This window comes from Equus caballus, chromosome 1 (genome assembly GCF_041296265.1).
Source record: "Equus caballus isolate H_3958 breed thoroughbred chromosome 1, TB-T2T, whole genome shotgun sequence".
Classification (NCBI taxonomy): domain Eukaryota; kingdom Metazoa; phylum Chordata; class Mammalia; order Perissodactyla; family Equidae; genus Equus; species Equus caballus.
The window spans coordinates 83120562-83179273 of record NC_091684.1 but is presented as its reverse complement, the minus strand read 5'-3'; the positions used below and the strand labels follow the sequence as shown (position 1 = coordinate 83179273).

The following is a 58712-nucleotide window of genomic DNA, read 5'->3' as shown; positions in this document are numbered from 1 at the left end:
TGCTGTGACCAGTAAACTATCTTTCTCTCTACTCCTGAGACCTCGGGTTTTCTGTGGGTGTGTTTAAGCGTATATCTGTAATTTTACCCTTCTTGCAGCTAATAAATTAGCCTACCATACATATATGTATATTTGGTAGGCTAACTTGTTAGCTTGCAAGTAAGATAAAAATCTCAGATCCTTCACAGTTTCTGACTTAATAGTTAATGTCCACCTAAGGACATCTACTATAGAAGGCACTCTTAATTAGGTGGACAAAATAGTATGCTCTGTGTATGACAGCAAGCCTCTTTCCTCATCTACTACAGTAGATGATAGCCTCAATAAGCTCATGAATAAAGTGGCCTTGATGGCAGAGATAGGCCCTATACATGGGCTCAACAATACGGACTTCCCCTTACCAAGTCTGACTTGGCTAATGCTACTGCTAAGTCCCTGATGAGTCATCAACAACAGACATCAGCATTAAGTTCTGATATGGCACCATTATTTGGGAGGATCTGTGAGCCAACTCCTGGTAGGTCGATTATATTTTACCTTTTCTGACATGGAGGGAACAGAAATTCATTCTTACTGGAATAGATATATATTCTGGATATGGATTTGCCTTCCCTAACTGTAATGCACCAGCACCAGTTATGGTATCACAAAATGCCTTATCCACTATCATAGTACTCCCCATAGCATTGCATCTGGGTCAAGAAACTCAATTCACAGCAAAGGAAGTGCATCATTTGGCTCATGCCCATGGAATTAACTGGTCTTACACCTACTGTATCAGCTGCTCCCAGAAGCAGCTTGCCTAATTGAGCAGTGGAATGGCTCACTGAAGACTCAATTATGTTGACAATTGGAAGACAATATCTTGAGAGGATAGATTACTGTCTTCAGGAATGTAGCATATACTTTCAAGTGGGTATAAGCCATTGTCCCTTCCCCCATGGCCACTAGACCCCTAGCATTCATTAAAAGTACTACCAAATCAATGGAAGGATTTTTGATATACACTTACACTCCCAATCTACAAGATTTTAGGACCTAGGGGTCTTGGAAACTCAGAGACTCCTCAACCCCGAGGAGAGTCTGTAGGCTTCAGGGCCCACACAAATTTTCCCCCTTAAGGCAGATGTAGTAGGAGTATTAGGGCCAAGGCTGTGCCATTCTTGATTCACATGCATATATTTGCCAATATTCTCCACCATTGTGTTTTTCTTTACATCGTGGCTCGTGTTGAAAGTCATTGTGATGGTCACTCATGCAATGTTATGAATGTACATTCACACCATGTACAATAGTTGTCAAAAAGATTGTCATGAATGTCAGGCTCACACAAAAGCAAATAGTATAACATTCAAACACTTTGTACACTCGTGTATATGAACACACATGAATTAATACATACAATAATATGAAACTCTGTGATTCTAATTAAACTTTAAATACAATGACACATCCACACCTACCCCAAACACAGGGTACCCAACATCTATGTACATGTGGCAGAATATATTTCCCAAAGATGGTCATGGCTACATATCTATGCCATCCCACAAACTCTTATTACAATGTATTTGACACTCCTCCCACTGAGGAGTGGTTGGGTCTGTGTTCCTTCCCCTTGAATCTTGGTGGATGTTTGTGAATCCTCAACCAATAGAGTATGGTCGAAGTGATGTTATGTGACTGCCAATGCTAGGTTTCAAAACTTCTATCTGGTTCTTTACATGGAAAGGGTACATGTAAGTGTTTCGCCCAACACCAATATCAATCATGAAATGCTAATGAATGAACATTCAGATGATTCTAACCCCCAGGCTTCAAGTCTTTCAGCCATGGTTCTAGAAATCATGGAGCAGACATGGACCATTCTTTTTCATCCTGTCTGAATTTCTGACCTATAGAAAATATGAGAGATATTAACTGATTATTGTTGTTTTAAGACACCAAGTTTTGTGGTAATTCGTTACATAGTAATAAATAACTAATAGAATCCTTTTCCTCAATTCCGAGAAAAGAGCTTCTGTCCTTGCTGAGAGGAGAATGCTTTGTTATCTTGCATTAATCTTGGCTACTAGGCAAGGAGACAGGCAGATGTCCTTGAGCCTCTCTGTTAGGATAGCAGGTTACTATGGCCCTGAGAGTTCATCCTGGACGTCACCAAGTTGACTGACTTGAGCACACGACAGCAATTTGCATTTCAAGAACAATCCAGGGCCTTATCCTTCCTCTTTACCCCTATTCTAGGTTCAATCTAGTTGAAAAAATTCAAAAATACATACAAACAAAATTCTTACATAACAACCCCTCTACACAATAGAAATGCTCATAAATCTGGGGGTAACTGAATTAAAGTTCTAGTTGAAAGCAGGAAGAAGAGAGCCAAGTAGCTTAATTTCTCAAGAGCTCCTGGGCTGCATCATGAGACCTGTTCATTCGAGCCATAAGGAGAAGGTCATGTCTAGGTGTCACCTTAGTCCTCCTCCTGCCTTAATGAGGAATTGCCTCATTAAGTCCTCGGCCAAAATCAGAGATCTTGCCCTTCTGGTTTTGAAGTAAGGACCAATATCAAGAGTCATATCACAGAAATATTACCCATCTACAAACATTGCTTACATATATCTACCTGCTTGGTCCACTCAACCTCTCTGAGATGAGCTTAAATCAGTTCAGGGCAGAAGTCTTCCCTCAAAGAACAGGCTAGGTAGAGTTTCGAAAGCAAAGCAGCCAGTTCTGGCAAGGATACCACCTGGCTGTGTTCACGCCCATCACCTCTCTAGGATTTTATTTCTATACCAATGAGGGCAAATTCATTCTACACAAGAATGGATCACTATAGATAATCCCAGCAATGCAGTTCACTTTGTAGGAAGCATCTTTAGGATGCCACTCCATTCTTGAAAGGATGGTGACTACAGCTTCCTGATGCTCATGCTTTTTAAAACATTGTGAGTTTGCATTGTGTCACTCAGTCTGTGTAAATGTAGGACTTCTTGTGAAAGAAATTCTCTCTGCATACATACTGCAAATTCTTCTATTGCATTTACAGTATACAGTGTAAGTATGATATTGGGATTTAAAATAAGAAATATATATTTGTTCTTCATCCCTGTTTGTGGCACAGAGCTCCTAAAACCCTTGGAATTTTCTCAGTGATAAGAGCACTAGGAGCATCTCTTGTTCTGAATGCAGCGCTCCTGAGACCATTGTAATTTCCTGGGTGAAAGGAGTGTCTTTTGTTCTAATGAGGTGACTCTGGGTGGGCTCCTGGATGGGCGCTGGTCACCAGAAAGACAAAGTCATGATTAGAACCTTAGAATTTTCTGCCCTGTCCCCCAAGTCTCCTGAGGAGAGAGAAGGGCTGAAGATGGAATTAATGCTCAATCAAGCTTACATGATAAAGCCTCCATAAAATCCCAAAAGTATGGGGTTTGGAGAGCTTCCAGGTTGGTGAACACGTGCAGATTGGGGAGAGTGGCCTACTCAGAGAGCATGGAAGCTCTGTGACCCTTTCACATACTTTGCCCTATGCATCTCTTCCATCTGGTTGTTGCTGAGTTATATCCTTTTATGATAAACCAGTAATTTAGAAACTAAAATGTTTCTCTGACCTCTGTGAGCTGCTGTAGCAAATTAATCAAACCTGAGGAGGGGGTCGTTGGTACCTCCAATTTGCACCCAAATCTGACAGAAGTTGTGGGTATCCTGGGGACCTACTACTCGCAATTGGCATCTGAAATAGGTTGGGAGCACGCTTGTGAGACTGAGCCCTTAACCTGTGAGATCTGACACTATCTCCAGGTAGATAGTGTTAGAACTGAGTTAATATGTAGGAAACCAGCTGATGTTGCAAAGAATTGCTGGATGTGGGGAAAAAACTTCCATACATTTAGTGACCAGAAGTGAAGTGTTTTGTGTGGGTAGTAAAGGTAACTCACAAGAGAAAGACAAATGAGAGAAGAACTGAATTTTTCCCCACACAGCTGGAAAATTGAGTATTTCTATTAGAGTTGGTGTCTGAGAATTGTTTGTTGGTGTGGGGACCGCCCCCTGTCAACACACACACATGTTGGAATTTGGGAGCAAAACTGATATTAGTAAGTGACCATAACAAATTCATTCTGAAGTAACACAGGTTATAGTTAACATCAAAGTGCTGACTTTACTATGAACAAATATTTATATACATGAAGGTGTGAACCTCCTTCTATCAATAAGTGACAGCACCAGGCCAGATATCCAGGAACATGATTGAATGTTTCTTCTCCCTGAAGTCCCCACAGCCAAGCACTTACAATTACATTTTAATTTTTACTTTTATTATTTTAAAATTAAAATTCTAATATAAGCTCACTGTAAAAATTCCATCATGCAAATATGTATGAAGAAATTATCTCCTCTCCAAATTCCCAACCCAATACACTTGAAATAAATAAGCAATATTACAGTTGAGTTTCACAGCTTTTACCACGGCTCAACAAATATATCAAATACATGTACACTTTTATAAGGTTATTTTGTTTTTCTTTTAAAAAATAATTTGGACTAAGTATGTTATTCTGCCACTTGCTCTCTTTCATCTAAACCTATACCTCAGATATGTTTCCAGGTTGACATATACAATTTTAACTCACTCTTTTTTGATAACTGCATAATAATTCATAGTATGCATGTGTATATATGTGTACTGCATCATTATTTGTAATTGCAAAGAAACTGGAATGAAATCAGGACTCTGATTGATTTCCATATTCATGAACCAGAATCCGAGTCCCGATTTCTTCCCAGTTTTTTAGCAGTTACAAATAATGCTGCAATACACATATATACACATTTACATATGTCCTCCAATTCTTGCTTTTGTTTAGTTTACTGTTCAGCTTTGTTTTGTTTAGATACCAGGAAGAGAGATACTTGGGCCAGATTTATTATGGTGTTTTACTTTTTATCAATCCTGTCAGATTCCTTTCTTAAATATGTAGCGATTTACACTACTGTAGGTAATGTAAGAGCTCCTGTCAGCTACAGCCTCAGCCGACCTGAATGTTTTTAACATTTTTAATCATTATCAATCTAATGAGAAAAGAGCTACACCCTGTTGTAGTTTGGATTGTACTTATCCCGACCATTACTGAGGCTTCAGGTCTTCCCACACGTTTCGTAGATGCCTGCATGTCATAGTCCATGAACTGCATGCTGATGTACTTTGTGCACTTTTCTGTTTGATTGTACGTGTGTGTGTGTGTTAGCAGTGGAGCTTTATATATATTACTAATACTTTCATTTTGCAGGAAGTATTGCATGTGGTTACATTTGTCTGCCATTTGTCTTCTGACATTCTTTGAGTTTTCTGTTGACATGTTCATTTTCAATATTGTATATATGGTTTTTATTCTATTTTGTATAGCACAACGATTTTTAGAAACATATTCGTCATGTTATAGTAGAAGTGACTGTACCAGCAATAAAAAGAGGAATACCATATAATCCTTTAGATATTTAAAAGATCATTTCAAAAGCTTCTACTACTGCCAAAAAAAAAAAAAAAAACCTTCAAAAAGGAAGATAAAATGAAGATATCTTCAGACTAATCAAAGCTGAAAGAACTGATTACCAACAGATTTGCAATTTTAAAAATACTAAAGGATGCTCTTGAGGATGAAAGACAATGATCCCAGTTAGAAACCTGGATCTGCAGGAGTAAAGAACAATAATTAACACAGTAAATACATAGTTAAACATAATTTTCTTCAGTTAGCTCTAGGTGACTCCTGTTGAGCAGAACACCGTGCACTCATTACCAACGTCGGAAGTGGACTCCAGCCATGTGGGGGACAGCAAAGCTCATCGCTGTGCCAACCGCCAGGAATAGAAGTCCGAACGCTTCTGCCCAGCACATCTACTGTCAGCTGGCGGCAGGCCTGAGGGCCACTGCCAAACAGGCTAGGCAGAACAAAAGAGCACACACTGGGCTTCCAACAGGGAGAGCTATTCCCTCACAAGGCGAGAAGCCTCGCACAGGCTGTGTGGGCTCTGTTTCTCTTGACAAGGAAGTGTTCCAGGCCCAAGGCCCATTCTTAGGCAGCCAAGTGGAGCCTGAAAGGCTGCATGCAAGAAATTGCCTTTCCCAACAGATTTTTTTTTTGAAGAAGAAGATTAGCCCTGAGCTAACTACTGCCAATCCTCCTCTTTTTTGCTGAGGAAGCCTGGCCCTGAGCTAACATCCGTGCCTATCTTCCTCTACTTTATAGGTGGGACGCCTACCACAGCATGGCCTGCTAAGCGGTGCCGTGTCCGCACCCGGGATCTGAACAGGTGAACTCCGGACACCTGAGAAGCGGAACGTGCAAACTTAACCGTTGCACCACTGGCCGGCCCCTCCCAACACTTTTAAATCCTTATTTATTTACCTATCTCTCTATTTATTTATTTATTACTTTATTGCACTGACTTGAATGCCCAGTAAAATTCTTTTAATAAGTGGAGAAATTGCAACAAACCTGACTTGTTTCCATTCTCCAACTTTTAGTGTTTCACTGTTACATATATTTGCTGTCAGTTTTTTGGTAGATACTTTTAAAGATCTTTCTGTTCTATTTCTAGCTGCCAAAAGTTATTTCATGCATATATATTAAATTTTAACAAAATATTTTTCTGAATCCATTGAGATGATAATATGATCTGTTATTCTGGTAAACCATATTTTCTAATACTAAAATAATCATGTATTATAGTTATGTGTTGCTGAACGACAGGGAAACGTTCTGAGAAATGCACCGTTAGGTGATTTTGTCTTTGTGAGAACATCATAGAGTGTCTTTACACAAACCTAGATGGTACAGCCTACTACACACCTAGGCTTTATGGTATTAATCTTATGGGATCATCATCATATATGTGGTCTGTTATTGACCTGAACGTGGTTATGCAGCGCATGACTGTACTTATATTAATCCAACTTTGTTGTGTATTACTTTTTAATGTATTTTTGGATATTTGTATAGAATATTTATACCTATGTTCACAGTGATATCAGCCTATAATTTTACTGTTCTAAAATTAATTGGGGGAATATTTCCTATTTTCCCATTCCCTGGAAGCTTTTACGTATGATTGTATTAATTTCTTTCTTAAATGTTTTGTAGACTTGCCTTGGGAACCATCTTGCCCTACAGTTTTCTTTGTGAAAATGTTTTAAATAAGTGATTCAATATTGTCAATGATCATAGGATTATTCAGGTTATCCATATATTCCTGGGTCAGTTTTGATGTTTTGCATTTTTCTAGGCATTATTACATTGCATCTAGATTTTCAAATTTATTTGGATAAAGGCATTCAAAATATCCCATTATGATCTTTCTATAGTTTTAATTTTTCCTATTTTTATTTATCTATAATTTATACACTTTAAAACAGACAAATCTTAAATATACATCTCGAAGAGTATTAACAGATGTTAAAACCTATGTCACCATGAAGCAAACTAAGAAATGAAATATTACCATTATGCCCAGAAAATTCCTTTGTGTCCATTTCCAGTCAATCCTCCCCCTTCAAACAATCACTGTTATGAATTATATCATCATAACTTAGTCCTGCCTTTTCTAAACTTTATGGAAATGGAATAATACAGTATCTATTCTTTTGAGTCTGGCTTCTTTTGCTCAGCAGAATGTTTTTGAGATTCATTCACACTGTCGCATTTTGTTGCTGAATAATATTCTATTGCCTGACAGTATCACAAATTGTTTATCCATCGTCCTATTAATGGACATTTGGTTTGTTTCCAGGTTTTGGCTATTATCAATTATAGTGGCTATAAAAATTATTGTGAAAATCTTTTTGTGTCATTTGCATTAATTTCTCTTAGATATATACCTAGAAATGGAATTGCTGGATAAGATGGGAGGTATATGTTTAACTACATTAGAAATTGCTGAGCAGTTTTCCAAAGTTGTACCATGATACAATCCAACCAGCAATGTATGAGAGTTCTGGCTGTTTCATGTCCTCAATACTTAGCACTGCTAGTTGTTTCATTTTAGCCACCCTACTAAGTATGTAGCGGTATCTTAATGTGTTTTTAGTTTGTACTTCCTTGATGAATAATGGTGTCGAGCACCTGTTAATGTGTTTATTGGCCATTTGTATGTAGTATTTTGTGAAATTCTTCAAATTTTGTCCATTTTTAAAAATTGGGTTGTTTGTCTTTTATTACTTGTTTGTAGGAGTTTTGCATGTATTCTGGATGCTGGTCCTTTGTCAGATAAATGTTTCGCAAATATTTTCTCCCAGACTATCTTATTCATGTCTTTTGACATGATTTATTTTGTTGAAATTTAAGCTATTTTTTTTGTTCTCATCCTGTCTAAAAAATATTTTCCCACTCCAATGTCATAAAGCTATTCTCCCATATTTCTTCTAGAAGCCTCATAGATTTAGCTTTCATGTTTAAGTCTCATGATCCATCTTCAACTTTTTCAAATAGTGTAATGTAGGGGTGAAAGTTTTTTTTTTCCAAACAGATATCCAGTTCATCAAGCATTAACTGTTTAAGGGGTTTTTCTTTATCCATTTAATTTTATTGGTACCAAAATTGACAATCAATTGGCTCTGCAGGTATGTGTGTTCTATTGACCTATTTTGTTCTACTGGTCTATTAATCTATTTTTAGGTCAATATCATACCGTCTTAAACAAGGTGGTATTATAGTAAATGTAGCAGTGTAACTGTAAGTGTAAAGGTAGTATAAGCCTCCCAATTCAAGTGTCTGGGCTATTTTAGATCTTTGAACTTATATATGTTATTTGAAACGGTAAATTTTCATTTACAGAACTTAATCTGTAAATGAAGACAGTTTTACAATTTTCCTTCCAATTTTTGCACCTCTTATTTCTCTTTATCACCTTAATGCACTGGCTAAAATTCCAACACAGTGTTGAATACAAGAGGTGAGAGAGGGCAATCTTGCCTTAATCTCAAACTTACGAGAAAAGCTTGAGTATGATGTTAAATGTAGGGGTTTTGCTTTCTTTGGGTAGATACTTTTTATCAAATTGACCAAGTTCCCTTTTATCCCAAGTTTACTGAGGGTTTTTATCATGAGTGGGTGTTGAATTTTATCAAATCTAAGTGATTTTTCTCCTTTATTCTGTAAATATAGCATTTATATTGATTAATTTTCAAATATGAAACCAACTTTACACTATGGGATAAACTCCACTTGGTCATGATGTATCATGCTTTTGATATATTGCTGGATTGAATTTGGTAATATTTTGTTAAGGAATTTTATGTCTGTGATTGTGAAAGATATTTCTTTATAGTTTTCTCTTCTTGTAATGCCCCGTAAGGTTTCGGTATTTAGTCAATGCTGGCCTCACAAAATAATTTGGGAAGTGTTTCCTCTTCCTCCATTATCTAAAAAAAGTCTTAGTAAGATTAGCATTGTTTCTGCCTTAAATGTTTGATATAATCAACTACTGGGGCCACCTATTCTGGAGTTTTCTTTGTGGGAAGGTCTTTAATAGCTTTACCCCTCTTCAGATTTTTGTATTTCTCTCAGGTCCATTTTGAATAGCTGTATTTTTTCAAGGAATTTGTCTACTTCATTTAAGTTGTCCAATTTGTTGGCATAAAGTTGTTCATAAAGTTGTCTTACCCTTTAATGTCTGTTCTACTCTAATGATGCTTACATGCTTGTTCCTGATTTTATCTTTCTCCCTCCCTCCCTCCTCCCTCCCCCCTCCCTCAGACCCTATCATTCTATATTTCTCTCTCTTTCCTTTTTCCTCCCTCTCTCCCTTTCTTATTAGTATTGCACATTGTTTTTAAATTTTATTAATGTTGCCAAAACACCAACTTTGGCGTTGTTCATTTTCTTTATTATTGTCTATTTTCCTTTTTCTGATCATTTTTCATTTCCTGCCTTCTACTTTGTTTGGTTTTAAATTGTTCTTTTTCTAATTTTATGATTTAGAAGCCTAGATCAATTATTTTTATCATTTCTCCCTTTCTAGAATGTGTAATTAAAGCTATAAATTTCCCTCTAAATACTGCTTTAGTGACATACCACAAATTTTGTGTTGTGTTTTCATCATTTTTCAGTTCAAAACATTTTCTAAAAATTCCATTGTGACTTCTTCTTTATCCATGGATTGTTTAGAAGTGTGTTGCTTAATTCCAAGTATTTGGGGATGTTCTATTTCTCTTTTTCTCATTAATTTCTAACTTAATTCCATTGTGGTCAGATAACAAATTCTATATAATTGCAATTCTCTTAAGTATATTAAAACTTGTTTTATGGCCCAGAATATGGTCTGTTTTGGTAAATGTTCCATGTGCACTCGAGAAGAATGTGTTTTCTGCATCTTTTGGTATAGGACTCTTCAAATGTCAATTAAGCTACGCTAAATAGTAGTATAATTCAAATCTTCCGTACATGAATTTTATTTTTTACTCCTTGTTCTATCAATTATTGAAAAAGGAGTGCTAATATCTCCAACTATGATTTTGGATTAGTCTATTTCTCCTTTTAGATATTAAATTTTTTATCTGTATATTTTATAGCTATGTTATTTGATGCTTACACTTTTAGAATGGTTTCGTCTTCCTGAAAATTGATCTTTTATCATTTGAGAATATCATTATTTATCTGTGAGAATATTCCTTTTCTTAAGATATAGTTTGTCTCATATTAATAAAGCCGCATCTGATTCTTTTTTTATGATTGCTTGCATGGTATATCTTTTTATTCCTTTTTGTTTAAACCTTTTGTGTTCGCATATTATAGTTGTGTCTCCTTTAAATAGCATATAATTGGTTCTTATTTTTTATATAGTCTAAAAATATCTACCTTTTATTTAAAGCATTTAGTCTCTTTAAGTTAGTGTAGATATGGATGAATTGAATTTTTATCTACCATATTCTGACTTGATTTTTATGTGTTTGCTCTATTCTTTATTCCTGTCTTAACTTCTTGTGGAGTAATGAGTATTTTTTAGAATTCTATTTTATCTTCCCTGTTGGCTTTTAAGTTTTCCTTTTAGATACTGTTTTTTAAGTGATGGCTCTAGGGATTACAACATTCATCCTGAAACTATCGCAATCCACCTTGGGTTAGTATTATTCCATTTTACATTTCATGAAAGAATTTTACAACAGCATAATTCAATGTATCCCCTTTCCTGCTGCATCAATTATTTATTGGTGTGTAATGAATTACCCCAAAATTTAGCAGTTTAAAGCAACAACATCTATTATCTTAAAGTTTCTGTGGGTCAAAAATGCAGGCATGCTTTCCCTGGGTCCTCTGTTTCAACAATGAAGGTGTCATATGAGGCTGCCATCTCATGTGAAGGATTTACTTCCAAGCTCTCTCACGTGTTGTTGATGAGAGTCTGTTTCTTGCAGACTTTTAGCCTGGAGGCCTCATTTCCTTGCTGGCTGATGATTGGAGGCTGCCCTCAGTTCCTTGCCACGTGCGCCTCTCCAAAGTGCAGTTCACAATATGGGAACTGGCTTTATCAAGGTGAGCAAATGAAAGTGAGTAAGAAAGCGCCAGCCATCCAGAAGTCATGGTCTTTTTTAGCCTCATCACAGCAGGAGCACACCAGCATTTTCGTCATATTGTATTCATCAGAGCATACGCAAGGGGGAATGAATTTCACAAGGGCGTGAACACCAGGAAGCCGGGATTATTTGGAGCCATCTTAGAGGGCTGCCCATCACATCTGCCATTGTGACAGTTTTTATATATTTTATTATTAAAAATGTAATAAAAGACCCACTTGCCATGGTGGACCAATGCCCACTACTGAAGCTGATCTTGCTCTGTCTCTTCTCTGTGTAAGTAAAGCATTGCTCCATCCAGTGGTTCATTGCATTTTGTTCTCCTTGCTGACTCTGATATCAAGAGGCAGTGGGCAGACGTGTTTGAAATCCTCCCCTGGGATTGGTAACTGGTGCTTTGTACTCTGCTCAACAGAAAGAAAGAAAAATGTCATCGTATGCATTAATATGGGATTGTAGACTATCAAAAGAATTTACATGGAAGTTATTAATATTAAATAAGACACTTCTGGCCAAGATTTAGTAGTAGGGACCACCTTAAACAGCTAGAAGACCAGACAAAATATGTGAAACATGGTTACAGATATGGACCAAAGACCACAAAAAAATGTGATCCCTTAGAAAAGGAAACAAGCAAGGTGAGCCCTATGATTACAATAGCTTACTGTCTGAGAGGAAAGCAGGTTCCAGGCTACAACGCAGGGATGGAGGATGCAACAAGAGCCTAGTGGTCTCATTGTGTTGAGGAGACAGAGATCAGAATTCAGGGAGGCCCATGTAGCTATATATTGTGGGCCAGAGTATTAAAGGGGTGAGGGCTACACAGAGAGAGCTCTGGACATCTGCAGAGGGGTAACTTCATGTCTTTGTCTGAATATTGATCTATGCACATGTAAGAGAAAACTATCCCAAAGTTGGGAAAGACTCCAGAAAGGAGTAAGGAAAACAATTCCTAGAGTTCATACAGAGATGGTGATAGTTCCTGTTTCCACCAGTTTCATGAAAAAAACCTATGAATGAAATACATATTGCATCAGGTACAATCATCAGACTGCTATAATTAAATAGTGGAGCAAAATTAGATGTAGAGTACAGACTGATCTGGACTTTCCCTAACCAAGCTTAAAACCAAGCTGCAAAAGAATCTACCTGAGGAGTGAGGCCAGCAAGATGGCAGACTTGGAAGCTCCAGGCTCTTGCTCCTGGATGGAAACACTGAATAAACAACAACATATGCACCAAAATAGATTTGTGAGAACTCTACAAACCAGTTAAGAAGCTGCAGCTAACCAAGGTTGGTTAGCAACCATCGCTAACCAAGAAAAAGCTACTTTCAAAATGGTAGGAAATTTTGTGGTGTCTTTGCTCACTCTTACCCCCACCACCCACCCCTCCAGTGCAGCATGGCATGGGAGGGAGAATGTTGCCCAACTCCTGGCTCCTCCCTCAGGATGAAAGGAAAAGAACAGAACTTGCTTGTGACTTCTGGTTTATTGGGGGGCTGCCTAAGGGACTGGTTTCTGCCTTCTTAACTCAGAATGCTGCTGGGAATGGTGGCATAGTTTGGATATCAGGTTGGAGCTGCTGATAGCAGTGGCAGGTGTTGTGGCACGAGAGAGATCTGCAGGGGGACTGCAGGCCTGTGGGCACCTGAGGGCAAGAGATTACTAAGGGCAGAGGAATATAATACAACAGCTAGGGCTCCAAGAAAAAGCTGAGGTGAGACTCTTGGGGAAATTAAGACAGTTAAAATCAGCTATCTATGCTAGAATAAAGGCACACACATAAGACCAGTCTAATTGCCGGCCAGATGTTGAAAACTCAATTAGTATAATTTCTGGATAAAAGATGAAAATGAATGTCTTTAGAATTTCAGAAGAGACTCAGTAGGAATATCAAGCAAACAAATTTATTCCAGGAAATTTTCTTCAGAATAGGATGGTGAGAATGGAGATGGGGCTAGGGTGCAGGGCATAGAGTTGGCAGGCACAAAACAGGCAGATGATCCCAATCAGGTGACTGAGGTCTAAGACAGGGTTCCCTCTTTCCCTGCTCCAATTGCAGGTACCCAAGAAGGCTGAGAAAATTACCAACACCCAAGAGACCCAGGTGCACGGTGAGGTAGAGGGAGCTCCATCTAGACTGAGTTCAGCTGAGAGAGCTGCTCCTCTTAGCACGGCAACTTTGCCTGGCAGCTCTGCCTCAGGTGTAGATTGGGTTGACTGTTTCCAGTTTCTGCTGTTGAACAAATGAGCCATTGATAAACTGACCTGTTTTTCACTCTAATGGTATGTCATGCAGAGCACTGTAGGTTAGTAGTGCAGGCTCTAGTTCAGATCTCAGCTCTTCTACTTCCTAGCAGTTTGGTCTTGGTCATAGTACTTAAGTTCTCTGGGTCTGCCTCAGTTTCTTCATGTGTAAAATGTGAATGTTAATAATTCTTATTCTATATTGGGTTTGTGACATTTCAATGAGTTAATGCATACACAGGTTGACCACAGGTAATAAGCTTTGACTAAATTTTGTGGTTGTTTTTGACTGTTAGGATTCTCTTTGAGCCCAGGAAAAGAGATAAAGAGTGTGTAATAAGTGGACATGCACTGGATGTTGGGACTAGACTGAGTTTAGGCAAGGCACAGCCCACTTTATTTTGTAATTTAACAGCTTCTAGTTAAGCCCAAAATACAGATGGCATCGATATCATTGATTGCTCTCTTTCCAACACATATGACAATACCCAATCTCTGAGACCAACAAAACACACGCAGTCCATTCATTCAGTTCTCTTCATACAATACTGCAGCAGGCCTTTATTATTTTTAATTGGTTTATTAAAATAACCTCTACACTGATTTCTCTGATTCCACTATTGCCCTCTAGTATTAAATTCTCCATATAATAGCCAAAGTAATCTTTTAAAATCACCTATTAGATTATCCGTCATTTTATTTAAAAATCCTACAATGGCCGTCCCTTGTGCTTTGAATAAAATCCAAACTCCTAGCCTGGGTTTATAAAGTTTCTCTGTGAACTGACTACATCTGCCATCTTGTCTTATACTACTTTCTCCACCTCCCATTAGCCTATCTTGATTAACCTTACTTCTGTTTCTTGAATACCATGCTTGTATTTGCCAGGGAGCCACTGCATCACTTGTTCCCTTGACCTGAATCAGTCTTCTGACACCTACATCGTTGGCCCCTTCTTGTCATTCAAACCTCAACTTTTAAATGGTATCATAGAATGGCCTTCCTTGACCACCTATAGTAGACATACAGTCATTCTGTTTCACCTCGCCCAATTTAATTTTCTGCATGATGCATCATCATCATTATAATTTAAGACAATGTTCTGCATTAAACATCTTCGTATAGGCACCTACTTTGATTTATTGGTTATTTTCTTAAGACAGATTCCTGGATGGTGAATTGACAGGTTAAGAAGCATTACATTTTAAAATACTTTAACAAATAATTAACATAGTTTTTAAAAAAAACTTTTTAATTCAAGTATAAAACATACACAAAAATATTCATGAAACATTGATGTATAGTTTAGTGAATTAGCACAAAGTAAGATTTGTGTAACTATCATCCATGTCAATAAACATGCCAGTATTTCCAGAAGTGCCCCAATGCCACTCCAATCAGTGACTTCTCCTTCTCTCCTCCTCAAAGTTTCTACTATCTTAACTTCTAATAATAGAGTTCAAACTGTAAAACAAAGAGAAAGTTGAAGTCAGCCTGAGAAAAAAGAAACATTGCATACAGGAAACAAACATGAGTTACAGAAGATTTCTCACCAGGAACTAAGAAGAAAACAATAGAACGGAATCTCCAAAGTGCTTAAAGAAGTATCTAACTATATGCTGTTGAGAAGACATCCATATTACATTTGAAGATATACATAGCTCTAAAGAAAGGAGAGAGATACTATGCAATCATTAACCAAAACAAAGCTGAAATAGCTATATTAATATCAGATAAACAGATGTCACTGCAAGGAATATTATTCAGGACGAGGAGCAACGTTACAGAAGGATAAAATAGGTCAATTATCTCAGAAGACATAACAATTCTAAATGTGTATGCATCTATCAAGAGAGCATCAAAATACAAGAGGCAAAAACTGATGGAACTGAAAGGAGAAATAAAAAAAGTCCTAATTTAAGACATCAACACCTCTCTTTCAGGGGAAAGAAAATCAGTAAAAATGTCAACATAAATAACAGTATCATCCAACTAAACTTAATTGACATTGATAAAACATTTTACATAAAAATTGCTGAATACATTTTCTTTTAAAGTACACATGGAACATTCACAAGGATGGACAATATTCTGGGCCATAAAAAAATTTCAATAAATTTACAAGAATAGAAATCATAAAAAGTATATTCACAGACTATAGTGAAGTTAAACTAGAAATGAACGACAGAAAGTCATTTGGAAAAAAAACTCCAAATATTTGTAAACTAAATGGCACACTTCTAAATAAGCCATAGGCAAGAGAAATTGGATTGGTGGTTAAAAATCTTCCAAAAAAGAAAACTCCAGGCCTGGTGAGTTCTACCATATATTTAAGGAAGAAATAATACCAACTTTATACAATCTTTTCCAGCAAATAAAAAAAATGGATTCAATTTTATAAGGCCAGCATTACCCTGATATTAAATACCAAAACCATACAAAGGTACTACAAGAGAACCATAGAGCCATATCATCCATGAATACAGATGCAAAAATCCTCAACCAAACATCAGCAAACCAAATTCAAAATTACATAAGAAATGTAATATACCATGACCAAATAGAGTTTATACCAAGAATGCAAGGCTGGTTCAACATTTGAAAAAGCAATTGAGGACACAAATATTACAATGGTTACAATTTTTTTTATTAAGATTATGAAAGTTAACATCCTTGTGAAATTACAGTTGTACATCATTATTAGTCATGTTGTAGGTATACCACTTCACCCCTAGTGCCCTCCCCCCACCCCCCTTTCCCCTGGTAACCACCGATCAGTTCTCTTTGTCTATATGTTAACTACCACCTATGAGTGGAGTCATACAGAGTTTGTCTTTCTCTGTCTGGCTTATTTCACTCAACATAATACCCTCAAGGTCTAACCATGTTGTTGTGAATTGAATGACTTTGTCCTTTTTTATGGCTGAGTAGTATTCCATTGTATATACATATATATACCATTTCTTCTTTATCCAATCATCAGTTGATGGGCACTTAGGTTGGTTCCATGACTTGGCTATTGTGAATAATGCTGCGACGAACATAGGGGTGCATGGGACTTTTGGAATTGCTGATTTCAGGTTCTTAGGATAGATACCCAGTAGTGGGACGGCTGGGTCATAAGGTATTTCTATTTTTAACTTTTTGAGGAATCTCCATACTGTTTTCCATAGTGGCTGCACCAGTTTGCATTCCCACCTATGGTGTATTAGGGTTCCTTTTTCTCCACAACCTCTCCAACATTTGTCACTCTTGGTTTTGGATATCTTTGCCATTCTAAGAGGTGTAAGGTGATATCTTAGTGTAGTTTTGATTTGCATTTCCCTGATGATTAGTGATGATGAGCATCTTTTCATGTGTCTATTGGCCATCCGTATATCTTCTTTGGAGAAATGTCTGTTCGTGTCCCCTGCCCATTTTGTGATTGGGTTGTTTGATTTTTTGTTGTTGAGCTGTGTGAGTTCTTTATATATTATGGAGATTAACCCTTTGTCAGATAAATAACTTGTGAATATTTTTTCCCAATTAGTGGGCTGTTTTTTTGTTTCAATCCTGTTTTCCCTTGCCTTGAAGAAGCTCTTTAGTCTGATGAAGTCCCATTTGTTTGTTCTTTCTATTGTTTCCCTCATGTGAGGGGTTATGGTGTCTGAAAAGATTCTTTTGAAGCTGATGTCAAAGAGTGTACTGCCTATATTCTCTTCTAGAAGACTTACTGTTTCAGGCCCAATCTTTAGGTCTTTGATCCATTTTGAGTTTATTTTAGTGAATGGTGAAAAAGAATGGTCAATTTTCATTCTTTTACATGTGGTTGTCCAGTTTTCCCAGCGCCATTTGTTGAAAAGACTTTCTTTTCCACATTGTAGGTCCTCAGCTCCTTTGTCGAAGATTAGCTGTCCATAGATGTGTGGTTTTATTTCTGGACTTTCAATTCTGTTCCATTGGTCTGTGCATCTGTTTTTGTACCAGTACCATGCTGTTTTGATTACTGTAGCTTTGTAGTATGTTTTGAAGTCAGGGATTGTGATGCCTCCAGCTTTGTTCTTCTTTCTTAGGATTGCTTTAGCAATTCAGGGTCTTTTGTTGCCCCATATGAATTTTAGGATTCTTTGTTCAATTTCTGTAAAGAATGTCATTGGGATTCTGATTGGGATAGCATTGAATCTGTAGATTGCTTTAGGTAGTATGAACATTTTAACTATGTTTATTCTTCCAATCCACGTGCATGGAATGTCTTTCCATCTCTTTATGTCATCATCGATTTCTTTCAAGAAAGTCTTGTAGTTTTCTTTGTATACATCTTTCACTTCCTTAGTTAAATTTATCCCAAGGTATTTTATTCTTTTTGTTGTGATTGTAAATGGGATTGAGTTCTTGAGATCTTTTTCTGTTAGTTCATTGTTAGCATATAGAAATGCTACTGATTTATGTATGTTGATTTTATACCCTGCAACTGTGCTGTAGCTTTGATTGTTTCTAATAGTTTTCCTATGGATTCTTTGGGGTTTTCTATATATAAGAGCATGTCGTCTGCAAACAGTGAGAGTTTTACTTCTTCGTTGCCTATTTGGATTCCTTTTATTTCTTTTTCCTGCCAAATTTCTCTGGCCAACACCTCCAGTACTATGTTGAATAAGAGTGATGAAAGTGGGCACCCTTGTCTTGTTCCTGTTCTGAGAGGGATGGGTTTCAGTTTTTGTCCATTGAGTATGATGTTGGCTGAGGGTTTGTCATATATGGCCTTTATTATGTTGAGGTACTTTCCTTCTATACCTATTTTATTGAGGGTTTTTATCATAAATGGATGTTGGATCTTGTCGAATGCTTTCTCTGCATCTATTGAGATGATCATGTGGTTTTTGTTTCTCATTTTGTTAATGTAGTGAATCATGTTGACTGACTTGTGGATGTTGAACCATCCCTGTGTCCCTGGTATAAAACCCACTTGATCATGGTGTATAATCTTTTTGATGTATTGCTGTATTTGGTTTGCCAAAATTTTGTTGAGGATTTTTGCATCTATGTTCATCAGTGATATTGGCCTGTAGTTTTGCTTCTTTGTGTTGTCCTTGTCAGGTTTGGGGATCAGGGTGATGCTGGCTTCATAGAATGTATTAGGGAGTGCTCCATCTTCCTCTATTTTCCGGAATAGTTTGAGAAGGATAGGTATTAAATCTTCTTTGAATGTTTGGTAGAATTCTCCAGAGAAGCCATCTGGTCCTGGACTCTTATTTTTGGGGAGGTTTTTGATTTCTGTTTCTATTTCTTTGCTTGTGATTAGTCTATTCAGATTCTCTATTTCTTCCTGATTCAGTTTGGGGAGGTTGTATGAGTCTAGGAATTTATTTATTTCTTCTAGGTTGTTCAATTTGTTGCCATATAGTTTTTCATAGTATTCTCTTATGATCCTTTGTATTTCTCTTTAGAAAATGACAATACAAATTGCTGATGAGGATGCAGAACAATAGGAACTCTTATTCCTTGCTGATGCGAATGCAAAAAAAAGAGGGTCCAGCTACTTTGGAAAAACAATGTGGCAGTTTATTACAAAGCTGAATATAGTCTTACTTACAATCCAGCAATTGGACTTCTGGGTATTTACTCAACTGATTTGAAAATGTATGTATACACAAAAACCAGCATGTCAATATTTACGGCACTTTGTTCATAATCATCAAAAACTGGAAGCAACCAAGAGTTCTTTATAGGAGAATAGGTACATTTGTGGTACATCCTCCAATGGAAAACTATTCAGTGATAAAAAAGAATAAGTATCAAATCATGCAAAAACATGGATGAATCTTAAATGTATTGCTAAGTGAAAGAAGCCAGTATAAACAAAACAGAAAAATAGAAAATGAAAACTAGAAATTGAAAACAATAGAAAAGATAAATGAAACTACAAGTTTTTCGAAAATGTCAACAAAATTGACAGACCTTTAGCTAGATTAAGACAAAAGATTCCATTTATACGGCATTCTGGAAAGAGCAAAACTATAGAGACAGTAAGCAGATTTGGTGTATGGAGGGGACAGAGCTGTAAAGCAGGAGAGTTTTGTATGTGATCGAAATTAACTTGTTATCAATTTAAAATAGAATGCTATAACTTTAAGATATTTTATATAATCCCCATGGAAACTACAAGGAAAATATCTATAGAACATACACAAAAGGAAATGAGAAGGCAATCAAATCATCTCACTACAAAAAAAATCAGTAAGTGCCAGCCTGGTGACATAGTGGTTAAGTTTGCGTGCTCCACTCCAGTGGCCAGGGTTCTCGGGTTTGGATCCCAGGCACAGACCTACACCACTCATTGGCCATGCTGTGGTGGCAACCCACATACAAAATAGAGAAGATTGGCATAGATGTTAGCTCAGGGTGAATATTCCTCAGGAAAAATAAATAAATAAATAAAATGGTTATTTATGTTAAAAAAAGTGTCAACTTACCAGGAAAATATACAATTATAAAAAAGAAATTCCCCAAACATCAGAGCTCCTAAATATATGGAGCAAACAAGGATGGAATTGAAGGGAGAAATGGATACCATACAACAATAGTAGGAGACTTCAATACCCTACTTTCAGCAATGAATAGAACAAGGAGACAGGAGATCAATAAGGAAATAGGGGACTTCAATAACAGTACAAACCATTTGGACCAACAGACCGAAGAGAACACACCACCTAACAACAGCAAAATACATGTTCCTCTCAGGTACCTATGGAACATTCTCCAGGACAGACCACGTGTTAGGCCACAAAACAAAACTTAACAAATTTTAAAAGGTTAAAATCATAAAAATATCCTCTCCAATCATAATGGAATTAAACTAGCAAACAATAGCAGAAGTAAAACTGAGAAATCCATAAATATGTGGAAATTAAACAACACGGTTAATTTGTTTATTTATTTATTTTTGGTGAGGAAGATTCTCCCTGAGCTAACATCTGTTGCCAATCTACCTCTTCTATTTATTATTATTATTTTTTTGCTTGAGCAAGATCAGCCTTGAGCTAACATCTGTGCCAATCTTCCTCTATTTTGCATGTGGGTTGCCACCACAGCATGGCTGATGAGTGGAGTAGGTCCACACCCAGGATCTGAACCTGCGAATCCAGGCCACTGAAGCAGAGCACTCAGAACTCTAACCACTTGGCCATGGGGCTGACCCCTAAACAACACACTCTTAACCAATGGGTCAAAGAAGAAATCACAAAGGAATTTAGAAAATATCTTGAGGCAAGTGAAAATGAAAACACATAACATACCAAAACTTATGAGATACAATAAAAGCAGTGTTAAGAGGGAAGTTTATAGCTGTAAACACCTACTTTAAAAAAGATGTCAAGTCAACTACCTAAGTTTAACTTCAAGAAACTAGAAAAAGAAAAACAAATGAAACCCAAAGCTATCAGAAGGAAAGAAATAACAAAGATTATAGCAGAGATAAGTGACAAATAGAAATTAAAAACAATAGAAAAGATCAATGAAACTACAAGTTTTTTGAAAATATCAACAAAATTGACACACCTTTAGCTAGATTAACTGAGACAAAAAGAAAGAAGATGCATATAAATAAAATAAATGAAGAAGGAACATTACAAATGATGCCACAGAAATAAGGACTGTAAGAGAATACTATGATCAATTGTATGCCAATAAATTGGATAGCCTAGAAGTAATGGATAAATTCCTAGAACACACAACCTACCAAGACTGAATCATGAAGAAATATAAAATCTAAACATACCTATAACTAGTAAAGAGATTGAATCGGTAATCAAAAACCTACCAGGAAAGAAAGGCCCTGGAATAGATGGATTCCTGGAAAATTCCACCAAGTATTTAGAGGAGAATTAATACCAATCCTCCTCAAATTCTACCAAAAAATTGAAAAGGAAGGAAGATTTCCAACGCATTCTATGAAAACAGCATTACCCTGATACCAAAGCCAGACAAAGACACTATAAGAAAAGAAAACTACAAATCAATACCTCTAATGAATATTGACACAAAAGTCCTCAACAAAATATGAACAAACTAAATCTAGTAGCATAATAAAAGGATTACACACCATAACCAAGCAGGATTTATTCTTGTAATGAAAGGATGTTTCAACATATGAAAACCAATCAATGCAAGACACCCCTTTAATAGACTGAAGTACAAAAACCACATTATCGTCACGATTGACATAGAAAAGACACTTGACAAAATTCAACATCCTTTCATGATTAAAAATACTCAAAAAACTAGGACTAGAAGGAAACTCTCTCAAAATAATAAAAGTCATGGCAAACATCACCTGCAATGGTGAAAGACTAAAAGCTTTTCCTCTAAGATAATGAACAAAAAAATGATGCCTACTCTCACCACTTCTATTCAACATAGTACTGGAAGAGTAATTAGTAGTACTAGACATAGCAATTAGGCAAGAAAATAAAATAAAAGGTATCCAAATTGAAAAGAAAGAAGTAAAACTATCTCTGTTCACAGATGACATGATCTTTTATGGAGAAAATCTAAAGATTCCACAAAAAAATTCTTAGAAATAAACAAACTCAGAAAGATTGTAGGATACAAAGTCAATACACAAAATCAATTGTGTTTCTATACACTAACAATGAACAATCTGAAAAGGAAATTAAGGAAACAATTTCATTTATAATAACATGAAAAAAAAGAAAATACTTATGAATAACCTTAACCAAGAAGGCAAAAACTTGTACACTGAAAACTACAAACCATTCCTGAAAGAAATTAAAGAAGATACAAATAAAGGGAGAGACTTCCTGTGTTCATGGATTGGAAGACTTCATACTGTTAAGATTATCAACACTACCTAAAGCAATCTACAGATTCAATGCAAGCCCTATCAAAATCCCAAAGGTATTTTAATAGAAATAGGAAAATCGATCATAAAATTTATATGGAATCTCCAGGGACCCCAAATTACCAAAACAATCTTGAAAGAGTAGAACAAAGTTGCAGGACTCAAACTTCCTGATTTCAAAAAAATTACAAGTTTACAGTAATCAAAACAGTGTGGTACTGCTATAAAGACAGACAAATAGACCAATGGAATTCCGAGTCCAGAAATAAGCCCTCATGCATATGGTCAAATGATCTTTAACAAGGGTGCCAAGACCACTTGAGAAAAGGACAATCTTTTCAACCAACGGTATTGGGAAAACTGAAAATCTACATGCCAAAAGAATGAAGTTGGACCCTTGTTTTACACCATATACAAAAACTAACTCAAAATGGATTAAAGACCTAAACAGAAGAAGGAACAAATGATAAAACCCCTAGAAGAAAACATAAGGGTAAAACTTTTTAACATTGAATTTGGCAATGATTTCTTGGATGTGACACCAAAAGCACAGTGTATGTGTTATAAATTTTTAAAATTTCATATTTTCCTGATGTATCAACACCCCCACAAACAGGCTGTGATCACTCTGCCAAGGCAACGAGGTGAACCAGTGTGATAAGGCTGGTCCCTGCCACAAGTTCCCCTTCATGCCCTTCCCTGATTGTGACCTAGTGACATTCAAATGCATCAGTAAAGTCCTCTCACACCTTTACTTGTGTACTCCTCTCTGATCCCCAATAAAGGCACTTCCCATGGGTCTTCATTCTCTCTGTCTCTCAACTCCCCACCTACTTAGTTGAGCATGCTGCCTTATTTCTCCTCCCATATGGCTCCCTGCTTGGTGTGCTGTGCTTTGCTCTCCTAGGACATCTAAGTATAATAAATCCTTTAATTTCATATGTCTCTCCAAGTGTAATTTCCACAGCTGTGTTATAGTGATCTTTCAAGACCACATAAGAGGAACTCACTCCCCATTCATTTACAACACAGTGCATCAAAAGACACAATAAATAGAGGAAAGGAAACTCATGGAATGGAAGAAAATATTTGCAAATCATATATCTGATAAGGGCAAATATTCAGAATATATTAAGAACTCCTACAAGTCAAAAACACACACAAAAATAACTTCCTTAAAAAATAGGCAAAGGACTTGAATAGACATTTCTCCAAAGAATATATACAAACAGCCAACAGGCATATAAAAAGATGCTCAAAATCACTAATCATCAGGGTAAAGCAAATCAAAACCACAGTAAGATATCACCTCACATCATTAGGACAGTTATTGTTAAAAAACAAAAAAAACCCAGAAAATAACAAGTGAAATTGGAATAATAAGAAATTGGAAGACTTGTGCACTGTTGAATGTAAAATAGTGCATCCACTATAGAAAACAGTAAAATTAAAAATAGAATTACCATATGATCCAGCAATCCCACTTCTGGGTATATATCCAAAACAGTTGAAGGTAGGGTCTCGAAGAGATATCTGCTCACCTTTCTTCACAGCAGCAGTATTCACAAATAGCCAAGAGGTGGAAGTAATGCAAATGTCCATCAAAAGATGACTGGGTAAAGAAAATGTGGTGTGTGTGTGTGTGTGTGTGTGTGTGTATATGTATATATATATATATATACACATATATACACACAGGATATATATATACGGGATATATATACATATATATGTATATAAATATATATATATTGGAATGGAATATTACTTAGCCTTAAAAAAAGAAATTCTACTCATATACAATATTATTGACATACACTTGGCTGAGTGAATTTTCTTTATAAAGAATATGAGATATAAAAGCCATATAAAATTTTCTGAAAGAAAAAAACAACGAACATTAATTGGATTCCCAGCAGAAGACTGAAAAAATGTTCCAGAACTGATGAAGAAACTTATTTTTAGACAATTTTGCTCTAAATTATATTGATTTCTCTGTGAACGAGTTCATAGCACATGCTGCAAACTCCTTTGGCCTCATCCTTTGAAAAAAACCTCCATTTTTCCTTTTTGTTACACAGTAAAATGAGCAGTCTCCCAGTGCCATCTCTTAGAAACATTCCTCAATTGAAAGCTCTTTTTTTCTCTGCTTCTATCTTGATTTTTGCCTTCATCTGAGCCCTTTTTTCAAATTCCTTACTTTTGTAACTTAAAGACATTAATAGAAACATAAGTTCTTTCCACCATTCATTTAGTGTTTTAGTTGTCCCCATGAAATCATGCTTATGATTCATTATATTTCCTACACTAAAACCCTCTGCTATTTTTCTAATGAAAAAGTTGAAGACTACCATTTTTTATATGGCATTGCAAGGGAAGAAGGAAAAAAAAAGGAAATCCTGTCTCGTGCTACAACACGGATAAACCTTGAGGACATTATGCTAAGTGAAATAAGCCAGCCATAAAAATACAAATATTGTATGATTCCAATTATATGAAGTCTCTAAAATGATCAAGTTCACAGAAACAGAAAGTAGAATCGTGGTTGCCAGGGGCTGGGGAGAAATGGGGAATTGTTTACCAGGTACAGATTTTAAGTTTTGCAAGATGAAAAAATTCTGGAGAACCGTTTCACAACAATGTGAAAATGCTTAACACTACTGAACTGTACCTTAAAAGTGGTTAAGATTGTAAATTTCCGTTACATATAATTTTTACCATGATTTTAAAAATTATAAAAAAATAAATTTTTGTATACCAGGAAACCAAAAGATGTTTATGGTAAGCTCTAAAGCAAACACTATGGAAATAACTCAAAAGTTATTATCAAAAATACTCATTAAAGAAATTAAAATGCAATGTTAGAGAATACTTGCTTAATGCAAAAGAAAGTAGCAAAGAAGGAACAGAGGAACAAAAAAAGACATCTAGAAAACAAAAAATTCAAATGGCAGATACAAATCTATCTATATTAGTAATAACATTAAATGTAAACAGATTAAACGGTACAGTCAAAAGTAAGAGTTTGTTAGATGGAAAAAAAGCAGTATCCTACTATATGCTGTCTACAGTAGACACATTTTTTATCCGAAAATAGAAATAGACTGAAAGTAAAATGATGGAAAGGATATATCATGTAAACAGCAGCCACAACAAATCTGGAGTGGCTACACTAACATCAGACAAAATAGACTTTAAAACCAAAAATGTTACTGGACATAAACAGAGACATTTTAAGATGAAAATGGCCAATCCATCAGGAAGATATAGCAATTATAAACATATATACACCTAAAAACAAATTTCCAAAACACATGAAGCAAAAACTGAGAGAACTGAATGGAGAAATAGACAATTAAAATACTAGTTGGAGGCTTCAATACCACTTTCAATAAAGAGTATAACTAAGCAGAAGATTAACAAAGAAATGGAAGACTCAAACACCACTATAAACCAACTAGACCTAAGAGATATCTATAGAACATGCAACCCAACAACAGCAGCATACACATTCTTCTCAAGTACACATGGTACATACTTCAAGATAGACCATATTCTAGGCCATAAAGAAAACAAGGAAATTCGAAAGGATAGAAATAATACAAAGTATATTCTCTAATCAAAATGAGATCAATAGAAATCAAATAGAATCAATAACAAAATGAAATTTGGGAAACTTACAAATAAATGGAAATTAAACAACATACTGCTAATAACAAATGAGTCAAAGAAGAAATGAAGAGGCAATTTATATCACATCCTGAAATGAAAGAAAATGAAGACGCAACATTACCAAAATATATAGGACGCAGTGAATGCAGGGGCTTAATGGGAAATGTATAGCTGTGTATGCCCACACATAAAATAACAAAGATCTAAAATCAATAACTCAAACTTCCACATTAAGACATTAAAAAAGAAATAGCAAAATAAACTTGAAGTAAGCAAAAAGAGTTAATAATAAAAGATTAGAGCAGAAATTAATAAAATAGAGAATAGAAAAACAATAGAGAAAATCAATGAAACCAAAAGCTCATTCTTTGAAAAGATCAATGAAACTGACAAACCTTTAGCTATAAAGATGAAAAAGAAGAGAGGAGACTCAAATTACTAGAATCATAAATGAAAGAGTGGACTTTACTGTCCACCTTGCAGAAACAGAAAAAGATTATAAGAAATACTATGAACAGTTGTATACCAATAAATTAGGTATCTTACTGTAAATGGAAAAATTCCTAGCAGTACACAAAGGACCCAAACTGACTGAAGAATAAATGGACAATCTGAATAGACCTACAACATGTAAAGACATTGAGTCACTAATAGATAACTACCAGCAAGAAAAGCTTAGGCCCAGATAGTTTCACTAGTATATTCTACCAAATATTTCAAGAAGAATCAATATTAATTCTTCACAAACACTTCCAAAAAGTAGAAGAGGATGGTACATTTCCCAACTTATTCTATGAGGCTAGTATTATGCTGACATCAAAACAAAAGCTATGACAAAAAAAAATAAATAAAACAAGTATCTCATTAAAATAGGCACAATAATCCCAAAGAAAATAATAGCAAACTGAACCTTACAACATACAAAAAATTATGCATCATGATGAAGGGGAATTTCCCCCAGGAAGGAAAGGTTGATTTAACATTCAAAAGTCAATCAATATAATATACCATATGGATAATATAAAAAACAAAATCCACATGATCATCTCAAAAGACACAGAAAAAGCAAATGACAAAATTCAATGCCCTTTTATAATAAAAGCACTCAACAAATTCAGAATAAAAGGAAACTTTCACAACCTGTTAAAAAGCATCTATGAAAACCTATAGCTAATATCTTATTTTATGATGAAAGACTGAATGCTTTCCCCCTAAGATCAACAATAATTCAAGGATGCCAGTTATTGACAGTTTTATTCAACTGTGTACTAGATGTTCTAGCTAAAGCAATTAGGCAAGAAAAAGAAACACAAGACATTCAGATTGGAAGGGAAGACGTAAATCTCTCTTCTCAGATGACATTATCTTGTATATATATTAATTATATATATATAATTCTAAAGAATCCTTGAGTTCAACAAGGTGGCAGGATACTAGATCAATATGAAAAAATAATTCTATTTCCATACACTTGTAACGGGCAATCTGAAAACAAAATTAAGGAAACAATACCATTTACAATAGCATCAAAAGAATAGAATACTTAGGAATAATTTTTAAAACTTGCAAAACTTTCACCTAAAAACTACAAGATATTGATGAAAGAAATTAAAAATCTAACTGAATCAAAAAACATCCCATAGTTTTAGAGCAGAGGATTTAGTATTGTTAAGATGGTAATACTCCCCAAATTAAGGTACAGATTTGATGCAATCCCTATCATAATCTTAGATGACTTCTTCATAGAAATTCACAAGCTGATTCTAAAATTTAAATGGATTAGCAAGGGACCTAGAATAGCCAAAACAATCGTGAAAAATAAAACAAAGCTGCAGTATTCACATTTGCCGATTTCATAACTTACTATAAAGCAACAGAATCAAGACAATGTAGTATGGACCTGAGTATAGACACACAGATCAACGGAATAGAATTGAGAGTTGAGAAATAAGTCCATACATCTATGGTTAACTGATTTTTGACAAGTGTGCCAAGAACATTCAATGGGGAAAGATTAATCTTTTTAAAAATGATGCTGCTACAACCAGATAGCCACTTACAAACAAAGTGGGCCTTGCTTCACACCATATGAAAAGACTAACTCAAAATGGATCAAAGACCTAAATGTAAGAGCTAAAAGTATAAAACCCTTTGAAGAAAACAGGAGAATATTTGTATGACCTTGGATGTGGCCATGAATTCTTAGATATGACACCAAAAGCACAAGCAACAAAATATAGATAAACTGCACTTCACTGAGATACAAAACTTTTCTGGTTGAGAGGACACTATCAAGAGAGTGAAAAGACAATCCACAGAATGGGATTACTTATTTGCAAATCATGTATCTGATAAGAGACTTGCATTTGGACTATCTAAAGAACTTTTACAGATCAATATTTAAAAGATAATAACCTAATTTAAAAGAGGGCAAATGGTCTGAATAGAAATTTCTCCCAAGAAGACATACAAATGATCTATAAATTTATGAAAAGATGTTTAACGTCATTATTCATCAGGGAAGTGTAAATCAAAACTACAATGTGATACACCTTCACACCCACTAGGATGACTAGAATTAAAAAATCAGGTAAAAACAAGTGTGTGTCAGAATGTGGAGAAACAGGAACCCTCATACACTTCTGGTGAGAATGCAAAATGGTGATGCCACTCTGGAAAACAGGCTGGCAGTTCTCAAAAGGTTAAACATGGAGTTACCATCTGAATCAGCAATTTAATCCCTAGGTAAATACCCAAGAGAAATGAAAACATATGTCCATAAAAAACTGATACATGAATGTTTATAGTAACATTATTCATAAGAGCCAAAAGTTGGAAAGAACCGCCATCAACTGATGAATGGATAAACAAAATGTGATACAACCATACAATGTAATAGTATTCAGTCATAAGAAAGAATGAAGTACTATTACATGTCAAAACACAATGAACTTTGAAAAACAGTATGCTAAGTGAAAGAAGTCAGTCTCAAGAGACTACATATTGTTACCATTTATTTGAAGAGGCAAATCTATAGAGAAACAATAGATTAGTTTTTGCTTCAGACTGGGCAGAACAAAGGTATTGGGGGATGATACCTAAAGGGTATGGGTTTCTTCTGAGTTGATGAAAGTGTTCTAAACTTGAGTGGTGACGATCACTCCTATATGTGAATACACTAAAAATCATAGAATAGCACACTTTAAATGAGTGAGCTGATGTGTGTAAATTATAGCTCAGTAAAACTTTTTTTTTTTTATTGGAGGAAGGGTGGCATAGGAGCCAACTGAAAGAGTTCCCAGTGGCCAAAATTGGAACAATTTGAGCAACAAAATAAATAAAGTAGTATTGGATTGTGACCCAAAGTATAAAATAAATATCCACGAATCCATACTGATATAAATAAATGATTGAAGGGGTCTGGCTCTGTGGCCGAGTGGTTAAAGTTCCATGTACTCTGCTTTGCTGGCCTGGATTCGGGGTTCAGATCCTGGCGTGGACCTGCTGCACTTGTCAGCCATGCTGTGGAGGCATCCCACATACAAAATAGAGGAAGATTGGCATGGATGTTAGCTCAGGGTGAATCTTCCCCACCGAAAAAATAAAATAAATAAATGATTGAATAAATTACTAAATGGGGGAGAAAACAAATTTTCTGTGAGAAGAATTCTAAATAATTTATGCAGATACTCTGCTCATGAGGAAGTGGATATAGCTCCCTACTCCTGAAGTGTGGTCTGCACATAGTGACCTCCTTCCAAAGAGGACAGTATGAACACAGGAGAACAGAGTAACACTACAGTGGACAAACATGAAAAATGCTACCTTATTCATGTGACAGGTAATTAACAGGGACACTTACTTGTCATGTCTCTTTTGGCTCCTCTTAGCTGTGACAGTGTCTCAGATTTTCCTCACTTTTGATGTCTTTGGCAGATTTGACGAGTACTGATCATATTTGGTAGTACGTTCATCTACTAGGAATTGTCTGCTGTTTTTCTTATGATTAGATCAGGGTTATGCATTTTGTGGAGGAAGACCCCAGAGTTAAGTGACATTCAATTACACCCTATCAAGGGTGGATGCTACCAATGTGACTTATCACTGTCGAGGTGTCCCTGTTAATTACATAACAGAAGATTGCAGGATGCGCTGTCATCACACAAAAATCAATTGTACTTAGGGGCCGGCCCTGTGGCCCAGTGGTTAAGTTCACACCCTCCGCTGCAGGCAGTCCAGTGTTTCGTTGGTTCGAATCCTGGGCGCAGACATGGCGCTGCTCATCAAGCCATGCTGAGGCAACGTCCCACATGCCACAACTGGAAGGACCAACAACAAAGAATATACAACTATGTACCGGGGGGTTTTGGGGAGAAAAAGGAAAAAAATAAAACCTTTAAAAAAAAAATCAATTGTACTTCGTGTACTAAAAACGAGCCATTGGAATTTAAATTTTATATACAATTTACATAATTGTAGGAAATATATATTTTTTAAATTATGTGTGTAATTTTTGTAAATATGTGTGTGTGTAACTTTTTAAAGTGCCCAAACCAAAATATTTTTAAAGTTTAACTTTATTTTTTGTTGTAGTTGACATACTATATTAGTTTCAGATATACAAGATAGTGATTTAACATTTATATACATTATGAAATGATCATGGCAAGCCTTGTAACTGTCACCATACAAAATTATTACAATATTATCGACTATATTCCCTATGCTGCATACTATTTCCCTGTGACTTATTTATAACTGGAAGTTTGTATTTCTTAATCCCCTTCACCTATCTTGCCTGTCCCCCGACCCTCTCCCCTCTGGCAAACACCAGTTTGTTCTTTCTATCTATGAGTTTGCTTCTGTTTTGTTTGTTTTGTTTTTCAGATTCCACATATAAGTGAAATCACATGGTATTTGTCTTTCTCTGACTTAACTTTCCATAAGCTATAATATTAAAGACAGTGTGGTACTGATGAAAGGATGATGAGATCAATGGAACAGAATAGACAGCACAGAAATAAATGCACACAAATATGGCCACTTGATTTTTGATACAGGTACAAAGCCAATTTAGTGGAGAAAGGACAGTCTTTTTAACAAATGGTGCTGGAACATTTAAACATTCACATGCAAAACACCAAAACAAACAACAACAAAATGAACGTCAATCTATGCTTCACTCTTATGGAAAAATCAACTCAAAATGCATTGTAGACTTAAATAAGCTTAAAATTCTAACACTTCCAGGTGTATAGGAGAAAATCTTTGTGACCTTGGGTTAGGCAAAGAGTTTTTTTAAGTTTCACACCAAAATCACAATCCAGAAAGTGAAAAATTGATAGATTGGACTTCATTAAAATTGAAACCTTTTCCTCTGTGAAAGATACTAAGAGAATGAAAAGACAAGCCACATACAGGTAGAAAATATTTGCAAATCACATTTCTGACAAAGCATTTGTATCAGAATATGTGTAGTTCTTAAAAGCAACCACAAGAGAATAAACAATCCAATTTAAAAATTGACAAAAGATCTGAACATGTATGTCACTAAAGCAGATACATGGCTAGTACATAAGCATGTGAAAACATGCACAACATTAGTTTACAGAGAAATGCAAATTAAAACCAGCATAAGGCCTTTATACTCCTATTAGAATGGGAAACAAAACAAAGATGAAAATACAAAATAGTGCTGTGGATGTGGAAACTGAGAAATGGGAACTCTCACTCATTGCTGGTGAGATCACAAAATAATACAATCACTTTGGAAAAGAGTTTTACAATTTCTTATAAATTCAAATACCACACAATCCAGCAATCCTCCTCCTGTGTATTTACCCAAGTGAACAGTAAACGTATGTCAACACAAAAGCCTCAACACAAATATTTATAGTATCTTTATTCATAATCACCAAAACAGGTAACAACCCAGATATCCTTCAACAGGTAATGGAGAAATAAACTGTGAAACATCTATAAATAAAATACTCCTCAGTAATAAAAAGGAATGCTAATGCCTCACACTACAATATGAGTAAATTTTAAATGATTTTTGCTAAGTGAAAGAAGCCAAACCTAAACGCTGCACATTATGTCATTCCATCTATGTGACATTCTGAAAAAAGTTAAATTATAAGACAGAGAACAGATCAGTGGATGGCAGGGGCTGGGGGAGGAAGGAAGGGCTGAGGAGGGAAGTTCTATGGTAACAGAGCTGTTGTGCACAGTGCTGGGGTGACACATTCATCAAAACCTGAGGGCTGTACACTGCCAAGAGAGAACTTAACTCTAACTAGGTAACCGAAACAATCAGACAGCGTTGGATGGAACGTGGACTGTGATAAGTGACTGTTTTTACAAACGTATCCTGTAACCTGAATGAAAAGGGTGGGGGGAAAGGAGCTGACCTAAATAACTTTGTAAAACAACATTTTTACTGGATACTAGAAGACTGGAAACAAAAAGAACTGTACAGAAACACTGTAGCCTGGCTGGTGAATTCTCACAGGCATTAGCAATTCTGAAACGGTAATGCACACTAGGGCTAAAAGAGTAAGTAAATATATTGTAGATAACAGTAACCAGGTACCTCAGCGTCTGAGTATGAAGATAAAAATAAGCAAGCGGCAGGTGGGGAGTCTAGAATGAACCCTGAGTTAGAGAAGGAGATATCAGCGTAAACTCATATTATTTTTAATATGTATATGTATACATAGTACATACATGTATAGACACAGAAATATAGATATTGTAATACAGAGTACTAACATGGATTAGCAAACATACATATTTCTTAGCTCTGTCTTCTGAGTCTAGAAACAGTTACATTCAGCATCAGTAAGCACACCTAGGGCTCAGATGTTCATTTCTCCAATAAAATAAACCAGGGCCCCTTGGAAAAATGGCTGATTCTAGGGCTGGGGCAGGAAAAATGCAGGATGAGCCTGGAGCATCTTGTGGTGTCAAAAAGCGAGGATATGCTTTAAAAAAATTTTTTAAGTATATATTAAAAGGATCCAAAAGCTAACCTATGATAGCTCTCAATGCACCCGGAAGAATTGGAGCAACATAATGACACCATAGTATTGGAAGAAATGAAAAGGGAGAGGGGGCAGGGGGGAAAGGAGCTAAATAGGAGCAACAACATGAATGAATCTTAAATGAATTTTGTTAAGTGAAAAAAGCCAAATCCAGGAGATACATATAATGATTCCATTTGACATTCTGAAAATGGTAAAATTATCGAACAGAGAACAGATCAGAGGGTGCCAAAGGTTGGGTGAGAAAGGTAGGGTTGAACAACAATGGTTGGGAATGAAATAAATATCCATGAGTCCATATTGACATACATAAATGACAGAGTAGTTAATGGGGGAAATAAAACTTTTCACTTACAGAAGAATCCCAATTAATGCCTATATAAAGAAGAGGTGAAATAGAAATTACCATTTAAAACACCACAGTAATAATTGCTGCAGGCAAGATCCACCAATGAAAGCTAAAATTAGTGGCCAAAACTCTAAATAGAAACAGCATATTTACATAGCCTCAAAAGGTCTCTCCTCAAATTTACTAACAAATGTGGTGGTTTTAAAATATGACCACAAATCCAAGATGGAGCTTATTTCCAGCCCCCGTGAGTGTGCACTGGACTTAGTAACCCACTTCTAAGTGTAGACTAGAAAGGGGAAAATCCTAACTACAGAGTGGAGAAACCTATCAGACACCACCTTAACCAAGTAATCAAGGTTAATATGACAAGTCCTGTTGATATCGTGTCCCATCTGTGGTATTCTTCCCAGAAACTTATAACCGCCACCCAATCAGGAGAAAACATCAAACTCGAATTCAGGGACATTCTTCTTCTTTTTTTTTTTTTTTAAAGATGGGCCCTGAGCTAACATCTGTTGCCAATCTTTCTTTTTCCTTCTTCTCTCCAAAGACCCCCAGCACATAGCTGTAAATTCTAGTTGTAGGTCCTTCTAGTTCTGCTGTGTGAGACGCTGCCTCACCAAGCCTGGACAGGCGGTGCTAGGTCCCCGCCCAGGATACAGGAACCCTGGGCTGCCAAGCCCAGCCACGAACGTAACTACTGGGCCACAAGGCCGGCCCCCACGGACATTCTTCAAACTATCTGACCCCTATTCTTCAAATATCTGAAGGTCATGAAACACAAGGACAGACCAAGAAACTTAACAGATTGGAGGAGACTAAAGAGACAGGATGACTAAATGTACTGTGGTATGCTGGATTGGATCCTGGATCAGTAAAAGGACGTTAGTGGAGAAACTGATGAAATCGAAATAAACTCCGCAGTTTAGTTAATAGAACTTTACCGGTGTTACTTTCTTAGTTTTGATAAATGTACCATGGTTATGTAAAACTTCGACATTAGGGAAAGCTGGGTGAAAGTATACGGGAACTATCTTTGCAACTCTTCCGTAAATATCAAGTTATTAAAACATGAAAGTTAAGAGGTGACACTGACCAAAAAGAGTTCGCAATATACTGTTTCATGAAAAGTTCGCCATAAAATAATATGCCCATATGATCACACTGTGCTAAAAATGTCCAGCGGATGTGCACATAAAAGAATGCATACGTGGTTCCAGGTAAAATATGGTTGGTTCCAGGAGCGTGCTTTCTTCTTTAAGCGTGGTGTGTGAACAGTTTCGGACATGCCAAGTTTTTATTATTGTTCGATGCCGAATTGCTAACTTGGTTTTTTCCTCATTCCAGAGAATAGCTATGCTGGTCAGTTATTACTTTAGACAAGTTTACCTTCTAAACTGCTAGAAAATAAATTTATCTAAACTAATCCAACATCTATCTGTCCACGTTCATAAATGCAATTCACGCACACCTTTCCTTCTCTCGGTCTGTGTCCAAACGGCACACTGCTTTGATGCACACCTCCAGGGCACAGATAGAAACCTGGCTCCAGGCAGCAGGAGTATCTCAGTAATCTCGTAACGCAGTAAACCAGGCAGAAACTCCCCAGCTGATTTCTAAAGGAGTAGACACGGTGTACAGTGGGAAAGAGAATCTTGAAAAATGTACAGGTACTAAACAATTTATGTGCCAGACACCGTCCTAAGTGCTTTTACAATGTAAACACCTTTAATCTTTATAAAACTATTAGCTAGGTATTACTATTAGCTTACTTTTACAATTTTAGGAGTGAGGCATCGCTTCTAAGCATAAAACCACTTTTCCAGCCCAGGCTGCCAGAAGCCAAGTTCCAGCTCGCCGCCGCCCCCGCCCCCTCCTTCTGCGCATGTGCATCCCCGCCTTCTCCTCCCCTAGTCCTTGCCCGGCCTCCAGCCCCTCGTGGGAAACAATCCCTGGCCTCCCGGTCCACTCGGCAAGGGAGCTGCGGGTGAGCCCCGGAGGGTGGGGGCGAAGGCAGAGGGGGCCTTGCGCAGCTCGGGGGTCTGGTGGGGGCGGTGGTGCCCGGTGGTGGGTAGGAGCCCCGCGGACACTGGCCGGATCCCTGGCGTCTGCAGCGCCTGCAGAGTTGAAGGGACGGCGAGCGAGGGCGCCTGTGTCTAAAGGGGCCGAGGGCCGGCGTGGGAACCTGGGCTCTCGGGCTTGCTGCGCCCGCAGGTGTCCCGCCCCTGCCCTGAGCTGGCGGCGCTGTCGGGTGGTCCCGAGTGGGGAGTGCGCGTGCGTGACGTGTGCGCTGGTCCCACGGGCGTGCGGTGGGGGTGGGGAAGAGCGAATGCGCGTGCGCGACTTGCGCGCGTTTGGCGTAGTGACGTGTGCGCCTGCGTTTTTTGTGCGCTGTGCTTAGGAAGCGAGGTGGCTGGGGACCGGTGTCGGGGAGAAGGAGTGCGCCAGGCGGGGGGGCGGATATAAATGAATTGTTCCCAATTAGCCGACGTGAGACTCGGTTTCCTTATCTGTAAAATGCGGGTCTGAAGAATATTTGCCGCGTTGTGTTAGCTGCTGTTGTATTATTTGTTAGGTGTGTAATAACTGCGGCCGGGGCTTGGCCAAGTCTCTAGGGCCCGCGTTCCTCAGTTAACTCATTCGTGAATAACGGAGGAGGGTAGGGGCTGGACTAGCTAGCCTAAGCTTTCCTGGCCCTAACGTTACCCAGATACCAGGTTATTCTTTATTATGTATTCATTTGTTATTTGTTATGTATAATCACGACACAGTATCCTGAAGCCATCGAAGGCTGTGTGACGGTGGAAGGTCTGGGACAAATTTAAGAAGAGCGAGGTGAGCTGGAGCTGAGACGGGTGGGCTCGCAGGCTACACAGGAAATGTCACCTCTCTGGAGAGTTTGTGAGGGCATGGTCGGGGATGAAAGGCTCACCAGCCATAGCTTAAGGAATTCTGTCCTTACCCCTCCCTAAACAACTGCTACTCCCCTCGTTCTTCCTCCCCTCTTTCCCGAGGTGAGCTGCCCTCAGACAGTGTCCCATTGTTGATGGCATTTAGAGGGATGCTGAGGTTCCCGCTCTCCCGGCCTTATAGCCGCACAGGATGGTAGTGCAGGCAGGTCCTTTTTGAGTTAGACGTTTTGACCTTATTTGAAAGATTAAAAAAATTGAGTCTGAGAAGGTGAAGGCTGACACAATTTGTTAATGGCAGAACCAAGATTAAAAGTCAAGTCTGCAGATTGCTAGGCTACTGCCCATTTTGTCACTGTTAGGTCAAAGTTAGTTTCTTATTAAAAGAGCCTTTTGAAAATTGTAAGCAGGTTAGAACAAACATTTCAAAAAATGTATCTTCTTAAACACCCCCATCCCTTTTTTCAGAGGTTTCTTGGATTATCTGACCTCATGGGATTAATGGTGTTACCAGGTAAATAGATAAACAAGTTGGCTTGAGGGCTTTTTTTCCCAACCCTGCAACGTAAGGTTGACAAATCCATAGTGTTTCCTCCTCTAGATTACTGTTATATGTTAAACTCATCTTCTCATGTTTTTAATTTTTCTGTGTCACAGAACCTAAATTGGTAATAAATCAATAAGAAACAAATGTTTACATTCACTCAGTGAAAAGTATCATGTCTAAACTCAACATATATCGGAGCCACACATGGACATGTAAGTATCTTGTGTGTGGAGCTGTGTAGGCAGGTGAATCCAGGAACTGCAAGGCCGGCCAAGTTCTCCTGACTTCCTTCTTCCTTCCTTCTCCCTCAGCTCTCCCGCCTCTGCTAAGAGCAGAAAATGAACGAATCCCAGGTGAGTTTTTTGTTTATTTGTTTCCAATTTATTTTAAAGTGAGTTTTCTTAAGTTTATAGGGATTTGTATTTTTGAAGTGAAAAAGTAGAAATTGGCAAAAATTTACATTAAGGGAAATGTAGTGAGAGTTACAAGTCCAAAGTAGGGCAGTTGGCAAAATTAGATGCAGGATTTTTAATTTTACAGATTTATACAAGTTATTATAAAATTTTCTTTGATCTTCCTAATAATAACACTGAAATAAATACAATATAGTGCCTATAGTCATTTCGTGGTGGAAACAGCACAGTGCCAAAGCAGAACTCAGTGCACATACTTTTCAGGGGACCAAACAGTGACGTTTGAGTAGATAGCTCTCTCATGGTCCTACTTGATCCAGGAAAAAAACCTTGAAGATCTGGCAGAATGGAACGACTGCATGTCCTAAAAATAACTCTCCATAAATGCTTGTTTGTATTTCTAGCTTGAGGAGCAGACAGTTCTGGCTTTTGTTTCTGCATTTCTCATTTACATTTCAGCCTAATGAATGTAGTCTTGCTCCTTTACCACCGCTCACCTGAATCCCTTCCAGAAAAGTCTTTGTCTTACTTGACCCTTCTGCAGCATTTGATACTATTTTCCATATTCTCTTTGTTTTGAGTCTTTTCTGTTGTCTATGACACCACATCAATTGTGGATGTTCCATAGTTTATTAAACTAATTATTACCTATTTCCAGCCTTTTGCTACTACAAACCATGTTTTAATGAATAACCTTGAACATATAGGTTTATTCTATCAGATAAATTCCCGGAAGTGAGATTGCCAGGTTCAAGGGTGAATACAATTGATAAACTTGATCAGTTTGGTGGGGTTATAGTATCATTTTGTATTCCCATTCCCACTGCATGAGAGTGTGTGTTTTTTCACAGCTTCTCCCATGGATGTATGTGGTTTAACTTTTGGATTTTTGGCAGCTTATAGGTAAAAAGTGGAATTTTATGTAGTTTGCATCTGCAATTTTCTTAACCCTGAGTGAGGTTGAATATTTTTTTCATGTATCTACAAGGTGTCTTTATTTGTATTTCTGTAAACTTTCTGTTCCTATTTTTTGCTCATTTTGCTGTTAGGTTTCTGGCTTTATTATTTTTTTTCCCCATGTATAGTTAGCTCTTTATATAGCAGGGATACGAATGCTTGTCTATTTTATGAGTTACAAACTATTGTTTTCTGGTATATCGTTTGTCTTTTGATGACTGTTCGTGGTGTTTTTCTCCCATCCAGGTATCCTGTTTCAGGATGCCACATTTCATTTAGTTGTTATATTTCCTTAGGCTTCCCTTGGCTGTGACAATTTCTTAGACTTTCCTTGTTTTTGATGACGTTAACAGTTTTGAGGAGTACAAAACAAGTGTTTTGTAAAATGTCCCTTAATTGCGATTTGTCTGCTGTTTTTCTCATGATTAGACTGGGGTTATGAGTTTCTTGGAGGAAGACCACAGAAGTAAAGTGTCATTTTGTCTCATCGTATCAAAGGAAAATGCTCTCAGCATGATTTATCACATTTGATGTATCGCTGAAGTCGTGTGGTCGTTTCTCCACTGTAAAGTTACTCTTTTTTCCTCTGCTTTCATACTATACTCTGGCAGGAAGTGGGGAGTTATGCTGCACCTCCTTCATGATGGAGTATCTACACAAATTATTAGGTATACTGTACAGAAGATTTGTCTGTTCTCTCCCATTTATTAATTTATTCAGTTATTTATTTATATCAGTATGAGCTGATGGTTAGTTATTTTCTACTTTGGTTATAGTCTAACACTACCTTGTTCATTTGTTGCTTAAATTGTTCCAGGTTGCTTATTAAGAGCACTTTTAATTCGTTCCTGTGTCCTTTTGACATACCCCATTATTGTATTTTTGTTTGAGTACCTCTTTACTTTCTGGTACTAGAAGATATTCCAGGTCCATCTTATATATATGCCTTGCTTTAGAATTAGCCATTTTTTCCTGAAGGGCTCAGGTTCCTTTTATTGGAGCATGGTTTTAGAAACCAAGATTGGAGGGCTACATGTGCCTGTTGCTACTGGTGTGTCGTTGCTTGTAGACCATCTCAGCTGACTGAACAAGGAAATATATGTGTATACCAACTCATGTATATATACATATCTATAAATACTTTGGTACATACCCATCAGTATCTGTATTAAGCTAAGCATAATCCACACTGCTGTCTCCTGCTGTAATCATTACCACATGGGACATCCTAGCTTTCTCTCTCCCACTCTAACAATGAGAATCTGGCTACTACCACTATCTGCATTTCATTTACTTAATTATTCAATTTCAGCATGTATAAGTGATTTCAGAGTTGTTAACCCATGGACTCCTGGCTCCTTCCAGTTTTTTGCCACTATGAATTAAGCTGCTAGAAGTATTCGTATGTAGGTTTTTGCTTGGACATAAGTTTTCAAACACATAGGGTGTGAAATTGGTGGATCATGTGTTAAGACTGTGTTTAGCTTTGCAATAAACTGCCAAACTGCTTTACAAAGGTGCTGTATCATTTTGCATTCCTACCAACCACGAACCAGAATTCCTGTTGTTTTGCATCTGGACCTGAAATTGATATTGTCATTCTTTGGATTTATTCTAATGCATCATGGTGTCACGTTTTTGTTTTAATTTGCATTTCCCTAATGACAGATGATGTTGAGCATTTGTTCGTAAGTTTATTTGTTATCCATATATCTTTTGTGACATGTTTGTTAAGATCTTTTGCTCATTTTTCAATTGAGTTATTTTCTTGAGTTTTAAGAGTTCTTTTGTATATTTTGGATGCAGTCTCTTATTAGATATATGTGTTGCAGATATTTTCTCCCAGTCTATGGCTCATCCTTTCATTTTCTTAGAAGTATCTTTTGCAGAACAGAATATTTTATTTTTGATAAACCCTCCTGTGTATTTTTTTTTTCGTGGAATGTGCTTTTTCTGTTGCATGTAAAAAACACATCACCAAATCCAAGATCACATAGATTTCCTATCTTCTGTGGTCTATATTTTATTATAGAAATTTTATCATTTTGCATTTTGGTCTATGATTCATTTTTAGTTAATAGTTGTGTAAGGTGTAAGCTTTTTGTCTAGGTTCTTTTTTTTGCATGGATATCCAGTTGTTCAAGCACCATTTGTTGAAAGATTATCTTTTCTCCATTTAATGCCTTTGTGCTTTTGTCAAAAGTCAGTTGACTGTATTTCGGTGGATCTATTCCTGGACCCTCTATTCTGTTCCATTGATCTATGTGTGTCTTTCACCATTAACACACTGTCTTGATTACTTGTAGCTTTATAGTAAGACTTGAAATCAGGTAATGTGAATCCTCTTTTTTCTTCCACATTATGTTGGCTGTTCTAGGTCCTTTACCTTTCTGTGTAAGTTTGAGAATCATTTTGTCAGTATCTACAAAATAGCTGGGATTTTTATTGGAATTGCATTGAATTTATAGATTAAGTTGGAAAGAATTGACATCTGAACAATATGGATTCTTCTGATTGATAAATATGGAATGTCTCTTCATTTATTTAGATCTTTGATTTCTTCCATCAGTTTTGTGTTTTTCTCTATATCTCTGTAGCATATTGTGTTAGATTTATACTTGAGATTTTTTTCTTTTTGGTGCTGTTGTAAATGGTATTTTATTTTCATTCAAAAATTTGAAATTCCAGTAGTTTATTCTGATATAGTAGTCCCCCCATCCATGGTTTCAGTTACCCATGAACAATAGTGTTGTGAAAATACTAAATGGAAAATTCCAGGAATAAATAATTGGTAAGTTTTAAATTCCATGCTGTTCTGAGTAGTGTGATGAAATCTTGTGCTGTTCTGTTCTGTCCCATCAAGGATGTGAATCATCCCTTTGTCCAGCATATCCACGCTGTATATGCTACCCACCTATTAGTCACTTAGTAGTTGTCTAGGTTATCAGATCGACTGTCCCAGTATTGCAGTGCTTGTGTTCAAGTAACCCTTATTTTACTTAATAATGGTCTCAAAGTGCAAGAGTAGTAATGCTGGCAATTTGGAGATGCCAAAGAGAAGTTAATGTTCTTAATCTCTTACTGTGCCTAATTTATAAATTAAACTTTGGAACATATCTCCCACAGATAAGGGGAGTACTACTGTGTAGGAAAGCAGTTGACTTTTTTATATTGACCTTGTAAGCTATGATGTTGCTATATTTGCATATTACTTCCAGGAGGGGTTTTTTTTGGTAAATTCTTTGGGATTTTTCTACCTAGACAATCATGTTGACTTTGAGTAAAGACAGTTTTATTTTTCCTTTCCGATCGTATACATTTTATTTCTTTTGGTTTTTTTTTTGTTTATTTTATTTTGTTTTTAGTCTTACTGCAGTAGCTAGGACTTCTAGTACAAAACTGAATAAGAGTATTGAGACTGGACATCCTTGCTTTGCTCCTGTGCTTAGGGGAAAGATGTCCAGTCTCTTAACATTAAATATGATGTTAGCTATAGGGTTTTTGCAGATAGTCTTTTATCAAGCTGAGAAAATTCCCTTCTATTCCTAGTTTGCTGAGAGTTTTTTATCATAAATGGCTGTTGGATTTTGTCAAATGCTTTTTCTTCATCAATTGATTTGATCATGTAATTTTTCTTCTTTGGCCTGTTCATGTGCTGTATTAAATTGATTGATTTTTGGGAGCCAGCCCCGTGGCCAAGAGGTTCAGTTCATGCATTCTCCTTTGGTGGCCTGGGGTTCGCTGGTTTGGATCCTGGGCACAGACCCATGCACTGCTTGTCAGGCCATGCTCTGGCAGCATCCCACATAGAAGAACTAGAATGACTGACAACTAGGATATACAGCTATGTACTGGGGCTTTAGGGAGAGGGAAAAAAAGTGAAAGATTGGCAACAGATTTCAGCTCAGGGCTAATCTCCCTCGCCAAAAAAAAAGCATACCTGAAAAAAAAAAAAGATTTTTCTTCAATGGTGACTCAGCCTTCCATACCTGGAATAAATTCTACTTGGTTGTGATTTATAATTCTTTTTATACATTGTCATATTTGATTTGCCAGTATTTGAGGGGCTTTGTATCTGTGTTAATGAGGGATATTGGTCTTTAGTTTTCTCATAATGTCTTTATCTGGTTTTGTTATTAGGGTAATGTTGCCCTCATACGATGAGTTTAAAAGTGTTATTTACTGGAGGAGATTGTGGAGAATTGTTATCTTTTACATAAATGTTGAATAGAATTCACCAGTGATACCACCTGGGCTTGATGCTTTCTGTTTTGGAAGTGTTTGAATTATTAATTCAATTTTTTTTTAACAAATCTAGGTCTATTCACATTATCTGTTTCTCCTTGTGTGATTCTGGTAGCTGTGTCTTTTAAGGAATTTGTCCGTTTCATCTAAGTTATCAATTTTTCAGAAATAAAATTGTTTGTAGTATTCTCTTATTATTCTTTTAATGTCTTCAGGATCAGTCATGTTGACCTATCTTTCATTTCTGAGATTTGCAGTTTGTTTGTTGCTTTTCTTGGTTAGCTGGTCTGGAGGTTTATTAATTTTATTGAACTTTTCAGAGAAGCAGTTTTTGGTTTCATTGATTTTCTCTCTTTTTTTCATGTTTTCAATTTCATCGATTTATTCTGATTTTTTTTTTATTTCCTTTATTTTGCTTGCTTTAGGCTTAATTTGCATTTTTCTCTAGTTTACCAAGATGGAAGCTTAGGTTACTGATTTTAAATCTTTCTTTTCTAATGTATACATTTGATGCTATACATTTCCTTCTATGCACTGCTTTCACTACATCCTACAAATTTTGGTAAGTGGTATTTTCATTTTTATTTCATTTAAAATATTTTTTAAAATTTCTGGGACATCTCCTTTGACCTGTAACTTATTTCCAAGAGTGCTGTTTAATTTTCAAGTATTTGGTGGATTTTCCAGCTGTCTCTTGCTTACTGATTTCCATTTAATTCCACTGTGGTCTGAGAACATATTTTGTATGATGGCTTTTGTTTTAAATTTAGGAAGGTGTGTTTTGTGGCCTACATGATGGTCTGTTTTGGTGAATGTTCCATGTGAGCTAGAATAGAATGACAGAATGTGTATTGTATTTATTTTGGATGGAGTATTCTATAAATGTTAGATCATGTTGATTGATAGTACTGTTCAGGTCATCTATATACTTTCTGATTTTCTGTCTGCTTGGTCTCTCAAGACTGACAGAGGGGTGTTGAAGTCTCCACCCATGATTATAGATTTGTCATTTTCTCCTTTCAGTTCCATCAGTTTTTGCCATATGTGTTTTGATACTCTTTTGTTAGATGTATACATATTTCAGATTGTATCTCCTTTCTCTAAAGGATTTTGAATCCACCTAATGAGTTCTTAATTTCAGATATTGTATTTTTCAACTCTAGAATGCCCAATTTCTGCCCATGAGTGTACATATATGTATACACACATGCATCAGAAGTCCCCAAGACCATCTCCAGGTTCAATGATTCACTAGGATAACTCAGCATGTAGTTGTACTTATAGCTATGACTCATTAAAGTGAAAGGATACAAAGCACAATCAGCAAAGGGAAAAGGCACGTGGGGCATAGCCCAGAGGAAACCAAGTGCAAGCTTCTAAGTGTCTTCTCCCAGGACACACTGAAGTCCTCTTGCAATGAGATGTGACAACAAGTGTAAAATGTCTGCCAGGGAAGCTCAGAAGACACTCAGAACTCAGTTATCATCAGGGGCTAGTCACATAGGTACTTTCTATTTAGCACATAAAATTTCAGACTCCCAAAGGAATGCATGTGTGCAGCATAAACCATATTGTTTACACAAATAGTTTAGGCTCAGTGAAGCATTCTTATCGGGGAATGGTGAGAACCCTCCTGACATCCAAGGTCCCAGATGCCAGCCAAGGGACACCCTTGTAGCAGACCTTTCAAAGGATCGCAGTCTCATAGCTACTCTGTTAATTCTTTTCTGGACAACACACATACCATATATCTGTTGAACTTCTCCCATCTTTTCATTTATTTTGTTTATGTTTTCCTCTGTTTTATTGAACATATTAATTATAATTCATTTGAAGTTCTTGTTTAATTCCAATATCTGGGTCCCCTATGGGTCCGCTTTTATTTTCTATTTTATTCTTAGTTCCTGTCTCTTCACATAACATGAAGTTTTTTATTGGATGCCAAACATTGTATTTAACAAAAAAAAAATTGGTAGAGCCTGCAGAAAATGATCTCTTTTAGCAGAGAGAAGTCATCTTTTTCTCTGGTGGGCAGGTAGTTTAATTAGTCGTGAGCTGAGCTTGGTCAGGGCCTGCACCATATTCATTTTAATCTCGCTATTCAGTTTAACAACTGAAAGTTTTACTTCCTCAGTGGAAGATAACATGAAAGAACTAACTTTTCATTGGTAACCCCAGTCTGCTTTGTGCATACTGCTAGCTCCTGCAATGTCTAATATAATAAATGTTAATGTATATGTCTCCTTACCAGGTCGTAAACCCTTTGAGAACAGGAACTGTTACTTGTTTGTTTGTTTTCGTCAGTAAGTATTAGCAGCTACTAGGACAGTTCCAGGCCCTTAGTGTAAACTTAATTTGTACAAGATATTTCTTTTATCTTAGATAGTATAGCACAAAAGAAGGCAATCTTATATGTCAATTTTTAGTAAACTCTAAATAGATTAGTTCTTTTAAATCTTTTCCACATCATACAGTTCTGACAGCTTTATATAGAAAAGGAATATACCGTTACAGGAACAAGTGTCTTTCAAAGATGTATGTGTGGACTTCACCCAGGAAGAGTGGTATTTGCTGGATCCAGCTCAGAAGATTTTATACAGAGATGTGATCTTGGAAAATTACAGCCACCTTCTCTCAGTAGGTAAGAATTTTTTTCCGTATGATCACCAGTAGCATGCATTTCTTAGTCGATGAAACATGAACTCCCTGTGGAATTTTCTGATTTGAAGCTTGAGATTAAAGGCTCTGATATGACCGATCCCTTTTGGCCACCATAAAGAAATATGTTCTTTTTCAGGGATTGGTTCATTTGGGCACCTCCTTTGGACAGGTCCTGAAGCTATACCTTTCTTCCCCGTCATTTTTTCAGAATCCCCAAAGCCAGGCTGTATTATTTTCTCTTAACAGGGTATTGCATTACTAAGCCAGAAGTGATCTTCAAGATAGAGCAAGGAGAAGAGCCCTGGATATTAGAGGAAGGATTCCCAGGCCATTCTCACCCAGGTGAGTTAGTGAGTTCACAGGCAGATGGAAACCAGAGGAAATGAGATCTCAGGCCATTGGTTTAGGGTTTATCACCTTTGAAATATTTCTCAGAAATTTTTTTTTTAGCCCCAGACCTTTAGAAGTGACTAAGGACAGTTGACTCACATCCCTCCATTACCTTAATCACATTCCTCTATGTCACTTTTACTCATAAATGCTTTCCTTTGTTCTTTGACATTTTAGAGTGATTTACCTATACCCATAATTCAAACTCAGTTGGCTTCATCTTAGATAGTTTTTCTTGGTTAATTTCTCTTTTAAAATTGTACACCTTCCCTCTGTTGTCTTTGGATACCTTTTGTTAGCTGGTATGTATTCATGCAATAATTCCAGATATTCATTTAACAAATATATGATGAACACTCACTATGACCCAGTTATGTTTTTAGGTAAGTAAAAGAATAATATTGCTGTTATCATACAGTGTGTATTACAATGAGGGACAAAGAGCAAATGTGTGTTTGCATATGTGTGTGTGTATGTAGATATATGTGCATGTATAACACACACAATGTTGGGTGGTAGTAAGTACTGTTTAGGTAGTAAGTACTGTTAAAGCAGTGGAAAGGGGGAAAGAGAATGATGGCATGTGCTATTTGGTGAGGAAGTCAGAGGAGACCTTTTTAATGAGGTCCACAGTAGAGATGAGACTAATAGAGTGTGAGCTTTGTGGACTGTGAGTATTCCAGGCAGAGGGAACATCAGGTGCTGAACTTCTCAGACAGTGTGTTCTTAGAGCATTTGAAGAATAGCAAGGATGTCAGTGTGGCTGGAGGCGAGTGGGTATGGGGGAGATTGGTACAAGATAATGTCATAGGAAGTAACATGGACCATGAGTGGATACGTTAATTTTGAGTGATGTGAGAAATCCTTGGGTTTTTTTGAGTAAATGTAGATCAAATTAAGTTATCAAATCTGATTTACAGTTTAAAAAGGGTCTCTCTGAGTTCTTTGCAGTGAATACACTGTAGTGGATAGGTGGTGTTTAGGCATGAGCAAGGAAGGAATACCAGTTAGGAGACTATTATGTACTCCAAAGGAGAGAGGATAGTGGCTAAGGCTATGTGAGAAGGGCTGAAAAGCGGTATGTTTGTAAATATCTTGAAGATGAGACCAAGAGGATTTGCTGTGAATTAGATATAGAGTGTGAGAGAAAGGGAGGAGTCAAGCATGAGCCCAATGGTTTGTCTCAAGCAGCTGGATAAATTAGGGTGCCATTTACTGAGAGAGAGAAAATTAGGGAGGAAACATTATAGGGGAGTTATTACAAATTTAAATTTGGACATGCGAAGTTGGAGATAACTGTTAGTCTGTGTATTGAATAGGAGGTTGGATATATACAAGTATGAGGTACAGGGTTGAGGTCAGAACTAGAGGTATCTGTTTGAAAGCCATCAGCTCTAGGTGCTAAAGGCATGGGGCTAGAGGAGATCTTCTGATCAGAGGTTGGCAGACTTTTTTGTAAAAGACTAGATAGTAAATATTTTGGGCTTAGTCGACCACATGTGGTCTTGGTGATGGTGGTTGTTGCTGCTGCTGCTCCTCTTACCTCTTTCTCCTCCTCCTCTTTCTTCTTCCTCCTCACTCTTCCCTGCTCCCTCTTCCATCTTTTTCCCTCTAAAGACATAAAAAACATTTTTAGTTCAAGGACCATTACCTTGCAGTCATAGTTTGCTGACCCCTTTTCTAGAGAGTGGTTGTTTGTGAAAGATGTAGTCCTGGGACAATACCACTTTTACAAGGTGTGTAAATCCATTATATCTTATCATTAGAGGAGATGGAGAAGGAAGAATCTGAGTGACATGCAGGCCAGAGAGCCTGGTTTCCCAAGAGTCAAATAAGGAACATTCTGCCATCCTGTAGCCTTAAATGGCAACCATAGGGTCACTGTACTAAACCTGTTATCCCCTTTAACTAGTCTCTTCATACTCCTGTTGTTTTCCTTTCGAAACCTTCTTCTGCATCTCTTCATTTTCTCACTTTTCACTGATATCACTCAAAACCAGAACCGTGTCTGTGTTCTCTCATTCCTGGCTTGATCTAATTCATAATTGGCTCTTATTTTTTTACCTACAGCATCTAATTTATCTTGCACTGTCCTGACAGAATTGCTCCTTAATAAATGAAACTAAAGTCTCCTTTTGTTGGCTGTGGTCCTGTTCTACCTATCTCAACTTTTCTTTCTGCTCTTTAGATTTTACACTAAACCCCGTACTATCTTAGATCTTAAAGTTCACTTATAAATGCTTTGTCTTTTATCTACAACACTCTTTATTATTTACTTTGCTTTTTCAGGTACTTTAATTAGTATTGTGCATGTAAAGTGTTTAGACCTCATATGGTACACATAGTAATGGCTTGAATGTTACTGTTTCACTTACTTTAAATTAAAGCTTGATTTTTTGCTGTAACTTAAATAGTCCATCTTTTATGACCCTACCCCACTAGTAGCTGTATCCCAAAAAACTCAGACCTGATCATATGACTGTTGCTTAGGATTTCCTTCCTTACTGAGATTTTGTTTTCCCAAAGAGAAGGCCCTTTCTTAATTTTCCTAATTCTGATATTTTAATAATTATTTTGTTGAGTAACTATGGAGACAACTTTAGATCATTCTTTTTCATCCATTCAGAAAACATTCTGTAGTACTTTTCCTAAATGCATGTTCCCATATATTTCTCATGTATTACAGCTTATCAGGTACAGGTTGGAAATTATTCATATGCATATTGTCTTTTAAGAATCATGAATGTACTGTCTCAGTGAGGTCAGAGGAAACAGGATTTTGGTATCACCTGCCAAAAGCCGGACTGTGGTCATGACAAAGGGTGTAGCATTAGCAATGGATTTATTTTACATTACAGTGAATTATACTGACACCAACTTCTTCTAAAGGCAGCAAGTGGAAGCTGAAAATGGTAGGGATGTTGTAGGGTTTGTTGGCTTTTGTCCTTTTATTACTATTTTTGTGGTTTATTGTTTTAAATTAAAGAAGGTAGCGTTTCCTGAAGGAGGTCCAGGTCCCAAGGAGAGCCAAGACTGGAGTGCAGCTAGTTGAGTGAAAGCCCTGTTGTTTGGAATGAGCACTTTGTGAGAGACCCTGCTACGGCTGCACAGAGATATTTTTAATGGACTTGTGGAATGGTGGTTTGAACACTTAGTGTGAATCCGGTTGGTATAAAGTTTTTGTTTTGATTTGTTTTTGCCAGGATAATAACTATTATCTGTTGGTCCTTAGAGTGGGCTTAGGACTATCATAGATTGTTTTTTAAACATGTGATTAATGTTACATTGGGTAGCAACAGTGAAGTATAGCCAAGATTTTTATGATGACGTTTACTGAAGGTCTCAGAACCATATAGAGAAATGTGATCCACGCAAGTAAGTAAAAGCCACAGATGAGGCTAGATATAAAAGCAGAAAACCTTGATATAAAAGATAAGCCTAGATATAAAAGCAGACTTAGAGATCAGCATTGCCTCAGAATCAAAATCCTTTTGGGGAAAAGTAAGCTAGCAGATGGAAGGGAAGAAACATATGGTTTGATGGTCAGGACAAATTCATTAACAGCTGTGAGAAGACAAATGAACCTGGTCCTTTTGCAGAGATAGCCTGCCCCTCATCTATTTTGTGTTTCCTGTTGGACATTTGTGTTATTGTGAATCACAGCTGGATGGAGAGTTGGCGTGTGAGATAAAGCAATGTCCCTTAAAACATGAGGAAATAGGTGCTTTCAGAAATTTATTTTGATGTTGATATATCAAATTGGAAAAAGAAGAAATGCCAACTTGCATATTAGTGAGGATCCTACCACAGTAATCAAGCTGTGAGAAGATAAGGACATAAACCGTGATCTGCCTCTGCCAAACCGAATTCTTCCTCTAATATGCTTCTCAAACAGTTTTCCTTTTTAAAAGAACTCCCTTGTTGAACTCATGCAGTTCTCTGAGTTTCCCGTTCCCTCCAAGAGCAACTCTCAGAAAATCCCCATCTCTTGCTCACTATGTCTTGAGTTTATTTTACCTTCTTTAGCCTGCCTCTATTACAACATTTTAAAAGATAATTATTCCTTGGGAAATAAATTAAAGGAAAAACTAGATCCTAGGGTATAGGACTATTCTGTTGAACCTGAGGAAGTTAGTGTTTTCAGAACTTCAGTTTGGTGTTGATGCGTAGAGTGGAAGCCTGTACTGTAGGAGGAACCCTCCCGCAGTAATCAGTATGTGAGGGAATTAGGACTGAATGTTGTTCTGTCTCCCGCAAACGTAGTTCATCCTCTCAAAGCCCTTGCCTAGTACTCTTCGCTGTCACTTTATCCAGTGTTTAATGTCTCTGGCTCACCCCATCCTCTTGAGTTTCCCTATTTCTGAATCAGCCACTCACCAGTTCCCTGTGCTCTGAATTTTATTTTACCTTTTCTCTGTCCAGTTTTGAAGGTTATATTTGTAAAGTGTTAAATGTCATTGCCAGTTTCCTTTCTCTGCTTCCACTGCAGCATGTATTTATTTTGCACTCAAACCAGAAGGGTAAAGGAAATGTATAGTTGGATTTAGTTCATACAAGGAATCTGAGCCTAAAACAAAAGAATTGACTATATAATAGGACATTTGTGTAAAAGTCCAATTCCATTAAAAATGTACTAGGTTCATAAGATGTGGTTATTTTTCTCATTTCTAGAAGACTGGAAAGTTGATGACCTGATAGAGAGCAGCCAGGAAAATCAAGATGAACATTTTTGGCAACTTGCTTTCACCACCAACAAAACATTAAGTACAGATAGTGGTGATAGAGTAAGGAAAACTTTCAATCTGAGTACAGACTCTGTTCCTTCAAGAAATTTTCCACATAAGATATGTGACTCATGTGAAATGAGTTTGAAAAATATTTCAGGCTTAATTATTAGTAGAAAGAACTATTCTGGAAAGAAGCCTGAAGAGTTTAATGTATGTGAGAAGTTGCATCTTGATATTAGGCATGAGAAAACTCCTAATGGAGGGAAATCTTACAAATATAATCAAAAAAGGAATGTCCTCAGTCATAGCCAGGCTCTCTCTCAGTCAATTTTTCACCAGCCTTTTGAGTATAATGAAAATGGACAAGGCTTCCATGAGGAGGCAGCCTTTTTCACAAACAAGAGAACTCAGGTAGGAGAGACACTGTGTAAATATAATGAGTGTGGAAGAACCTTCATCCAAAGTTTAAAGCTCAATTTGTCTCAGAGAACTCATTTGGAAATGGAGCCATGTGAATGCAGTATTTGTGGGAAGTCTTTCCATACGGATTTAAGATTGGGACATCAGAGAGCTCTTACAGGGGAGAATCCTTATGAATATAATGAATATGGGCAAATCTTCTGTGACAATTCAACTTTCATTATCCATCAGGGAACTTACACAAGAAAGATTCCCCATGAATATAAAGTAAGTCAGAAAATGTGGGAGAAGTCAGCCCTCTTTAAACATCAGGTAGTTCACATGAGGGAAAAACCTTATGAGCATAATGAAAATGGAAATAATTTCAACAAGAAGTCACCTCTCACCCAGCTTCGAAGAGGTCACTCAGGAGAAAAAACCTTCGAATGTGGTGAATGTGGGAAAACATTCTGGGAGAAGTCAAACCTTACTCAGCATCAGAGAACACACACAGGAGAGAAACCCTATGAATGTACTGAATGTGGGAAAGCCTTTTGTCAGAAACCACATCTTACCAACCATCAGCGAACACATACAGGAGAAAAACCCTATGAATGTAAGCAATGTGGAAAAACGTTCTGTGTGAAGTCAAACCTCACTGAACATCAGAGAACACATACAGGGGAGAAACCTTATGAATGTAATGCATGTGGAAAATCCTTCTGCCACAGGTCAGCCCTAACTGTACATCAGAGAACACACACAGGCGAGAAACCCTTTATATGTCATGAATGTGGGAAATCCTTCTGTGTGAAGTCCAACCTCATTGTACATCAAAGAACTCACACAGGGGAGAAACCCTATAAATGTAATGAGTGTGGGAAAACCTTCTGTGAGAAATCAGCTCTCACTAAACATCAAAGAACTCACACAGGGGAGAAACCCTATGAGTGTAATGGATGTGGGAAAACCTTTAGTCAGAGGTCAGTACTCACTAAACATCAGAGAATTCACACAAGGGTGAAAGCTCTTTCAACATCCTGAATGTTCAGAAGCCTTCATCCACCCTTTCTAATTTGTTGTACATAGTTTTAGAAAATGAGATTAATGAAACCCAAAGAATGCCACAAGTGACTAGAAAGTGACATCTCATTGTACTTCAGATAATTAATACTAGAGTAAAACCTTATTAATGTTTTGAATATGTGAAAGCTTTCAAGAAAAATTAAAACTTTTCATCAGAAAATTTGTGCTGAGGGGAAATTTATTCATTTAAGTCATGTGGTAAAAATCTTTAGGATTTATGTTGTATAGTGGATGTGATGCCAAAATTTTATTGTAAATATAATGGATAATATTCATTTATACCCATATTCACAGTGGAATCTGAAGCTTAAAAAAGGTTGAATGGCAACAGCATTAAACATTTATGTGAAGAGTCCCTGATGTTTGCGGGCCTTATGTGAGTATGCTAATATAACAGAAATTTGAGGTATGCTTGATTTGTATATGGGGGCCCAATATACTTGTGAAGAGAAAATATAAACCCTTAGTTAAGTAACTTTATGGTCTATATTAATATTTCCCAAAATAAATGCCACCAGTGTCTTTATAGGTTGACATAATTATACATGTGTATATATGTATATGTAAATATGTTTATACACATATATCCACACATACAGTGGTGTGCTAGTGTGAGCTCATACTGGCTTGCAAGTACTGCTGATTTTTAAATTTTCAGGAATTTTGTGAGCCAGTTGTTAGAGTCATTATTTAAAAATTATATAAACTTACAATTAAATTATATTAAAAACAAAGGTAATAAATACTCAACAATCATCACTTCATAATTATTTTGTAACGTTTTGCTGTTATCTCTGTTCTTTAGGTTACTTGTATTATGGAACCTGCATGATGAACATGCTGTATAATGGTGTGCCACTGCACATCTCCAACTGAATGTGCCAACCCCACATTCAGTGCCGTCATGTTGATAGCTTGGCTTTACTGGGAGTATTTACACCATGGAAATTGGCAAACTCTACAAATCAGGGTTTTTATTTTCTCAGAGAACCTGTTGTTAAATATTTACAGTAGCACACCACTGTGTATATATGAAAATACATTTGGAAAATTCTAAGTACAAACCACATAGCCCTTCTCCTATTTCCTGACATAAATAAATGGCTATGGCCATAATTACTGAACTGCCTCTTCAGTAAAGAAGCCAAAATATGTTTTTTTGAGGTTTTTAACTACCTCTGCATCAGTCCTCTTCTAAATATCACGAGTCTCTTTATAGTGTGGCCAGTATGTTATTTTACAACCACATCACCTACCTTTTCTCTCACTTTGCTGGCATCTATGAATGAGTATGGCCATTATTACTGAACTACCACTTATATAAAAAAGCCAAAAAATATTCTTGTGAGGTTTTTCAGCTGCCTCTGGGTCAGTCACTAATGTAAATGCGTTAATAATGATATTTATATAAATTTCAGAAATGTTAACATCAGTTATGAACAGTAATACTTACTGCACTCTACAAATAAAAAGTAGTAGTATGTAATGAAATGCCTCTCTCATACTCTTGGTATCTCATTGCTGTATCTATTTAGGCATAATATGTGTAACCTGAGTTGTATGTAACCCAGGAACTATGTATTTCTATTTAATTTAATAGAGTGTCATATACCATCTCTGTCTCCTTTGTCCTGCTCTTACCTGTGCTTCCTTGGAACACATGGATAAGCAGCTCCAAGAGACACTGCCCACCTACCAGACATTCCCTACTTCTTAGGTACTGGGCTCTGTTTTGTCTCTTTGTCCATCCTTCCCCCAGATGATTTAGGGCTAAATTCAGATTAGTCTAAGTTAATTATGAAGATTCTATTCTAAAGATTTTGTTGGGGTGGACATGTGAGCAGTGAAATGTTTGGAAAATATTCTGCAGTGCTTCTGGGAGAGATCTGAGTGATAAAATATTGTCATGACATAAGAAGAGATTGTCTTTCTTCTGCTGGACTTTTTCGTGTCTGTATGTTACAGCAGATTACAGCATGTGGCCCTGAAGGGCTAAAATAGCCTGACGATAACAGTACACTCCTGGCTCAGAGGTGGCATTACTGCCACCACTGCATAGCTCTATCTGGACCTGCTCTCTACTAAGTCTTTGTATTACTGCGTTAACAGTGCTTTCTTATTTATCCTTAGGGCTGTCTGTTATTTAGAGCTGAAAGCATTCCCCCTGAACAGACAAATTCTTTTCTAAGTGTTAATGTTCTATACAGCAATTTTGGAGAAAAATTCTTTTGACAAATTAATATAGGGATGGCTATTTGTATCAGCCATGGTTCTGGTGAAAAACAGAATTCTACTCCAACTAAGAAGATTTTAATGGCAGATTTATTACAGTGGTTTGGGCCAGAAACAAGGAATATTGAAGCAACTAGCATCAATATTGAAGAGACTAGCATCAGCAGGAAGCCATTACCATCCTAAGTCCTAAAGGGGGAAAGGATGGAAACAAGTGTTACCAGAGCCCAATAAGAGCTGCCCTCATGGAGGAGGGGCCACCTCATAGGAGATACTGTGGCACCAAATTGCTGGTGCCTCCCTTTGGAGAATCCAACCAGATCCCATCTACAGGTGAGCCCAGGTGGGCAGAGAAGGTCTGGGTGGAGCCAATGGAGAATAAGCAGCGCAGTGTTTTTTATTCCTGTAAATTCCTGTGTTAAATGCTCAGTATTAGAAATAAAGTTATTCTACTAGTTGAAAGTCATGCTTCTGCTTCATTGTGCTTTTGTATTGTCATAAGTAAATTCCTTTTGGAACTGAGCACTGTGGCAGGTATGTTTGTCCTTTGATATACATAAAGCAGACATTATGTCAAGTTGCATTTTTCATATGTCCTTCTGTGATGTTTCTTGTTCTATGTGGTGTGAGGTAAGCAGCTCTCTGTTCTTCCAAATAAAGAGCCAGTTGTGTCTGCATTGTTTGATTTATTCACCCTTTTTCTTGTTGGCTCGATATGGCATTTTTATCATGTACTTAAATATTATGTAGTGGCTATTGCTTTTGTCTGCTCAGTGTACCTTTTCTATGTTCTTCTAGTAATATATCCCATCCTTATGAGCACAGAGTTGGCATCTGCCTGGCCCCACATTTGAATTCATCCAGGAATAATGCTTTGTCACAAAATAGGCCCATGAGAACCATCCTAGAATATTTTTATTGAGAAGTCACCATGACCAGAGAGTTGTATCCCTTGTTGCTGCCAGTAGCTATATCAAGAAAATTTATCTTCAAGGGAGAATATGATGGTGATAAGTGTCATAAGGAAAATAAAAATAGGGAAAGTTGTCAGAAGGATGGTTTGATTTTAGATAGTGTGGAGAAGGAAAGACCTCACTGGGAAGGCTACAATGAAGAGAACGAGACATTTGGATTTCTGGAGGAAGAGTGTGTGTGTGTCTGTAATACTTACACATGTATAACCAACAATTTTATATATCTGTGATTTCATTTCATGAAACAGTATCCTAATTAATCGTAATGTACTATGATGTTTTATTTTTTTATTGTCCTACATTCAAGAAATACTTGTTCCCATATACTAAGCTGATTTCACAAGTAACAAATGGGTCAGAGCTTGAAAACCATCGCTCAAGTGTGTAAAAGCATGAGAGGAATTGCGGGGTCATCGGTATGGCTTTCTGAAATGATTAAGCAGTTGACACTCCCAGTGCCTCGAAATTGTTTTCTGATAAACTCCCAATAATCCATTTCTTTGGAATTGGGCCCATTTTCTGTCCCCAACTTGGCCTCCCTTGCCTGGTGTGCCCTACCACTTTATATCCAGCCTGTAGTTGGCAGGGAAAGGTGGAGCCATAGCCTTTGGGAGGGTTCAAACCATGAGTATCCTAGATGCCCCCACTCACTACCCCTGCTTGTTGCCTCCCAGTCAGAGGTTGCAGCTGTAGCTGTCGCGGACCTACCGCTCTTTCTCTCTTTTTCTGGGGAAGGCTTATTGAATTGCTGTTTCCACTGAATCTCCATCTGCCACCCAGTGACTGGACACTGCACAATCTCAGCCTCCTTCCTTTTATCTGAGGAACTAAGCCTCCGTTTTCCCAGCCTGCCCCTCCTCTCAGACCTTACATCCCCAGGCTTCTCTTTCAGATAATGAGGAGCTGTTGTCTATTTTTAGATGCCACTTTTTAAGAACAAGGTCCCCTCAGATACTTGGGGAGGTGGAAAAGTGATGCTTAATATCTTGCATGCCTCCCACCATGTCTGGAGTCTGTAGTTGGGATGATTGATCCTCTCTTGGCTCAGTTTCCTTGTCTGCAAAATGGTAATATCCTCATCTGAAAGAGTAGGCCTTACCTTGAGCTTACTTCCAGTAACACACAGGCCCAAAATTCTCACTTGTCTAACCCCCCTAAAAGAAGCCCAAGTCCTCATAGAATAAGAGGGGAGTTCAGAATTCTTTGAATTCCAGCCCCTAATGAAGGCATGCTCTGCTCTTCTGGGTCTCTGATCACATTCCTTAAAACAGAAAAGGAACTTGGAGACACATGGCAGCCGTGACTGGTGCCCATGGAGGTAGTGGGACTTCCTAAGCCTTCCTGGGACTCTGTGCTCCTGTGCTGATGGTCCCACCGGGACCTATATTGGGAGAAGAGGGTATAAATACTCTATAGAGTATAACAGATGAGAATTCTTCAACCTCTACCCCCAATAGTTACCTCCCGTGAAATAACTCTTGGTTTTTAGTTCAGCATGTATCCTGGGCCTTTTGCCGTGCATTTCAATCCACATATATGTACCTATAGAGAATTTATAATATACTGGAGTCTTATTTTATGGGCATTTGAGTTTTGCAAATGAGAAATACTGTCAAAATATTAATAAAAGTCTTTTATTACATGCAAAATATAAATGCCGTCTCCAAATCATATTTTGTTGCCTGGAATTAGATCATTATAGAGCAGGCATGCTCAGTGATTTTCAAGCTGTATTTGTAAATTGCCACTAAAGAGAAATAAACCATATCATTCTTAATAGCCTGTGCATGCACAAGTATTACTATTTACGGTTTTTGAAGTTTTTCACATGATTCGTGAAGATAGTCTATGTTGTTATAGTTTAAAACATTAAAAAATTTCTGTAAAAGTGTATTCAAGAGTTTTAAAACTGGGAATATTGGTGGCAGTGATGAAAAACATACCTGAACATCAGTAACTTTAGAAGGATAGTCAGATTCCATGGAAGGCTGTGAAGAACTTTAACCCTGAAACACCATGCAGTTTAGTAGGTAATGATGAGAAAATAATAATGCTCAGAAAATATAAATAAAGTGACTTTAATATACCTCAAGAGTCATAGACTTTCTCTGAAATGTGCTCTTTAATTTTACTTATATGGGAAAATTTGTGAAAAAAAATACTGCTCTCTGCTGTTTTCTGAAGGTGGATTGGTGTTTGGGTCAGTTTGGTTTGGCTTCTTATATTTCAGTGTTCTTTTTGGATGCACACACACGTTAAGATAATATATATATATATATTGTAAACTCCATTATTTATTTCACAGTATGTGACTAACATTTTCCATGTTAGTTTTTCTGCCCTTACATGATCATTTTTAATGACTACCTAGAATTCTGTCTTATGGATCAATACCATTTTACCTCTACCCTCTCAATGCTCACTAAGGTGGCTTCCAGTAATTTTTACTATCATAAATAACATTATGGAGGAACACCTCTGAACATACATCTTTCTACACTGGTCCAAGTTTTCTTAGAATTTCTAAAAGTGTAATTTCTGGATTAAAAGGTAAGTTCATTTTCAGTTCTGATGAAATTGACTCCAGAAAGGCTAATTGAATTTCACTCCCATCCAAAGTTTGGAAATGTGGGTTCCTTAAGCCCATTCCCACAGTGGGTTCTGCTCTTTTACAGTTTTTTCCAACTTCATTTATACAACATAATAAAATATTTCTTAAATTGATTTTCTGGAGACATTGAACATTTTAACACTATTTATTGATTGCTCGTCTTCAGTTTCTTTCTTAATGTTGGCTCATGTCCTTAGCCTAATTTTAATTGAGGTGCTCGTCATTTTATAATAGCTGGTCATAAACGATTATTACAACATTTTCTTGGTTTATGTGCTCTTTATAAGAATCTAAATATATTTCTTACCTCATTTTACAATGAGAGCTATACATAATTGCTTTTTTCACTTAATAAATGGTTCATATCAACATGATAACATTTCTTGTTCTTTTGGAGTGTACTCTAAAATTTGCCTATGGGAGGGCTTTTTTTTTTTTTTTTTTTTTGCAGTTCAGATTTCATAAATTTGAACTTTTAAATGATTTTTTGCCTGCAATTGGTGTCATGCATTCTCAACATTAAAATTATGAAATTCTTATGTTTTGAATACTTTGATATTAAGAATCCATCAAAAGAGTATTCCTTGTAATATGTGAGAGAAACATCTACTCTTGTTATGCTGTTTAGAGAGAGAACCAGTTGCCCCAGCACCATTTATTAAATAGGCACATTTTTCTCCACTTCTTTGAAACACCACCATTATCACATATTAAATTCTTACACAATCTTAGGACTTTACATGTTTTTTTTCCTGACTTAGAACTAAAATATTTAACTGTTATAACTATTAAAGACACATCTTCAGTTGAGCTTTAGTCTGCATTTTCACAAAATGGCGC

The 58712-nt window shown here is 36.8% G+C and overlaps 1 protein-coding gene across 14 annotated transcripts; it reads left to right on the top strand.

Annotated features, from left to right (window-relative positions):
• Positions 1–35594: 35594 nt before the first annotated feature.
• ZNF248 (zinc finger protein 248) lies at positions 35595–57347 on the top strand. Of its 14 annotated transcripts, XR_011423583.1 has the most exons (10): positions 35608–35708; positions 36493–36556; positions 37099–37144; positions 37288–37389; positions 37489–37530; positions 45307–45433; positions 45700–45795; positions 50515–51585; positions 52350–52431; positions 52861–57347. XR_011423583.1 is itself a non-coding variant. In XM_070228576.1 (9 exons), exons 5-9 carry the CDS (start codon positions 37516–37518, stop codon positions 52364–52366), a joined length of 1326 nt encoding a protein of 441 aa, XP_070084677.1. In that variant the 5' UTR covers positions 35608–35708; positions 36493–36556; positions 37099–37144; positions 37288–37389; positions 37489–37515; the 3' UTR covers positions 52367–54964. The 14 variants fall into 14 exon arrangements, 10 of the variants coding, with proteins under 10 accessions (XP_070084672.1, XP_070084676.1, XP_070084671.1 ...); XR_011423582.1 differs by lacking the exon at positions 37099–37144 and having other exon boundaries at positions 35597–35708; XM_070228576.1 differs by having other exon boundaries at positions 52350–54964.
• Positions 57348–58712: the final 1365 nt, after the last annotated feature.

Excerpts from the sequence above, each read along its gene's own strand:
- ZNF248 (XM_070228571.1), top strand. Across the intron at positions 45,434-45,699 it reads CAGCCACCTTCTCTCAGTAG|GGTATTGCATTACTAAGCCA; the intron begins GTAAGAATTTTT and ends TTCTCTTAACAG. Across the intron at positions 45,796-50,514 it reads CCCAGGCCATTCTCACCCAG|AAGACTGGAAAGTTGATGAC; the intron begins GTGAGTTAGTGA and ends TCTCATTTCTAG.